We start from the raw sequence: 60,948 nt of genomic DNA, 5'->3' as shown, positions 1-60,948 counted from the left end.
GATGCTACCAGCTGTAACACTTTGAGAAGGATTCTGACAGCTGGAGAGAGAGAGAGAGAGAGAGAGAGAGAGAGAGAGAGAGAGAGAGAGAGAGAGAGAGAGAGAGAGAGAGAGAGAGAGGGGAGAAAGAGAGAGGGGCAGGTGTGTAAAGGTGGGGGAGAGAAAGGGTGGAGAGGGCGAGAGAGAGGGAAGAAAGAGGTAGAGGGGCAGATGTGTAAAGGTGAGAGAGAGAGAGAGAGAGAGAGAGAGAGAGAGAGAGAGAGAGAGAGAGAGAGAGAGAGAGAGAGAGAGAGAGAGAGAGAGAGCGAGAGAGAGAGAGCGAGAGAGAGAGTGTGTGTGTGTGTGTGTTGAGAGTAGGGCGGGGGTCTTCTTGACCAAGGGCACAGACCAGACAACAAGGAGAGCCCATGCGCTCCCATGGACTTTTTCACTGCCTGAAAAACAAAAGGCAACAGCCTACCTGTGGTTAAGGAGAGAACACATTCAAGACACTCTGGATCATCCTTACTTGATTCTTATTGGATCCACTTGGATTCAGCAGCCACAATGGCCAGTTTAATTTAAACAATCTTAGTCGTTCTGAATCGGTTGTAAAATGGCAAAAAGCAAACAAAAACCGTTGTCTGCCTTTAAAATGACAATCAATAATTGAATAATCAAATGAAGAAGCAACAAAGCAGATGGCATGCACTTTAGAAGAGTGAGTGTAATTATTCAATATTACAGCAAGTGTAATTATGCGTTGTGAATGATGTAACAGCACTATAATAGTTTGATGTCTCAATTACAGTGATCTGCTCAAAATGAAGGTCATGTTTACAATAGTAGTAGAGTCCATGTGGAAAAATAGTAAGACAACAGGCAGTAATAAAGATACTAAAATAGCAGCATTATGACCCATTCAACTTAAACCTAGACTCAAAATAATGAGGTAAATATTTGTACATTGACTTTATTTGTGCTTTTGGATATTTCAATAGGGAGCATCATCAATCAGAGCACGGGGACCACCATACCGAATAAAAATAAAAAATAAAACACTCCGCGCCACGGCAACCTAGATATGGTTGTAAACATGTTTTTATAATGAATACAACACAGACGACGGGACTGGGAAAATAAACAGACGGGAGGGAGAGAAAGGGAGAGAAAGAGAGAGAAAGAGAGGGGGAGAGAAAGTATGCCGAACTACTCAGCAACAGCCACTCAAGCAGTGACGTGTTAATGGTGCTTCCTGCAGCGCGTTAACCCGGGTCCTAGAGACAGTGTTGAGCTTTCTATTCGCTACTTGCGCTGTTGCTAGGCTGTGCGTGTAGAGGCGTGCGTGTCGCACCGTGCAGAGCAGCAGTTGTGCGGTGCTGCTGAGTTTGGCGGCACACATGCACATGTGTGTCAAAATTATTAAGAATAATAGCCGGCACAGTTAAATAATAATAATAATAATAATAATAATAATAATAATAATAATAATAATAATAATAATAATAATAATAATAATAATAATAATAATAAAAATAAAATGCTAGTGAAAACAAGATGCATTTTTTTTTATCATACCCCTCATATTACAATCATTAAAAATATGAAGCCTAGCCAATGGATAATAACCTACACATGAATTAAAACAAACAATGCAACGTAGTGTAAATAATGAACAAGCAACTAATCATGTTGTATTCGATCATTAAAACCCTTGAGTCTATTCAACATAATAACAAGGTAAAGAAAAGTGGATCTTCTGTAGTGGAGTGTTGATGACGGTGACGGAACACGCCCAGCTGTGTTGATGTCTCGCGGAGCGCACAGAGCGCGCTGTATGAAATATCAGAGAATGCCCAAATGCCACTGACACGCGTTTGAATGAACACAAAATACTTATAGAAATAAAATACATTTGTCCTATATCAATATACGGCCTGTATAATCATCTTCATACATATACGATTGCTCTTTTGAATGAATGGATGGTTTGAATAAAGATGACTTCAGTTGAATAGCATTCACCTTTATGCACATGCCAGGTGCAAAAGATGCCAATGGGGACAGTCAATTAATAAAAAATCAAATAAAAACAATTAACATACCTACATGCTAGTTACATCGTATCAATAATGAACTTATTTGGCCACAATCATTTCTAAAGAAAATGTATTGTGTAACTGAACACACATTTCTTCGACATAATAAGCTACCCTTGCATATAAGTATATTTTTAGATTTGTGTTAGAGCCAACACTGTTTAATAAAACATGCTCTGATTCTGCTGGTGTTATCCCCGACTAGAAATTGGTTGCCAAGCATTGCATCATTCCTTTCATGTGACTCCCATACGCCCCAAATTCGTCCTGGACGTCTTCTGACTGCATCACATTTGCGTGGCCACACAAACTATACAGACAGGGACAACTAGCATAGCAACACAAGGCCCGCCTTGTCATTAAATCGCGTTTACGCATTGGATGTCACCAAGCAAAAGGTCTCAAGTCGGCGTTTACGAGAAGACCGTCCACGTGTCAGTCCGTAGTCACAGCCAATAGCCTCGGTTAGGTTGTGGAGAGCAGCCCGCCCACAGAGTTCGGTTGGCCTCACACACCTTATATAAAGACCGCCGGGGAGTTTCCCGAAAATCACATTCAGCCACCAAGATTGAACAATGGTGAACATGAACTATCACCAATCTTCACTAAAATATCTACATTCTCCGAATCCAAGACAGTCGAGAAGGCGAAATAATAAAAGAAAAAGGGTGAGTGAATACGATTTGATACAGTGCGGCGGTTGCCAATGTTTTTATTTCCCCCCAAACTCAAATAAGTTTATAGCCTTTGGTGTGCTGCTGGCTTTGCGTTTGGAAAATAATGTGCATGTTTTGGCAACTTTCCCATATCCATTTATAGAATACAGTTGTCTGAATCAATCATAATTTACATTGCACGTTTTTATACCTTTGTTCTGTGAGAGCGTGTGTCTGTGCCGACTTCTTTACAAGTTTGGAGAACGTGTGACAGCTCAGCTGTTCGACATGTCAAACCTTTTATACTTCTGTATGCAGCCACTACAATCACTGTTTGTCACTGTCAGTGTTTTGAAATGATCTTGTCAACTTGGACTGTTAATAATGTGTCAATCGTTAATTCTACCGAAAATCTATTTTAAGTAGACAGGCTATTCAACAGTGTTTCGCTTCTTCCCTTTTGTTTCGCCCTCATCCTGCTGCTGGACTTCAGCTCCATGACGTAACTGTCTTGGCTTAGAGTGGACATGGAACTCAAACCACATCCGAGAGAAAGAAAATACTTTATTAGTTCTAAAGTTGTAATTGTTTATCAAATGATAGTAGCCTGGCATTTAATACGTAGCCTACGGCCATTCATTAAGCATGTAGCTGTTGTATGCGTTCCCCGCGGTTAGATTCTTCAATGAAAGCTCCCGTCTAATAGTAATGCCGGCACCGAAGAGGCGTTCATATTGTGTAAATAAGACTAATGAATAACACTGTAACCTGGCAGGAATATGCCTTTCTTTGCATTTCATATTAATATATATATAAAAAAAATATATATATATATATATATATACAAATGGGTCTACAATCAAATACAAATTTAAAAAGATGAGTGACATTGTTTTCACGACTCGTAGAACGGCGTTTTGAACAGTGAGATAATATCACGAATTCAGTTTATCTACATTTGTGAAAGCTATTAGGAATTATTAAACTCTGTTTAAATATAGATGGATCAATGTCTGGATTTATTGGTTCATTTGAACGACTTCTTTATCGATCCGGAGGTGTTTTGAGGACCGTAAAAAGCAGGGGGCGCAGTGGAGAACATTCAGTCTTTGTTTACACGAGACAAATTAATGACCCGAATTTCATTGTCCACCTCTACTTTAATTGATCATCTCAGAATTATTAGAGGAGAACACGCTTTATTTTATAAACCATACCCTAAACTCAGTCAATTGGTTTAATAGGCTATTCTTTCTTTTCAGTTGAGGCCTGGCCTTGTTTTTGTGCAATCATCATTTAGATTTTGAAATCTCAGCAAATTTCAAGTCATATCACACAAGGAAATATTTGTTTAATGCATGCCAGTAATCAATTTGATGTATTTCTTTCCCCTTTTAGAATTGTTGGGACAAGTTATCTCCGACAACAAATTGGCAGACTTGATTAAAAGAGACTCTCTAAAGGTGAATTGCTCTTCCCCTCATTCAAAATATTTTACAGGCTCAATGTACACTAAGGCGATCTCAACATTTTATTTAATCCATCTGTCCTATTATTTTACATTATATTTGAAACAATACAATTTACACCTCTTTTGTGCATCTTGCATGCAGTACATCCATTTCCACACATAGTGTCACTGTTATGCCGTTCCACACACACAAGTGTATGACAATAGAATATTCTCCACTTTGACTAGTTGCTTCATTGCAGGTGAAATGATTGACGTGGAGGTTCATAGTATTTTCACTTGTACAATGGCATACTATTCATAAATCGCCACACAAGCCAACAGCAGGCAATATCTGGGGCACCGGGCAAACAAGGGCAGAGTTATCACGTGACCTGTCAATCAACTAACACTCTCCCTCTCCCAACCCCTCTTTCATCTGTTGCCTCCGGCCCCACCCCCTTCCACCCCAGGTCCAGTGTGAACCGTGTGGCCGAGTATCTGTGCGTTGCTGACTGAGTGGGGAGATGACTGCCGAGTGGCTACACCTGCCCCCGCCGTACCCTCCTGGCGTGGGGCCGCTGTGTGGTGCAGAGTTGGAGGCGTGGTATGAGGACCTGCAGGATATTCTGGGCTCCGACGCGGGTGGGGCAAAGTTGGCACGCGCCCCCCCGTGCACCGAGGTCAGTGGTGGTGGGGCAAGTTGAGGGATGGGTGTCAACGTTGATTTATACGTATGTGGACAGTTTGGTCTTAGCTCCATTTTCAGCTTTCGTTTTTTGGTCTTATGCTCCATTTTCAGCTTTAGTTTTTTTGTTCTTAGCTACATTTTCAGCTTTCACTTTTGTTCTTAGCTACATTTTCAGCTTTCATTTTTGGTCTTAGCTACATTTTCAGCTGTAGTTTTTTTGTTCTTCGCTACATTTTCAGCTTTCGTTTTTAGTCTTAGCTACATTTTCAGCTTTCGTTTTTGGTTTTCGTAATTTGTTTCTGAAAGAGATTTGTGTTAGATGTGCTTCGACGCTATTGTAATACTTTTCTGTTTTTTGCTGTTGCTAGAAGGAGCCGGAGTTTCTGGATGTTCTGGAGAGCTGTTCTCTGACGTGGCTGACAGATGGAGGCCAGACATGGGGTGAAGGGGTCCAGAGGGTTACGGAGGCAGTTCCTGCCGCCCAGCCTCTCCATCACACCTCCTCGTCATCGCCCTCCTCTTCTTCCTCCTCCTGCCTGAGTCCGGCCTTGGCTGAGGACAGCCGGGCGGATGGGGAGAGGGGGAGAGAGGGAGGAGGCGGTGGTGACCTGCTGCCTCCAGAGTTCTTTGAGTTGCTCAGTGAGGGAGGTGTAGGAATGGTGGAGCCCAGCGGAGCACTGGTCGGCGGTGGTTACCACCACCTTCATCATAACCACCACCATCATCATCAGGTTGACGTCCAGCCTGCATCTCCCTCTGTCAGCGAGGAGGAGCTGCCGTGCGTCCCTGGTTCCCCATCCTGCTCCTCCTCGGGCTCCCAATCGCCGTCTCAGAACTGCTCACCACCCTCCTCACCCGTCTCCTCTCCGTCCGTCTACCCTTCCTCCCGCCTGGGCAAACGCAGGAGGAGTACCAGCGAGAGGGGCGGTAGCGCCCTGTCCTCCTCCGGCTCACGCTCGCCCCCCTCTTCTGCGAAGAAGAGCCGGAAGGAGAGGGAGCAGGAGAACGAGAGGAAGGTGCAGGAGTTGACGGAGCAGAATGAGCGTCTGAAAGCGGAGATCGAGAGGTTGGGGGAGGAGGTTCAGAGGACACGTCGAGCCCTGATAGAGAGGCTGGTCAACACCAGGAAATGAGGGGAGAGGAAGGGAAGTGGAACAAGCAGTGGTGGGGATGGGTACAAAGACTGTGGCCATGAAATGCCTCTATAGATAGGAAAAGATGGAAACCAAAGAAATGTTCCTTTTAATTTGTTTTAACAGAAGAAACTAGATCATCTGAAAAGACAAAACGGAAGAGTGAGCGAGAAGGAAAGTGATTCAAGTCAAGGAAAGCCACAGAGGAGCTGCAGCGGCATTGCGGCAAATGTAGAAAGAGAGTGAGAACGCACGTAAGGGAGATGGAAGAAGGCAAAAGCTCAAGAGGGCAAACCATGCAATGCTTCTGAATGCTTTTTGATATCCTCTTTAAGAACGCCTATCATGAACTGCCATGAAAAGCATTGCAAAAAAGAAAGAAAAAGTAGGTTTTTTTGAGCATTTAGTGATTTGTATGTAGGCTAGAGTGGGTCCTGGTGTTAACGTAGGGTGCATTTCATCGTCACTGCTTCCCCCGCCATCTTGCCACAAATTGTAAGTCGTCCTTAAAGGGCTGCCATGTGTCTAAGCAAGAGGTTACTTGCCCCAATTCAGGCGCTCAGGTAAAGTTTGAAAGTGGCCAGTGCAGTGTTAGAGAATGATCTTCGGGAGAAGAATTACTTTGATTTTTTTTTTAAATTAAAATCTTTTATAATAACCCGTGGCTTGTGTGTGTGTGCGCATATTTAGATTTGGCAAGTAGGACCTGGCTATACTTTCTATACTGACCTTTTTCTATCAAATGGAAATTAGTGGTAGAATTACTATGTACTGATCTACCCTGATTTACTATTTTTTATATTCTTGTATTATATCCTATTGTACTGGAATAGACAATACTGTAATAGCCTCTATCCATGTTACTTTCTCTTTGTAGTCCCATCTATTGTAAACCATAGAATAACTTGCATGGCCTTTTCCATTACCCACATTAAACATTGTATTTACCATGGCATTTAATTTGACTTTACTGTAATGTCAAATTTGCAATAAAAGAAAACGTCAGTAATTTTCAGTGTCCTGTGCCGTTTCTTTTGATCGTTCATGCGTATATAAATTACTGAAATGCGTGCGGTGGAGTTTACGCAGAGAAAATTGTGAAGCTACAATAGTCATATAAATAAAAGACAATCCTTTGAATGAGATTTATTTTCCTGATCTGAAAAAAGGATAACTAGCGAATGGCATAAGACATTTTGCAAGGGGATATGCTGTATATATAAAAAACAAACATAGCTCTTATATATACGTAACACACCTTCCAAACCTACTAGCGCACGCTTCAGGGAGAATAGATCAGTTTCTATAGGTGGCGGGATTTGGGAAGAATCCTCTCAATTCTGTAGCTGTATTCTTTTGTCTGTCCTCTTCAGCATTTCCTCAGTGCCAATACCACATTGTGTCAGATCCTAGTTTTGCCTCAAGCTAATACCCTCCTCTCTGTGTACATCTTGTTCCCGTTCTGCAGAACGAGACCTCAACCCCATCATTCTCAACGCATACCGGTACATAGTCTTCGTTGGTTGCTCTGACTAACCTAAATTATTTTTTTAATTTTTTTTCTCTCTCACTTCTTCTTGCCCTTCTGGGGTGCTGGCTCGGGGGTCTTCCCCTCTGCCAGGGCCAGCTGTTTCTTTAGGTCCAGCAGCGCGGCCACCGCGGCTGTGATCGTCGCCTTCTCCGCTTTCTGGGCCTTCAGCTCTCGCACCTTGTCCCCCTGTGGAGGATTGTGAAAAGAGATGGGTTGACACGATTATACGATCGCACTTTGACCTCGGTGATAAGATATGGCACAGTCGGATGCGAGAGGAGGCTGACGTTTCTTTTTTTTGGTTTCGCCTGGTAAATGATTGACCACGGCTCACCAGATGATCTGTGACATGATGGTGACACAACCGAATACTTAAAGACTGTGCGTGCACAACTAACTCCTTCAATAATTTCTTCAGGTGCACGGCCCAGACAGGCTCTTCAATTACAGAAATAACCAGCACACGCAACTGTCCTGAGGTGCGTTTATTTACGGGCAGAGACGACGTGCGGTCAGAGACAGTTCCGTCCACACCGGTTATTTCTGTAACTGAGTCGTCCGCTTCAATACCCAGTTGAGCCGTCAAGTCCTTACGTGGCGTGGAATTTTGATTTCCAAATTTTTGAAAAAATTAAATTAAAATTAAAACTATATCCTTCAGATAAAACGGGAGCATTACAAGTTTACCACAGGAAGGGTCAACATGGGTCCAGTTGGTGGGTCTCACCTGCTCGGCCACGGCTTGCGTGAGCTTCTTGGCTTTCTCCGGGTCTGCACCGCTCACCACCTCCGTAATGGCAGCTGGCGGAGCGGCAGGCGTGGCACCGGCATCCCGAGCTGCCGTCTGAGACTATAGACCAGACGAGAAGATGTTCGACATCGAGGCGTGATGAGAGGATGTTTGGTATTATTTCTCATTTTATTTTGTTCAAATTTCACACCATATCATTCATCGTCGTTCACATCGTTCGCGATGTATCCATGTCACGGCTGAGATGAAAAATCGATGGAATGGCGGCAATCGCGCCGGAAAAAAGGGGGATGAGTGAAATTCCAACACGCAGGGATCGTGTTAGAGGAGGTAATAGCGGCTAATGTTAGTGCATGCGTGTTAATGAATGACAAATATGGAAGCGCTAAGGTGGACTATTCACACACACATACGATGCCTTGGATACCTTCTTTTTAGGCGGTTCATCCTCAGGCTAGAAACAGGAGGGGGTTGAGGAGATTATTTAGAAAGAGGCGTTGAACTGTACAGATACATGGTTTTACTTCATTTCACTTCCTTTTAATTTCCTATCGATTTAGTTTTCCTCTTACCTGTATTTTACCAGACACACACTTCAATTAACAGGACAGATTCTTGACAGCCACACTTTAGTTCATGTGTACACCGTTTTGCTTCATGCAATACTTCATATTTATTCATGCGTTCCAATTTCTTCATTTTCATACCGGACGTGACAGACACACAATTAGGCTCCATGAACATCAAATACCTGCTGTCCACCGAAACGCTTCTTCAAAGCCTCGATCTGGTCAGCCTCTAGTTTCTGGAACAAGGGACTCACCTGGACAGAGAGAGAGAGAGAGGGGAAGAATTAGAATCTATTAAAAAGGTAGAACATTTATTTAAATTTTTTTTATCACAAGGTCAAAATATACAGTTAATTATGTTGAAGGTCAATATAGCCTACTGTACCAGTACATACATACATAGAAGTTCTGGTAATGGACCCTTTTCACAGACGTGTCATAAAGTGGTATTTTTGTTGTTGTGATTGTTTTGATTTTGCAATGGGTCTGCTTGATTTACTTACGCCAGTGAGCCATCGTTGACAATACTATTGATTACTGTCAATGCTGGCTCACTGGCGCACCCACATCAAGCCATTATTAATGTTTACCCCGCCATGACTCGTCTGTGAAAAGGGTCTGTTCTGCATTAGAACATCTTCTGAACCCTCTCTCTGGAGAGTAACATGACACTGGTGAGAATGCGATGGCGTGCCGTGGGAGAGGGCTTGTGAGCACACAGCGCAATGTAATCTTGTTGATGTAATGTAAACTTTCACAAGAGCATATCAGGAGCAAAACAGAAAGAAGCATTTCATACAAAAGTATTCTGTATTTCTGTATGACAACTAATAAAGAAACTTGAACTTGAAACTTGATATCTGTTCATCATGTCTGTAGAAGCAACAGCACACAATGCTCCAACAAGGAGTCTGACCTCTCGAGCCCTGCCCTCTTTTCTTGATCCTCCAATCACGCCAATTGTGATTGGAGGATCAAGAAAAGAGGGCGGGGCTTGAGATAGGTAAATTAGTCCCTGAAGTGACAAGTGGCCTATGGCTGAGCCCCAGAAACACCTAATAGGCTGGCTGGCTCGCTGGTGTGTGTGTGTGGTGTGTGTGTGTGTGTGTGTGTGTGTGTGTGTTTTGGTGTGTGTACTCCATGTGTGTGAGTATTGATATATTGACATTGTAATCCTTGCATCCTCCTTGCATCTCCCAGGGCAAATTTACTGCCAGTGCCACTACTAGCACATGTGTGTGTGTGTGTGTGTTTGTGAGGGTGTGTTGAAGCCATACTCACAGCTCCGATGCGGTGGCCGGCTGTCAGGGCGCAGGTGAAGTTGCCGGTGCCCTGCAGCATGGCGGTGACGCAGGACGGAGGAGCGTTGAGCTGGTCTCTGATAGTCTGGCTGACTGTGGGCAGGTAGGGCAGCAGCATGACTGACAGCAGACACGCAATGTTCACCGCGACGCCCGTCACTGTGCCGGCGCGCTGCCTGGGGGAGCAACCTTCAGTCAATACATTTCAATTGCTTCTTTTTGCTTAATTCTTTTTTCTTTGGTACAGAAATTATAATTTGATGATGATTATTATTCTCGCGGGGGAACGTAGGACATTTAACATGTGTATTTATATTAAGGCTGCCCGATCGTAGTTCATTAACTGGTAATTAGTCAGCTAAGATGGTTTCATTAAGTTAATTTCATTACGCTCTGGTCTTAAAAAAGAACCCGCTGTTTAAGTTTAAGTTTATTTGCAAAAGGGACAGTGCATATTAATCAACATTAAAAGGTTATCACACATAACACATCAAATAGGCCTACATAAAATATAATTCATCATCACAATATACACATTTTAACAAAAATACACATAAAACAGAATAAAGCTGAATTGCATACATAAAGAGGCCTTTTGGCTTGGTTGCATTCATTTGCAGAATAACAATATAAGTGCAAAATAAATATATAGATTTGTTTTGATTGTATTTGATTTGTTGATACAAATTACTATGGGATTCATTGACAAAATGTATGATTATTACTTAGTATTCGGTCAACTAAGAAGTGCCATGGCCAAGGACAGGCCCAATTTATATACTATACCGAGTTTGTTTGTTGTTGTTTTTTCCCTTTGAACAACATTTGCATCCAAATATTATTACTATAAATTGGACTATCTACTCAAAAAAGCCTTTAGGTCAATAGGGAGGTGTAGTCTGACGTCACTTTAGTTTCCCGCGTGGCCCCGTATAGGGATTTATCATTGGGAAAATGTATTATCGCTATTGTAATAATTCTGCCTCATGAACATTGGCAAGCTTTCCATTTTTGCACAAAATGAGTTCTCTTCTATCACTAACATTATTGTTTAAGCATTTTATTAACACTTTGAGTGCCAGCTATTAGACGAAGCCGCCTGTTGTGACGCCACCAGTAGATATAGGGATCCGTCACCTTGTTTGTAGAGCTATAACTATATTCTATATTATAGCTATGGATACAATACCATGGTCATTTGACAGTAAGAACCTTCCGTTCAAGATGAAGCGACGCTTTTACAAACTCCATCCATCAACCTTTGTGGAAATAAAGAGTAACCGTGACGACGAGGATAACTCACTGGTCTGCCTCTCCTCCCTTGATTCTCTTCCACGGTTCATTAACCTGGATATACTGGTTGCCATGGCGGGAGATGTTCAGGATGTGTTTCAGAGCTTCGCGGATTCTGGAGGGATGTTACGGAATAGACACGTTGAGAACACGCAACTTGACACATCAACCACAACCCACATCATCAACTTCACCATTCATTCACTTCAGGTCATTATAAACCTTTAATATATCAAATAGAATTCACTCTATGACAGTTACATATTTACTATGATGACACCATAGATTAGAATGTCAGACCAGAGACAGAGCAGCACCTCAAGGCCATGGACCTACAGACTACAGCCTTGCTTCTCGGGTTCCCAGAATCCTTCACTTCACAAATATTGATTGAACTATCTCAAATCACTGGAATAACAAATCTGAAACCTGTCTTCCGAGTATATTTTCCCCTTTCAAATATAAGTAGAATCATGCTTTTTTGTGTTTTCCCTGTAAAGCCTGTTATGTCAATAATAATTAACATCACATTAAATAAAAGGACTCTTGAGTCCAGTGGCCATATTTATCATACTTCTATGAATAGGAGTATGTATCTAAGTTCAGTGCTCAGGTCACATGACCATATACACCCTCACTATGACTCATGAGCTGATCTCAGATCAGCACTCCTACTTTAATATGCTTGATAAATACAGGCCCAGGACTCCCGCCACATCACTGTGTAACACTGTGTGATTAAAGTGTACGACTTTGGTCTTACTTGACTTTGTCCATGTGCTGAAGATACTGGCGCAGTTCCCAGCCCACCTGAGCCAGGAGCCTCTTCTCCTCAACCTGCAGGTCCATGACAGGAACACAGCCCTCAAAGAACTTAGCGACAAACATGCCTGCTCTGGAGAGAGAGAGGTGGAGCAGAGGAGGAAGAGAGAGAGGGGGAAGGATGGGAAGATTGATGGATGGGGATTGATAGAGATGGAAAGGGATGGAGAGAGAGAGAGACAGAAGGGTGGGGTGAAGGGAGAGAAGCGGGGTTGAGAGAGAAAAAGAGAGGGGGAGGAGACGTGAGAGAGAAGGGGGGTGGGGGGAAAGAGAGAGAAAAGAGTTAGTTACAGCACAGAGAGGGAGATGGGGGATGGGGTGGTAGAGAGAGTGAGGGAGCGATGGAGCAGGAGGGAAGGGTTTGTTTCTTGACTTGCTAATTGTTATTATATAAATTATGGACCTGCCTGCCAGATGCAATGTGGTTCTGTGCCAGTGTAAACCAACACATCATTATACCGCAAGGAGCCTCTTCACAAGCCTCGGTTTCTCTGCCGTCATTTCTCTACCGAGTTACTGATACAAGCGTTATGTGTAGAGAAGCCTTTTAGTGATGTAAATGTCATTAAGCTTCATGTGCAGATCACAAGTAGCCTGTTCATGATGTAAATGTCATTATCATGTCTTATGAAGCTTAATATTATACAGTCTATATATTATACATCTCTCTCTGATTAGGCTTAAATGTATATGACTTGTGTGAATTCATATTGATATACAGTAAATGTGTGGACAGAGTTCAGCTGACACAACACGATTCGTTATTCAGGCTGAGATTGACTATGCTGGAGAAGTTTTTAGTCATGGTTAAATAGACTGAGGACATGTTATTGACTGGATGTTCCCTGAGCAATAAGAAACATATTGCCATTGGACAATATAGTCTTAGCTGGGTTCACCTGCTGGGGTTGCATCGTTCATTGTTTTCAACAGACCAATCCTTTAGGAGGTTAGTTCAAACACATTCAGTAGCAAGTTTATTAGGTACATTTGTACACCTGTGCATGATTGCAAATATGCAGCGACGCAATGCATAAAAGCATGCAGGCATGATCAAGTTTAGTTCAGAACAAACATCAGAATGGGACAGAAAGGTGATCTAAATGGGTTTGACCTTGGAATGTTTGTTGGCGAGTATCTCCGAACCCGCTGATCTCCTGGGATTTTCAAACCCAAACAGCCGACAGAAACACAAAACCGACAGGAAGGAAACGGTAACTCAAACAACCACACGTTACAACAGCGGTGTGAAGAAGAGCATCTCTGAACGCACAAAACACGTGGAACCTTGACGTGGACAGATGGGCTCCAGCACCAGAACCTTGACGTGGACAGATGGGCTCCAGCACCAGAACCTTGACGTGGACAGATGGGCTCCAGCACCAGAACCTTGACGTGGACAGATGGGCTCCAGCACCAGAACACACAGGGTCCACTCCCATCATCAATGTCCACTGAGTGCATATCCCCGTTTTATTTTCTACGGACCTTTCATTCTAAATTGTTTGGTAATATGTTGGACAGCAGTCTAAAACATCCTCCTCTTGAAAGCACTGAACTGAAAGTGAATCGATCCCGACCCCGGCCGGGACACGGCTAACCTGATGGTGTAGACATGCAGGGGGCGAGGACAGAGTTCCTGTTCTACAACAGAGTGTTTTCCACCTACAACACCTCAGGCACGACGCATTTGACAACATTTCTTTGATCCAATTAAGCATCAAAGTTGCTGTTCCAGTCCAATGTTAGAGATCAAGGTAGTCTTAGAGGAGCCTGCTGAGAACATCTTTGATGCAGGATTTCCCCCGATCTGCTGAAATCGTGAGGCAGGCTAATTGGGGCTAAATTAGGCCATCCCAGACACATTTAGAAAAACTGGAGTGAAAAGCTTGAGTTGGTGCCTTCAGAGTGAACCACTGTGTTATGTGCCTTGACTAGGAGTGCCTGTCAAATACAGTATATGCTGTGAATTGACTGACCTGGTCAGAGAAAAAAAAGGTATACAAACAGGAACCTCAATAATAAATAAATAAGACCATTGGGTCTTATTCAACAATACTCTTATTATTTTTCTTATATTCTTGCTTACCTGTCTGTTAACTCATTCAGTGCCAACCACGAGATTAGTCGGCCATGCGCTGCGTGCCAAGACCCGAGAAAACTCTGGTTTTAATCGTTATTTCTTTTATTAGCGATATCCATTCATTTTCATCCATCCAACCTGATGTTATCATTGGGAATGGGTCTGAGCTCGCAAAAGGGCAAATACCGCCGCCTATCGTCTCCCGGATGGTATTGCACATCATTGGATTGGATTGACTGGGAATGTGCATCGAAAAAATAACTCCGGTCTGGGTCTTGCTTCTCGGGCATGCAGTATCGTGTTACCAGATTGACTGAGGACCCTCAGAGCAGCGTCGATTATGTGTTTCGGACTATAACGTTGGATCAATAAACGCGATCGATATTTGGAATGGGCGATCAGGAATTGGATTAATCTTTTTGCAGAACATCTGATGTGAGGTGTGAGGAGCACTCATTCAAGGGTACTACGACTATGCTTGCACCTCATGGTACCAAAGCACCTCAAAGGCACTAAAAAACAAATTACAAACATCTCAAAACAAGCTAGTCAGACTACTACTTGACCTGACTCCTAGAACCCACCTCACCCCTGCCCACTTTGACAACCTAGGATGGCTTAGAGTAGACGACAGAGTACAGCAACTTGCAATGGGCCTGGTCTACAAGATACACTACGCGACCAAGGTACCCATGTACATGTCAAAATACTTCCCAAAGGTCAGTGAATACCACGATCACAACACCAGAGGGAGCTCCACAAATCATGTAAAACCCAGATTCGGCTCAAACAAGGGACTAAACACGTTTCGCAATTATGCCACATCAATGTGGAACGCCCTGCCTAAAGCTGTAAAGGAATGTGAATCACTACCCACCTTCAAAAACACTCTCAAAAAACACCTACGTGAGACTGCAATTCGAAACTGGCCCCTACAAATGTCCTAACCTAGTTGTACAGTAAATGACCAAGTAAGGCTTTGTCAACATTCCAATGTACAGTGTAAAATGTGTGTATGTCCCCTACCCAACCCCCCCCCCCCCCCACCTCCAATGTACAGCCCTCACCCAACCCACCCAACCCCACCCCACCAACCTCCTCCAATGTACAGTTTCTACGCCAAATGTATATACACTCCTTTTCTGGACACTTTTGTATCACAAACAGTACTGTATTTGCAAATCTGATATGTCATAAATGTATAGATGTAGCAGTACTGTCTATCTGTATGTCATGTATGTCATATATGTTATGATGAATTGAAAATGGGGGACCCTGGTGGAAACAAGACGAAAGTCTTTCTCTGGTCTGCATCCCCTTAACAATTGTATGTATTGAGATGTACTGTACTGTACCCATTCTGCAATCTGTTAATAAACTTTTCAATCAATCAATCAAAGGTAAGGAATTTATGTTACAAGTCTTGGGGTAATCAGATGTTCCTATCACCACCATCGCAGCGTGTGTGTGTGTGTGTGTGTGACGTTAGCAGTGGTGCGTTATTGAAATCATCTGGGGTGACACGCACCACGTGCACGCGCGCTCCCGGCGCGTGCGCGCGCTCCCGCGAATGCGCATTTAATGTCCCCTCGCTTGGGCACAGACTAAAGACAGTGCCTAATTGCCTCTACGAATGGAATGTAACACGTCTTCACAACAAGTTAGGTGTGAATGTGTCTGAGAACGTATTTAACACACCTGACGACCGGCGCTATTGATATGCAAATAGCGAGTGAGCTTGCACACCGTGCTACCCCATCCCATGAACAACGCATGCCTGGACGTTAGCACTGACCAGGTCATGGATAATCGATTTTTCAGCCCGCTTCTCTAGCGTGCATAAGGACACAAATACTATCGATAATCTAGCGTTTATTTGAAAGCGATTAATAAATCAGCCGAAAAATGACAACGTGTTTTGTGTATTCCACTAAAGAGCTATTATCGCAGATTTCTCTGGAATTACTAGAACTCTCCAAAACTATACTCGTATTCAAAACGGTATAAAACGGAAATGTACCGATGAAAAAACAATCTGTTTTGTACATGTTGACTGCAAGCAAGTCATTGATAAGCGACGGGTGTATTAGACCCATAGCCATAATTTAAGATATAGTTTAAGCGTTCGCAAATTTCCCCATCCTCCCATTGACTAAAGCGTTGGCACGGAATGGCCTATTTGGGCATAGGGGTGTGGCTCTGAATGTGTTAAGAGAACAATAAGAAAAGCCACCACCACATTCATCAAGCCGTTCTTAACGTCCAAATCTGTGCTTACCCAGGTGTCTTGAATGATGAATCCCACTCATTCTTAAAACTGAAATGTGCGTTCGCGCTCAATTCATTTGCATACAGACACGCCCACCATCTCCTTATAAGGTGAATGAGGCGTGTGTAAAACAGCCGTGGTTCTGCATCTGATCTCTGTCTGATCCATTCAACAGGAAACGATTTGCGACTGATCTCAAAATGACACACACACACGTCTCGCGACTCAGTGCATGTGTGTTCCTGTGGGTCGCTCATCGCATGTGTGTGTGTGTTAATCTGATGACAAATAAAGACTTATACTTGTACTTATACGTACTGTATAGTGCAAAATAAATCGTTCCAGCAAAGTAGGCTTTGTCAATACTGAACGACTACGCGCTTGTCAAGAACCAATCGTGCAGTATACTGATATGTATATGCCGCTGATCCTATGCTCTCTCCTTTCAGAGAGAGATGACAGGTGACAGATCCGGTATTTCCGAACCTATAGGTTCAGAAATACCAGATCTGTCACCGGTCATCTCTCTCTGAAAGGTCCCTGTGGCTAAAACCCAGAGTGCGCTCAGAACTTGTAGGTGTGGAGCAGAGAAGAGAGGAGAGAGGGGAGGCCTGGGCAGCCAGCATCTAACTGTTCTAACAGCAATATATAATCCATTTCAGAAGCAGAACGCACGCAATAAGTTATAATAATAATAATAATTATTGAAAAGTTCTGGGTTTATAAAGTCGTATTTGGGGGTATTTGGGGGCAATTGACCAATGGTTTGTTTTCAACCCACGAACTCCTTCCTCTCTCACCTTTTTATATATATATATTTTTTAGGGCTGTCAGTTTATCGCGTTAATTAGATTAATTAATTACACAGCAAATTATCGCGTTATGAAAATTAACTCTAAATTAATTACAAAAAAACATTTTTTTTTCTTTTTTTTTAATAATATTTTTTTTGTATCTCATTAATTCCATAAGAATGTAGAATACACATTTACAGACTTTTTTATTTTTTAATATGGTCCATTTGCATGTTCTTGGTATCTGATTCTAGGGACATCTATGAATCTCAGGGAATGTATTCCCAGTGTCTGAAATACTGTGGGCTAGATCCACAAAGAATGGATTGCACGGTGCAAGTTGCACCCTGGTCTGCATCCCCTTAACAATTGTGTGCCGTACTGTATTGTACCCATTCTGCAATCTGTTAATAACATTTTCATTCAATCAATCAATCTGCGCGGTGATTGATTGAATGAAAATTTTATTTTGAGTAAATTGTAATGAACCAAATGAGAATATCAATACATTTTTTTGTATCTTTGACTGTGAATAACACCATGCTCAAATTGACCAGACCTGAAAAATCTAAGCAAATTAATAGATGGAAGATTAAACAGAAGGTTTTGTAGATACAGTACTGAATTCTGCCATCCGGACACATGTCATTTGAAATATGATTATATAATATAGAATATCAGGCATAAAATGGTTATGCGATTAAAATGCGATTAATTAGATTAATTACAAATCCTGTAATTAATTAGATAAATTTTTTTAATCGCCTGACAGCACTAATTTTTTTATTTTATCTACTAAAACTGTTGTATTATATTGTTTGTTTTGTAAAGTGTCTTTGAGCATTAGGAAAAGTGCTATATAAATCTGATGTATTATTATTACTATGAATGGTAGGCTTTTTTTTTTTTTTTTTTTTTTTTTTTAATGTTTCTCATCTGTGTAAGAGTTTCTTATCTGGGTAAGAGTGCTCTCGACCACTCTTAGAATTTGGTCTTGCCTGAGAGAAAAGCAACAATAAGAAGACATTGCTGAATCCCAGGTAATAACAAAATAAGAGGAAATGCTAGTTAAGAACGAAATTATATCGCTTCATGAATGAGGCCCATTGTGTCTCAAATGCCTGAATTCCCACTAAACCCAGATAAAAACAACCCCATCCCTATACCTGGGTACGTAGCGGCACGGTGGTGTGTGTCTGCCTGCATGCCGAATAAAGACGTCTCCAAAGTCCAGTTATTATTATACCTGTTGATGAAATTGCCCAGGTTATTGAGCAGCTCCGAGTTGTTCTTCAGCGCCATGTCGGCCCAGGAGAAGGCGGAGTCCTGGCCCTCTGGACGCATGTACAGCAGGTAGAAGCGCCACACGTCGGACGGGATGCCCGTGTCTTTGGCCATGTCCCCGAACACCCCCACGCCGCGGCTCTTGGAGAACTTGGTGTCCTCGTAGTTCAGGTATTCTGAGAGAGAGGACGACAGCAGAGAACACCAGTTATCATCGTCACTGAGCCCAGGGCAAAGAATGTTTCCCCCACGTAAAGTAAAATGTGGTAGTAGGTCTTATTTTAACTGAACAGCCAATAAATCCTTTGCATCTGGTTATTCTGTGTAAACCTTTCTACATCTCTTTCATTGGTAGTAGAAATGAATATGTACTACTGTAACGGAGTCTTTAAAAGAAAAACAAGGGGGCCCCAGTGGCGCACCACATACTGTGATGCAGACCTACGCGGTCGACCCGAGTTCACCTCCAGCTCCCGGACGGATTTATCGCATGTCCTCCCCCACATCTTCTCCCGTTCTCCCTCTCCTCTGTCGGTCCTGTGACCATAATAAGCTGTAAAAATGCTAAAAAATCAAATAAAAAACAAGCGTTTTCATTAATGTACTGTGAAACCTGCCTGTCTGTCTGTATATCCATTCATCACTCAACCCATCTATAAATCCCTCCCTCCCTCCCTCCCTCCCCCTCCCTCCCTCCCTCCCCCTCCCTCCCTCCCTCCCTCACCGGTGGCAACCAGGTGGTTGACCAGGGTGTAGTTGTCTTGGGCACCCAGCAGGGAGCAGGGGAACACCACGCTGTGGAATGGGACGTTGTCCTTCGCCATGAAGTTGTACAGCTCCACCTGGTGGCAAAGACAGGGAACCGCAGCATGAGGGTGACATCATATTAGATCATGATGAGATCATCCAGTTCAAAGAGGACTTATCGTGGATCTCCCCAACCCCCAGCACCCCCCCCTCTTTCTCTGTAGTGTGAATATGGGCCAACACTTTCTTTTGCTATTTCACACACACACACGCACACGCACAGTGAGATCACAGGAGCTGAAGCCCGGGATTTAACTGAGAGATGAGTCAGTGTGAGTGAAGTAAATAGTTTGGTTGAGAGAGCAGCACTAGAGTGAATAATAATAATAATAATACATCGGATTTATATAGCGCTTTTCCAAATGCTCAAAGACACTTTAACAAAACAAACAATACAATAGTTTTAGTAGAGAGAAATAAAAAAGCTGAGAGAGGAAGGAGTTCATGGGTTGAAAGCAAGGGTAAAAAGGTGGGTTTTGAGGGCTTGTTTGAATGATGCAAGAGTGTCTGCATGACGGATATGGATGGGAAGGGCGTTCCAGAGGGTGGGGGCAGCTGCAGCGAAGGCCCTTTCGCCCCAGGTCCGGAGCTTAGTTCTGATGGGTTGGAGGAGGTTAGCATCTGCGGACCTGAGGTGGCGGGTAGGCGTGTGGTGGAGAAGGAGTCAAGAGTCAAGTCAAGTCAAGTCAAGAGTTTTATTTGTCACGGCATACAAGCATACAGTGAAATGCGGGGGGTCATGCCCACAGCGATTGTGCAGTAATACAAGTAATAAGAATAGGAATGAGAATAAGACATTTGTGCAATAATACAAGTAATAAGAATAAGACATAACAGGTATAATGTACGTAAAGTTTACAAAAAGCATGGTAAGACATGCTAAGGTCCTGCGATAGTGCAATACAATGTTAGCTACGGATGAGGCACTGGGTCTTATGTACACTACTATACAATGCTATACTATACAATCTACAGTTATACTATGTGTCCTTATGCTAACTTGCTATATCCATTAGGCGGTCGGGTGGCATAGCGGAGATTGCGCTCGTCACCAATGCAAGAGGCTGCGGTCTCGACTCCCGGAGTCAGCATTGCCTGCGGCTTGGACCGATCGTCATGCTAACTCGTTTGGTTGAGTTAGCGGGAGGGAAGTCGTGGGTGTGAATCTGGCGTTGTGGACAGCGACGCCTACAGGTCAGGTCTGGGCGCCTGCTTAGCGAAAGGCAGGAAGTGGTGAAGGCAGCGTGACCTCCCACGCGTTACACTTCACCAATGAGAGTCCTCGCTGCCAGGTGAAAAGAGAGCCGCTGGCTGTCTCCGCATGTGTCGGAGGAAGCATGTGGTAGACTTCAGAGTTCCCTTGTACCGACCAGTAGGGGGAACATGCGCACAACAACCAGGTAGGGGAGGGGGGGAATTGGCATAACGACTAAATTGGGATGGGGAGAAAAGCATAGAAAATCAGGCGGAGAAAAAGAGGATTAAAAAAATAGAAAATAAAATAACTTGCTATATCCATCTATTTACTATACAAGAACCACTCCCGTTCTTTTTTTTTGTCCTTTTCATTGTGTAAAGCAGGGGTCTCAAACTCAATTTACCTGGGGGCCGCTGGAGGTAGAGTCTGGGTGAGGCTGGGCCGCATCAAATATTCCACAAAAAAAGGGTTTCAAGTAGGGATGCTCGATATTGGCTTTTTTACCGATACCGATATTCCGATATTGTCCAACTCTTAATTTCCGATACCGATATCAACCGATACCGATATATGCAGGGTTTCCCCCCCCCAAAAAACTGAATAATTTCAGGTAACTAATAATTTCACTGGATATATATATAACAAATATTGTTATTGTTTTTTTTTGTTTTTTTACCGATACCGATATTTTCCGATATCACATTTTACTGCCGATATCGGCCGATAATATCGGTCGGCCGATAATATCGGACATCCCTAGTTTCAAGTATTCCAAAAATGTATTAATACATCAACAAACTACCCCTTTGCCTCATCATAAAACCTCACAAACACCAGCAACTGAGCATTCTCAGTGGTGTCAGTGGACTCATCCACAGCTATGGAAATATAGGAGCATTTTTTTAATTCTATCACAAAGCTGTTTAATGAAATCATCAGCCAGTATTTCAGTTATTCTGGTTGCTGTGCTATCTGAGGAGGATTTGCTTTTGTTTGCCTTCAAACATGGTCTCCATCACTTCAGTCATACATTATTTTATTATGTATGCATCAGAGAATGGCTTCTTGTGTTTAGCCAACACCCATGCCACTGAGTGAGGACTTGGTTGCTTTTTATCGTTGTGACATAACTTTAACAATAATTCTGCTTGCAGCTTGATATGATGATTTCATTCCATTTATTTTTGTGATTCTTAGTGCTGAAAGGTTGCATCAAAATAACTGTGTTTTGTTTCGTATAGGCGTTTCAAATTGCGTTTCAAATTGCCACTCTTCATAAGAGCTACCGTTTCTTGGCACATTGTGCTGGTTGGAGGGAGGATGAACGCATATTTTTCAGTCCATTGACCATTCACCTTTGAATTGCAGCAATTTTCACTGTTGACTTTTATTTTACTGGCCATCTTTGAACATGCCATATTTTTCTACTAGCTGCCTGCTGGCAAAACTATGCTACTAGCTACAGTACCTGCAGATTAGACTACTGTAGATGCGTTGTCAACTCTCGCTCTGACTCCGACCCGTTGAAAGAGACAACATGCATTCCGTGAAGACCCGCCCTACTCTGCCTCTGATTCGCAGACTGTGGGTGGGGGGGGGGGGGGGGGGGGGGGAATGGTGACGGGACGCTGAATATGATTGGACCAAAGCAGTAGACAGACACAGACAGTTGGAGCAGTGCAGCCGGACAGGAGCTTGCAGAGGAGATAGGGGAGAATTTCGAGGATACCTGCTATACGCACTGATGACAGGATATATTTCCTTCCACTTGGTATCACTCCGGAATCACGTTTCAACCACTAACGTTGCTGCCATGAGCCTGCGCTATGGTAGTCTACAAGTGATAAAATAAATAAAACGCCCAACTCGCGCAACGGGTCGGCAAAAGGTTGCGCGCGGGCCGCACTAACACTAAACTTTGATGTCAAGTAGGGGGGCCGCAAAATATCATCCTGCGGGCCGCAAATGGCCCGCGGGCCGCGAGTTTGAGACCCCTGGTGTAAAGTGACCGTTGAGTGTGAGCGTGTGCAGCATGTGTGTGTGTGTGTGTGTGTGTGTTCATGCTAAAGTGAGTTAGTGTGTGAGCGTATACAGTGTGTGTGTTGTGTGTGTGCTCATGTGTGCTTGTGTGTGGAGAGTTCAGTGTTCAAGACTCTGATGGCCTGGGGAAAGAAGCTGAGCCGAAGTCTCTCTGTCATAGTTGCTGGTGTTCGCAGGCGTTTGCCTGACCGCAGCAGCTTGAACAGGCTGTTGTTGGGGTGGTGAGGGTCTTTCATTATTCTGCAGGCTCTGGATTTGCACCTCTTGTTATATAAGACCTGCAGGGGTGGTAGTGCAATACCCGTAGTACGCTCAGCTGAGCGCACCACTCTCTGTAGGGCCTTCTTGTCCTGTGCCTTGCTGTTTCCATACCAGGCAGTGATGTTTCCAGTCAAGATGCTCTCTACAGCTCCAGAGTAGAAGGACTGGAGTATCTTCCCCGATACTCTGAACTTCCTTAACTGTCTCAGGTGGTAGAGGCGCTGCTTCACCTTCTTTACGACTGAGTCTATGTGTGTTGTCCATGTCCGGTCTTCTGAGATGTGGACCCCCAGGTACTTGAAGCTGCTCACCCTGTCCACGGTAGCCCCGTTTATCCTCAGTGGTGCGTGTGTCCCGTGTTGTGTTCTCCTAAAATCCACAATCAGCTCCTTGGTTTTACCAATGTTCAGGAGCAGGCTGTTGTCCTGACACCAGCGTTCCAGTACATCAACCTCCTCCCGGTAGGCCTTCTCGTCGTTGTCAGAGATCAGCCCCACCACCACCGTGTCGTCCGCAAACTTCACTATGGAGTTGGAGCTGAACTTGGCCACACAATCATGTGTGTATAGTGAATACAGCAGGGGGCTCAGAACACAGCCCTGGGGGGACCCGATACTCAGGGTAATGGTGTTGGAGGTCTGACCCCCCACCCTGACCGCCTGGGGCCTTTCACTCAGAAAGTCCAGTATCCAGGCGCTCAGAGCGGAGCTCAGACCCAGCTCGATCAGCTTGTCCACCAGAGTCTGGTGGGGACTATGGTGTTGAACGCTGAGCTATAGTCAATGAACAACAGTCTCACATAGCCCCCCTTCTGGCCATATAGGTGAGAGAGGGTGCTGTGTAGTACTTGAGAGACCGCATCGTCAGTGGACCTGTTTGGCCTGTATGCAAATTGCAAAGGGTCCATATCACTGGGTAGGGAGGCACAAATGTAATCCTTAACCAGCTTCCCAAAACATTTCATGATCACAGAGGTGAGTGCCACCGGTCTGTAATCATTAAGACCTGTTGGGGAGGATTTCTTTGGTATCGGTATTATAGTGGACACCTTGAAGCAGGCAGGGACCACGGACTCAGCTAGGGATAGATTAAATATGGTGGTGAACACTGGGGATAGCTGGTTAGCACAGGACTTAAGTATACGTCCTGTTATCCCATCTGGGCCAGCTGCCTTTCTGGTGTTCACCCGCATAAATGCTCTTCTCAGATTTGGAGGTCAGAGAGGTAGGAGGGGGCCAGGTTCTTGAGGGCTTTGAAGGTGATGAGTAGTAGTAGTAGTAGTAGTAGTAGTAGTAGTAGTAGTAGTAGGTGATGAGTGAAGGTTATTATTCTTATTTATAAGGTTATTATTCTTATTTACAAGATTATAGTTTGGTTGAGAGAGTCAATGAATGTCAATATTCAATATTCAGTCTTTTGTGACTATATTTCCCCCACCCTTCAAATCTGGGTAACATTTTCTTTTTTAAAGATCTTATTTTAAAACTGAAAATATTGTGCTAATTCAAAGAGTCTTATATCCAGTGTACAAAGAACACATTGAGGGAAATGTAGTTTCTATTTCTATTTTGAATTGAATTAACACTTTGATCGCCATGGGTTAAATTCATAATTTACCATCCCTCGCCAGCTCTATTTGTCTATGGAGAAGTTCCCCTTCTTTGCAGGGCTATAACTTTTTAAATTCTATTGCTACATTGCCATTATTATGGCCCATTCAATGTCCTATATGTATTGTTCAGGGTGTAGCAACGTTAAACTTTTTCATTCACATATTCATACTAAAATATGGTCTAAAGTATAAGTATGTTTTTATCATTTTCTGCAGCTTTCTTCAGAACGTGATTTATAGCCCTAAATGCATTATATTGATGATGAAATACAGTTTGGTAGCGATCGGCCCGAGATGAAAAATTTCAACTGGACGTACTTCTAGAATGATCTACGTATGATCTGATGATGACCGGATGGGCGGGGGATCGTTTATAATTCCGTGGGCAACGTTAGATGATTCATCCAGAGTGGGTCATATGTTCATCATAGCAGTTTATATTGAACACGTTAGAATATAACGCTGAATCTTACCGTATGTTCCTCGCGCCGTTGGACGATCAGCGTGGAGTAGACCGTTTTCGATTATGGGATGTAGAAATGCCCGATCCATTTCCAGGTTGTATAATAGTATATACGTCCAAATAACGTTGTTTATCGAGTTAGGGCGAGCAATCTATTATCCAGTGTTTCAAGATGGAGTCGCGGGAGCTATAGAGAGTGGCCGGACCACATTTGCATGAGTACTACTGGTTCAAAGGTTAATATCCGGTTGGCGATCTGCCGATCGGCCACCAGATGGCGCTCTTCAACCGCTAGAGAGTTGAGAGGAGATCACACTTGTGTCTCAGGGCCCCGGAAAGGAAATATTTCGATGACAGATTTTTGAAATATTGACATCAAAGACGAGTTAAGGCGTCCTCGGCGGAATGAGCATGGCGGGGAATGACGAGTTCCGGCGGTTAAAGTGTTAACTGAAATCAAACGGACCCCAAACTTGCATTAATTACCTTCCATCTGGTCTACAGTTCCTTTTGTATTATTATCTTCAATGGCTAAAAAACGGAATCTAATGTCTGACCTAACAACAGGCTTTACCTGCTGCGGGTTCTTCCACCACTTCTCCCATTGGTCAGTGTAGTTGGCAGTGATGGACAGATAACCAATAGGGGCGTCGAACCACACATAGAACACCTGTTAAGGGAGGGAGAGGATGATCAATGACACGTGCATTCCTTAGATGACCTGGTAAAACAACTCGTTCCAGAGACCGTGTATGAGAGCAACAAAGCTTGTGACAAGCTCCTCCCCAATGCATCACTAGTTAAATCAGTGTTACAGCCCTGTTGCCAGAATGGCAGATAAGTGGTAATTTATGGCTCAATTCCAGCGGTAGGACTTCAGAAATCTATGCACCTCTAGCAGAGAGGAGGGCTTATAGATTAAATATCCAGTCTGATATTATGTTTTTGTGAAGCACTATAATAAGAGACCCAAAGATGTATGTAAATGGCAGAGAGAAACGGATACATTTTGTGTCATAGTGTCAATCGAAGAAAAGCATACTAGACAAACTTTCAAATAGGCAAAACCTTCTGGGATCATTGTGGGTTGTAAAAAGACTTATATGCCAATACTATTTTGACTTCTCTAGACCTTCCCTGTGAATACTATTTTGATGCGGTGTGAGCCTCTCCATACCTTCCCTGTGAATACTATTTTGATGCAGGTGTGAGCCTCTCCATACCTTCCCTGTGAAGTCGGGGTGGGGTACTGGTGTTCCCCACTTCAGGTCTCTGGTGATGCAGCGGGGCTTCAGCCCGTCCCTCAGCCAGGAGCGGGTGATCTGCTTGGCGTTGCTTGTCCAGTCTCCTGTACTGGTCGTCTTCTCTAACCAGTCCTCCAACTGACTCTCCAACTGAGAGAGGAGGAGGAGGAGGGGTGGAAGGAGGGGGTGTAGCAATAGCAATTAAGTGAAGAGCAGAGCCAGAGAGAGAGAGAGAACAGAACAGCAATGAAGAGAGAGAGAGAGAGAGAGAGAGAGAGAGAGAGAGAGAGAGAAAAAGAGAACAGAACATGAATGAAATGAAGGGGGGGAGAGAGAGCGAGAGAGAGAGCGAGAGCGAGAGAGAACAGAATAGCAATGAAGGGGGAGGGGGAGAGCAAGATAACAGAATAGCAACGAAGGGGGAGGGGGAGAGAGAGAAGAACAGAATAGCAATGAAGGGGGAGAGAGAGCGAGAGAGACAGAGACAGAGGACAGAGTAGCATTGAACGCACAGACACCAAATCAATTCAGCACACACAGCATCATCTCTGGGAGAATCTGGGAGAATCGTGGAGAAGCGGGCCCAGGAGCATCTTAGTGCTATGATCATCTTTGTTCCCAGGTAAGCCAGCGGATCAAAGATGGTCTTACTCTTAAGATGCTTTGGGAACCCCGGGTCGAAGCAAGGAACACATTTTCATCTACGTTTTGACTCCTAATTAAGACTGAAGTCTTTTCACACTGTATTGAACCCAGTGCAGGCTGCCCTCTAGAGCCTCAGTGGCCCTAAGCTAACAGGCTCCTTAGCCCTGGGCACACCGGTGTTTCACAATGACACATTCTAGCTAATTCACTCGGAAGCAGAGTTAGCATTAACAATAGAATGACAAAACTTTGACCTGTTAACTGATGCAATGTGAATAGGGGTTTATATTAGCCCTGTGGTCAGGTATCAGCCCCAGGATAAAGATTCAGGATAATGCTGCCTGGACCCAAACTGTTTGGTATAAGAAGTGCTTGGGGCGCCTACCTTGGGCAGGTCCAGGAACAGCTGTTTGGTATGAGAAGTGCTTGGGGCGCCTACCTTGGGCAGGTCCAGGAACAGCTGTTTGGTATGAGAAGTGATTGCGTGCCTAACTTGGGCAGGTCCAGGAACAGGTGTTTGGTATGAGAAGTGATTGCGTGCCTAACTTGGGCAGGTCCAGGAACAGCTGTTTGGTGTGAGAAGTGATTGCGTGCCTAACTTGGGCAGGTCCAGGAACAGGTGTTTGGTATGAGAAGTGATTGCGTGCCTAACTTGGGCAGGTCCAGGAACAGCTGTTTGGTGTGAGAAGTGATTGCGTGCCTAACTTGGGCAGGTCCAGGAACAGGTGTTTGGTGTGAAAGGTGCTTGGGAGCCTAACTTGGGCAGGTCCAGGAACAGGTGTTTGGTGTGAAAGGTGCTTGGGAGCCTACCTTGGGCAGGTCCAGGAACAGGTGTTTGGTGTGAAAGGTGCTTGGGAGCCTACCTTGGGCAGGTCCAGGAACAGGTGTTTGGTGTGAAAGGTGCTTGGGAGCCTACCTTGGGCAGGTCGAGGAACAGGTGTTTGGAGGAGCGGATGACGGGAGTCTGCCTGCAGACTTTACACTGGGGGTCCTGGAGGAATGTCAGGTATTAAGCTTATAGCTCTCAAGTAAAAAGAAAACTTCAAGTAATCACAATCCACATCCATCTCCTCCTCATCCACTATGTAATCATCATCCACACTCCTACACAGAGCTCTATACCGGTATGTTTCCACAAAGATCCACAAAGAATGGATTGCACGGTGCTAATGGCACCCTTACTTACAATTCATGATGAATTGAAAATGGGGGACCCTGATGTAAACAAGACGAAAGTCTTTCTCTGATCTGCATCCCCTTAACAATTGTGTGTATTGAGCTGTACTGTACTGTACCCATTCTGCAATCTGTTAATACAATTTTCATTCAATCAATCACCGCGCAGGTGATTGATTGAATGAACATTTTATTAACAGATTATTAACTCTATTAACTCTCTGCGTAGGAGAATGATCATCATTGCCATCAACACCATCATAACCACCTTCACCTTCATCATCATCATCATAATCATCACCCTCCTCCTCATTATCCTCTACCTAATATAATCACCACCACCACCTTCGTCATCATCATCATTATCCCCATCACCACCGTCATCATCATCCTCTTATCTAATCATCATTACCACCAACATCACCATTCTCTTTTTTTGATCCACTTTTTCTCCCCATTTTCTATTTTTCTCCCATCCCAATTTCATAGTATCTAATTCTTCCCTCCCCTGTCTCGAACGTTGTTAGACCATGCCTCCCACTGGTCAGTTGTAGTGAGGACAGAAGCCTTGCATCACGTGTCCCCTCCGGTACACGAGGAGGCAGCCTGTCGCATCTTTTCACCACAGCAGCTCGAACTCTCAGTGGCGAGGAGTAACGCGTGGGAGGCTCACGCTGCCCTCGCTACATCCTGCTTCCGCCGCACCGGCGTCACCAAACCGACCTGTAGGAACGTCCAATCCCCACCCACCGGCTTTCCCACCCTCTAACACTTGCCAATTGTATTAGTATGAACGACCGGCCAGCCGGTAGCAACGCAGAGAGCTGGGCTCGAACCCAGCGTCTCCTGCGTTAGAGGCGAGCGCCTTGCCCACTGCGCCAATCAGCCGCTCCAACATCACCACTCATCATTATCCTCTAATCATTATTACCACCATGACCACCATCATCATCACCTTCATCATCATCAGCACCTTCATCATCATCACCACGACTGTATAAGTATTCATTATCATCATCAACACCTTCATCATCACTACCACCACCTCCTTCATAATCAACACCATCATCATCATCATGACTATCACCACCTTCATGATCATCACCTCTACCTAATCATCATCATCACCATTATTATCACCATCACAACCGTCATCATCATCATGACTATCACCACCTTCATGATCATCACCTCTACCTAATCATCATCATCACCATTATTATCACCATCACAACCGTCATTGTAACTGAGGGGTACAATTCCCTGACTGTATTGATAAGTATGGTATCATTAAACCACTACCGCTTTATGTACTTTAATTACTGGCCATACAGTACATGATATATAAATATGATGAACACTTCCCACAATGAATCGGTTCCACACAAAGTGGTAATTAAGTATTTATTGCAGCAAAAGGTACATAATATACTTCTCTATTTTACTTTGGATGCGCTTATAAGGCAAAGGAATGTGCGTAGGCAAATCAATAATGAATGTCCATTCTCTGGTTACGCAGGAGGTAATTATACAACCTGAATCTTAGGGAATTATATCTATGGTACACTAGTAATATATAGCGGGAGATACTGGAAGGGTCCCCCCGGTTGTAAGCCAGCAGGGGTAGAGGATCTGTCGGTAGTAGAGAGTCTGGTCAACGATGACTAAGGAGACTCCAAGTACAGGAGACGGTGCAATAGTCTCTTGATCCACAGACGAATACAGCTGTTCTCCGTAGACTGTAGCTCCACAGTGAAGAAAGCTAGCCGGCCTCAGGCTCTCTGAGGCGCAGACTCGACGTGGCTCCTCACAGGGTAAATCCCACACGTGTAGGCGTCGGCGATTCTCCGCTCCATAAATCACAGGACCAAAACAAATATAATCCAGCCGCAAAGGGCTATGTAGTCGTCGGGTAGATTAATCCAGTGTACATGTCCACACGGTTCTCGTCTAGGTCTCCTCGGGTGAAAGCGCCATGAAAGCAGCCCAGCCTGGATAAGCACTCTAGCTGGTACGAGGAAGCGTTGGTGATGCTGGTCACTGTAGAACTTTAGCCGCACGATACACTATACACAAATAGACTATTACTGACTTAATAGAAATATGTCGCACTCGACGGTATAGCGCCAAACTCTGACAATTCAGTTATTAATTCGCACGCGGTCTCAATGCTCTATTTGGGGCCAAACAGGCCATACTTCACCGCACGGAGTATCGTGGGTGAGGCTTCAACTTATTGGGTAACTCTACTTCTGTATTCACCTGCGCCATATTTATATGCACGGCGAACAATCTAGTGCCAACCTCATTTCTGTCTCGTATCCCTGGGCAAGGCCGGGCATGTACAGACATGTCTTGACGGTGGCCTTGAACCTGACTCTGGAGGCATGGCCCTGGCGCCTGTGGACCGCTGTCCAATAGGAGAATGAAATATTATGGTCTGTACTAGGCTAAAGGGATATTCCGTGTATATGTACAAGGAATATACAAGGGATATCAAACGACATACAAATACTATGCAATATATATCAATCAATAAATATATATATTCGGTTTAATCTGATCCTTTGTAACAGTCATCATCATCATCATCATCATCACCATCACTACCTTCATCGTCATCATCATCTGCCTAATTATCATTATCACTACTATTATCATCACCACTGTATCGGTAGGTACTATGTGGCCCTAGAGACTGACCCTGAGATCCACAGCATTGATGAGCTTTCCACACTTATCACACTGGTCCCCGCGGGCCTCTGGGTAGCTGCAGTGTGGGCAGATCCCCTCTACGAAGCGGTCGGCCAGGAAGCGCTGACAGCTCTCACAGCGCAGCTGCTCCACAATGTCCTCCATCAGGAAGCCGCGCTCGTGGAGACGCCAGAAGATGTTCTGGGCTATCCTGAGAGGAGAGAGGACAGAGAGAAGGGATGGTTAAACAACGTATGAACATATGAACAGTTTATAGTATTTTAAGTTATGAGTAGATTAACCTTTTCCATTGAACAGAAAGTTACATCCGTGTCTGTCATCTGTGAAGTCCGTTACATCAAATTCAAACTACACACAGAGATGCCAGAACAGGTTTCTGTGGTTAATCTGTAAACATTTGCTAATTACATAGCTCCCAGGAGTTATAAGCACTTATGGAATGCCTCTTGTCCAATTACAATGTGTGGTGGAAAATAAATATAGCTTAATTCTGTTTTTGCCATCTTTCTATTTTCAGGTTAGTCGGTTCCAGGACTTTAGATTATTTGTAAATTAAATTACCTAGTCTAAATTCTAATTGGAAGTAGTAAGATCAGTGTTGATTTTCTGCTGGGCTAAGAGGTTCTTTAACACTTTCACCCTGGGACTATAGGTAGACTATAGGTATAAACTATACGTTTCCTGTACAAATAGTTAAAGGGGAAAAGATGATAAACGCTAAATGAAGGAAGCGAGTTCTAACATTTGAGAGGTGCTCTCTGGTTCCGATCGCTTCATTTGGAACTAAAGAAAGGAAATCCAAGGAACCTTTCATAAATACATTTTAAAAAGGTCCATGGGCTTTTGCATTTTTCAAAGAAAATGGGACCGTTTGAGGCTTTTCATATTGCACTCTATAAAACGCTCAGGCTCTTCTGACTTGTTGTTCTTGTTTAAACTTTTAAGGCCAGGAAAACATTCACCATTTCCTCCCTAGACATTAATATAAACATAAATAAAATGATAGGGTCAAGTGGCCCGGATCTTTTGTGCAGCAAGTTATTTATTAAGGAAAGCGATGTCTATATATATAATTGATCTCTTACTTACCGATCATGACGATTGTGCCTCTGAGACTACTGTTACCTTTGTCTTACCCTGTTTATTAGCATAAAAAGGTAGCAACAGGAGGTTATCATTGCCGGCACACAGTTTAAAACCACACTACAGACCCGTTGTGGATATCATCGTTCTCAATGGCAATCAACGTGATCGTAAAGCGAGAGACAAAAGGCTCCCAAATCGCCAAACCTTCCTAAAGACTTTGAGAGGAGAGCGTGATGGTCTCTGGAATAATAGAACCAAGAAACAGCCCACTCTCTTTTAAATCTTTCATTTTCTTTTTAACTTTTTTTTTTTTTTTTTTATTATCTTTCTTCCCCTCCTTTTTTTCCCGATTTTTCTCCCATCCCACCCTTCCTGGTTGTTGCGTACTTTCCCCTACTGTTGGTCCGGGAGACCGGAGACTGTCACATGCTTTCCTCCGACGCATGTGCAGCCTGGGGCAGGCCAACCTGGCCGCGCAGGTTCTCACCGGGGAGAGTGTAGCGTGTGGGAGGCCACACTATCTCTCCTTAGTTCCAACCCTTGCTGAGCAGGCGCCCCGACCGAACTGTAGGGGTCGCTGTCCACAACGCCCAGGACCCACCCTTCAGCTTTCCCACCCCCTGATACAGCCAATTGTATCAGTGTGAGAGGCCAGCCAAGCTGATAGCAACGCCGGGAGCTGGATTCGACCAGGCGAATCCAGTGTCTCCCGGTGTTGGTGACGAACGTAATCTCCGTGCGCCACCTGCCCCCCCTTCTTTTTAACTCTTAACGTGCAATGGCCCGGCCCCGGGCCCTCTTGAGGACGATTTGCCCACCGGCACAACACAGCACTTTTTTAATACAATATATATATCGAAATAAAGCCCTATCTGTTGCCTGTCGATTGCAAAATCCGTTCAGCGGTTCTCAAGTTACAAGCCGATATGTGAGGCGTGCGCCAAAGTACACGGCAGACTTTTTATTTTTTCAAATACCACTCCCGACTCCTGAGCCTCTACCTCTGTGAATCATTTGGCGATCTCGAAAATGATTGGACAGGGTTGTAACCAATGAGTCTGGCTTTCCAATGGTACCCCACATGGGAATGAGCGAATCAGGGATCTAGGTGAAAAGTCACGAGCGCAATTTCTTTTTTCTGCAGCCTTTTTTCTTTTCTCACCTTTTACCAAAATCACTCCTAATCACACATTTCTTATAAAATTTGGACATGTACCACACAAGACTATGGCTATGGACCCAGCATGTTTTCTCAGCCATACCAATTTTTTTGGAAATACTACTTCTGGACTACTAACTACTACAGAAAAACATGAGTAACAAGTATTTCTACAACTCAAGTTCAGACCTATGTTACTCTATTTCATTAGCACTAAAACTGAATTATCTTTATTGTATCAGAAACCTCAGAATGTCATCTTTCAAAAGAGACCAGGTTCATGCATGTGCTATAAGTATAAAGTATAGTATTTTGGTTTGCAAATAAAGTATGCAGTCCTCAAGTTCAAGTTAAACAATGCCCACTTTTGGGGGCGGCTGTTAAGAGTTTTTTTTTTTTTTTTTTTGATCCACTTTTTCTCCCATTTTTCCATATTTTCTCCCATCCCAATTTCGTATCATCCAATTTCAACCCTCCCCTGTCACGAACGCTGTTTCTTGCCTCCCACAAGCCGGCTGCAATGTGGACTAAGTCATACATAGCACAAGTCCCCTCCGGTACTTGAGGTAACAGCAGTCGCATCTTTTCACCTGCGCAGCTCGATCTCTCAGTGTCGAGGAGTAACGCGTGGGAGGCTCACGCTGCCCCCGACACTTCCTGATTCTACTGCGCAGGCGCACCAACCGACTTGTAGGAGTCGCTTGTTCACAACGTTCGATCCCCACCCTTCAGTTTTCCCTCCCCGTAATACGGCCAATGTGTATTACTGCGGACGACCAGCCAAACTGAAAAACAATGTGGAGAGCTGGATTCGAACACGCGAATCCTAGCGTCTCCACACTGGTGGCGAGTGCCTTGCCCACTACACCACCTAGCCGCCTGCTGTTAAGAGTTAAGTAAGCAAGTAAACAGATCAGCCACCATTATCTTTCCCTCCTACTCACTCAGTCTGTTTCTCGGTGGTGGTTCTGCCGAAGTAGTCAAAGTCGATCTGGAACCACCTGTAGATGTCGGCGTGGACGGCGTGGTACTTGTCACAGATCTCCTGTGGCGTCAGGCCCTCCTCTCTGGCCTTGTTCTCCGTGGCTGTGCCGTACTCGTCTGTCCCGCACACAAACAGCACATTCCAGTCCCGCAGCCGTCCGTACCTGGGAGGAAAAAGAGGGAGGAATAACGGGAGATGAGACGGGTGGGGGAGAGAAGAGTGACGGTAGAGGTAGAGAGGAAGTGAGAGAGTAATGTAGGCAGAGCAAGGTGAAGAAGAGAGAGGAAGAGAACTAGGACGAAACCCAGAACAGAGCTCCTGGAAGAGCAACGTACTGTAGTGGAGGCAGTATGATCCCAGCCAGCCCAGCGGGGATACGGCACGTGCTGTTGTGCTCAAGATGTCACAGACTCACGTTGCACATGTCTTATACCACCAATGCTGACCGGGTGGGAAGATATAGGCTCCTTCTCATTCTTTCTAAGAGAATATGAGGAACTTTAAGGGTGACACAAAGACCAAGACGAGGGACAAAGCGCGTTGGGAATCAGAATGTACTCTGGTGTGGATAAAGAGAGGGCCACCCCTACCGCCACCACCAGTGTCTAGAATCAGAATGTACTCTGGTGTGGATAAAGAGAGGGCCACCACTACCAGTGTCTAGAATCAGAATGTACTCTGGTGTGGATAAAGAGAGGGCCACCACTACCAGTGTCTAGAATCAGAATGTACTCTGGTGTGGATAAAGAGAGGACCACCACTACCACCACCACCACCAGTGTCTTAATATAATGCATTGCAAAACAGAGAGATGGGCCTTTAAAGTCCAGGGCTACAGCCTGTCTGCCCTCACTCGGTCTCTGTGAATTCGACTCCTACCTTGCAAAGACATCAGCGCTGAGGACACAGCCGATGATGTTGCCCAGGTGAGGGACGTTGTTGACGTAAGGCAAGGCACTGGTCAGCAGGACGTTACGCCTGCCCTCCTTAGGCAGACTGAGGGAGAGAAACGCAGATATAGACATTACTTCCACCTGTCTCCATCTGATCAACCCTCTGTCCTTCTGTACTTTTCCCCCACATGCTGCTATGCATACTTGAAACTGTACAATATGTTTGACATGGATCCCACAGGCTCATAGGCTATGGAATCGTATACAAAATTACATGGTTTTAACATGGCGTAATTTATTTTGATTGTGACAATACTCAAAAAGTGTAACCAGGACTCCCCTTTGAGGAACTTCAGAGGATGGAAACATTTTTGTTTGTATACTAGTTACAAGTCCAAACTTTGTAAGAGCAGAAGATGACAGACTTACATGGGGTGCTGTCTCTGTGTGGCCACTGGGCTGCTGTTTAGGTCTTTACCCCAGGTGAGAACAGCCGACTCCATCTCCTCCTCTGAAAACACACGCTCCCCTTCCTCACCCTAGACAGCCAGCAGGGGGGGTAGAACTCACATTAGAAACCCCCAAAAACCCTGGCTTAAACCAGACCCTGCATACCATATCCCTGTGATCGTAGACAGTTCACATCAATAAGTGAAAGTGAACATGAAGGAGTTTCTCCGGCGAGGCTCTATTATTTTCTATCGACAGACAAAACCTGGAGCTGCTCCGCCGTCAACTGGGTTGGACTTGACTTGACTGTGAATTGATAAGAATGTTATCCGTTGTTGTTGTGATGCTTACAATGTCCCCCAGAGTACCGTCACTGTGTCTGAAGTGGATCCGTCTGTGGGCCTGTTCTTTGAGAGACTCTTTCAATGAGACCAAAGTGTCCCAAGATCATAGGAATAATAGTGAATTCTGTTTCAGAGGGCATTCGCCTTTTAACACATCCAGCGCCAAAAACGCTGTCCAGCGCTATTGGCCGCCATGCGTTATCTGCCAGGATCGCTGTACAGCGTTTTTTAGATCAATATTTCATTTTTTCGCCATGGCATTCATAATTCATATACCCACCCCCGGTCCTGCAGCTGGACCTTAGATGTGACTGCAACGATGGCTCAATACCGCCGCCTGGTGGATGGTCGGGCGAGTTACACTCACAAACAGGATGTGCCATCAGTGCATCGATGAAAATCATCCGGCAGTCACATCTCGTTACGGGACTCCCGACAGACACTATGTACATAATGGATCGCTTTCTAAACGTATTAATCGATATGATTTCGGTGTTTATTGCGCCATACAAACCGGAAATGGACCTAGGCGATCGGCGTTGTATAATTGGGATCTTTCACCACCAGTCTCATTGGCCCACGGTAAGAGGAATATAACGTTATTTTCAACCCGATTGTGCATTTCCTTGTTTGCAAACCATCTGATCAATATATCCACCCAACCTACATAAAGCAGTTACTGATGATCGGGGAATTATAAACGACCCCCCCCCCCCCCCCCTTTCCTCCGCGCATGATGAGGCATAATGTATACCGATCATATACATTTGAGTTTTTTGGTGTAGCGTGTATGGGGGGGAAACGGCAATCGATAATCTATATAATGCGTTTGGGCCTATAACTAGCATTTTTGGAATTACAGCAGAAAAGATTAAAAACATACTTATATTCTAGAAGGTATTAACACAACAATGTATGAATGAAAAAGTATAACGTTCCCACATCCTGAACGATAGATAATCGATGTTGAATGGGCCATAGTAATGTCAATATAGCAATAAAATTTAAAAAGTTATAGCCCTGCAAAGAAGGTAAACATCTCCATAGGCTTACAGCGCTGGCAGAGAGGGGCATGAGATGGGCATAACCCCCGGCGGGCAATGTGTTAACTAGGGCCAACAAGTCAAAAAGTGAACTGATGAAGATCACAGAGGCCAGGTTATAGGACAATATAAACTCGCTGACATGGAAAACTGGTCACTGATCAGAACTGCTGTCCTAAGATACTTTGATACATAAAGTCCTGGCTCTAAAACCACCATACACATAATTTTGACTTGACCTATTGACCCCAACCCTAACATTTTACCCCTTGCACATGTCCTGATGCCTTTTTCTATGGGAGGCCATGGCAGCTAGTGATATGTTTGATTAACAGCTGTTCAATTCCAACACCTTCACAAACAAATGCCACTAATAAATAACAGGAAATCCCTAAATATAACAAATTCAAAAGCCTAACAAGCCTTGTTAAGCCTTTTCTAAGGTCAAGTTAGTCTCACATTGAGATTAAAGGAGGAACAAACGTGATTTGTATAGACCCTTACTGTTTGTAAACAATGATGGCGTTTATCTATGGTAGTCAACAGGGACAGTCTGGCGCACACAACATCCGACCACAGTCCGACCAGGTATGCAAGGTCATTAGGAGACATTAGGAGACAATACTACATGACGTGCCTATTTCACCTTTTGAGAGGATTTCAATTCAACTCAGATTTGGGAAGCAGAGTTACGACGTTGACAAAATAATTGCCTATATAAGAAATATGCAGGTCATCACCATTATAGACAAGACGCAGACACATAAGTCAGTATTGAAAAAGAGGTATGAAAACAGCATAGCATGGGGCTGGAATCAAATCCAGGCAGTCACACTACATGGAGAGTTCCCCAGGCAAGATCCCAGTGTGCTGAACCAACGGAGCACATCTGAATACTCTTATGTTCAATAGGAATCATTTATGTCTAAGAAGTACCCCTGGTAGAATCCAGCCACTACCTCAGAAGTGCTGTTGCTGCAGCGCTGGGCGTCTTTGCGCTGGCCGCTGTGTGGGACCGGCTGCCTCTGCATGAAGCCCTTCATGCCTTCCAGGCCTTTACCCTCGAGCACTTTCTGAGCTGCAGCGTGACAGGCCTGCAGACCACCCACACGAACAAACCAAGCCTGCACAGACTGGTGGTCACCTGCAATATAACATGGAGAGAGGAGAGGAGCGGGGGAAGGGGAGAGGAGAGGAGTGGGGGGAGGGGAGGAGAGGATAGGAGAGGATAGGAGAGGAGAGGAGAGGAGAGGAGAGGAGAGGAGATTAGGTTGTTATAACACAAAACCAAGACTCCCAGAGATATTAGTAGAGTACTAACCTGATGCTAGGGTGGAGTCAGCCAACACAGGATACAGAGCAGCCCAAACAACAATATCAGCAATGGAAACAGCCTCCTGGAAACACAACACAGTTCAATTCCTTACTTTTTCCAAAGTGTGACTTTATGAGGGTTAAGTAAGTGAAGATTTTTTTTAATTTTTTTTTTATTGATCTTTTTCCCCCGATTTTCTCCCATCCCAATGTTAGTCGTTATGCCAATTCCCAATCCCCTTCCTGGTCGCTGCGCACTTACCCCCCACAGTCGGTCTGGGAGAGTGGAGGCTATCACGTGCTTCCTCCGACACACGTCTAGCCAATCAACCGCTTCTTTTCACCTGGCAGCGCGGACTCTCACTGAGAGCGTGTAACGTGTGGAAGGATCACACTACCGCCCTTAGATCCTATCCGCGATTAGCAGGCGCCCCGACTGAACTGTAGGAGTCGCTGTTTACAACGACCCGGACCCACCCCGCCAGCTTCTCCCACCCTCTAATACTGCCAATTGTTAGTGTGAACGGCCAGCCAAGCTGGTGACAACCCCGGAGCTGTGAGCTGGATTCGAACAGGCGAATCCAGCGTCTCCGGGGTTGGTGACGAACGCAATCTCCGCTACGCCACCTGACCGCCCCAAGTAAGTGAAGATTAATGGGTGGTGCCGCACATTATAAATTGATCAGCACATTCATTTAGAACAGTGATTTACAGGCTGCTAAGTGGCGCAGTGGGCAAGGCACTCGCCACTAACGCAGGAGATGCTGGGTTCGAGCCCAGCTCTCGGCATTGCTTCCGGCTTGGCTGGTCGTTCATACTAATACAATTGGCAGTATTAGGGGGTGGGAAAGCCGGTGGGTGGGGATCGGACGTTGTGGACAGCGACTCCTACAGGTCGGTTGGTGCGCCTGCACAGCAGAATCAGGAAGTATCGGGGGCAGCGTGAGCCTCCCACGCGTTACAACTCGCCACTGAGAGATCGCGCTGTGCAGGTGAAAAGATGCGACGGCTGCCTCCTCGTGTACCGGAGGGGACACGTGATGCAAGGCTTCGTCCACATTGCAGCCGACCAGTGGGAGGCATGGTCTAACAACGTTCGAGACAGGGGAGGGTAGAATTGGATAATACGAAATTGGGATGGGAGAAAAATAGAAAATGGGGAGAAAAAGTAGATAAAAAAAAAGAACAGTGATTTACAACTGTGGGCACTGGGCACTACTTCAAAGCTAAATGTTTAAATCTGCCGTTTAATGAAGTAAGTGTCCACCCCCCAGCCAAACAGAAATGCATATTCAACACATTGTATGGTATGTAAAAACACCCCCCCCATGAGCAGCTTGCTGCAGGAGCCCCAAGCAGTGCTGAAGATATGCGGTTTGTGACGTCTTTGCCATCTAAGTTCCCACCAGCCGAGGCATTGAATCATCAAGAGATTCACATTTAATAGAATATGACCACCAGTGTGACAAACACCACCTAGAAGATCCACCTTCTCTCAAGTTACTACATGGTCCGGCTCCATCCTACCTGACCAACCTACTCCACCCTACACCCTACCTGACCAACCTACTCCACCCTACACCCTACCTGACCAACCTACTACACCCTACCTGACCAATCTACGCCACCCCTACCTGACCAATCTACTACACCCTACCTGACCAACCTACTCCATCTCTACACCCTACCTGACCAATCTACTCCACCCTACACCCTACCTGCCCAACTTTACTCCACCCCTACACCCTACCTGACCAGCCTATTCCATCTCTACACCCTACCTGACCAATCTACTCCACCCTACCTGACCAACCTACTCCATCTCTACACCCTACCTGACCAATCTTACTCCACCCTACCTGACCAACCTAACTACACCCTACCTGACCAACCTTACTCCACCCTACCTGACCAACCTAACTCCACCCCACCTGACCAACCTACTCCACCCTACCTGACCAACCTAACTCCACCCTACCTGACCAACCTAACTCCACCCTACCTGACCAACCTACTCCACCCTACCTGACCAACCTAACTCCACCCTACCTGACCAACCTACTCCACCCCTACACCCCACCTGACCAACCTTACTCCACCCTACCTGACCAACCTAACTCCACCCTACCTGACCAACCTTACTCCACCCCTACACCCCACTCCACCCTACCTGAGCAACCTTACTCCACCTTACCTGACCAACCTTACTACACCCCTAGCTTGTGGCCTCCAATACTCCAACTCTGATCTGCTCGTCATCTCCAGCACCAGGCGGCTCACACTAGGAGACAGATGCCGCACCCAAGCCGTGGAACACTCTCCCCTGCCATCTGTTGCTCAGATATGATCAACATTTTCAAAATCAAAACTCATGTGTTCATCCTATCCTTCCCCCAGCATGACGCGGGTCCTTCTGAGTAGCACTATCCCTCCAGTCTGCCTTCCCCTTTTACACTCCTTAACCTTTAGTCTACTCTGCCTTTTTTTCTACTTTCATGTACAATCTGAGAAAGGTGCTTTTTACATTGAAACCATTATTGTTATCATTATTAGTATTATTATCATCATAATTATTATTAAAGACGTAATAGACTTGATGGCTGGTGCCCAAAATATACCACAGACAAAAGTGATTTCAGCCAAATCCATACAAAGACAAGGCAAAACCAATTTTTCCATAATATGTCATGTGTGCGTGCGTGTGTATGTATGTGTATGTGTGGGCGTACTGCAGTTAAATATGGCGTGGTCTTGGTCCTTTGGTCCAGGTAGTTAAGGGGGCCCTGAAGTGTCTTGGAGGCCTCTGCTCCCTTTCCTTGCAGCACTGCCAGGTGGAGGGCTTGCTGTAGCACAGGCTGCACACACACAACACAACCAGAATTCACTCACAGAGACATTACCTCAATAAGCAAACAAACAAATCAACCAAAGAACACTCAATATATTAGAATCTAGATCTAGATTGACCCGTTTCAAATTCAGATATACAGTATTTACTTCTGTGTCTGAGAATTGTGCGTTTGAGGGCCTCATTCATTAAGCTACATACAGTCAGTAGTGAAAGTATTGATAATGTCTGACTTTTTTATTGTTTTTTTTTTTAACTCAATTTAATTCCTATTATTTCAACATGGACACCAATGCAGATTCATAATCAAAAGATGAAACTTTTCTTCCGTCTTATTCACACCTTTTGATGTGAAGTCCATATTACTCTGTGGATGAGTAGAGACTGATTAAGTCTATTCTACCTCACTGTCCACATGCTTGTGTTATTGGCTTTAGCCGTTGTCCTCTTTTAAAAGATACTCAGGTATGAGGAAGGATTCATTCAGCACAAGGCTAGATAGAAGATAATGGGTAGAAAGGGGGTGGGTATCATCTCAAAATGACATTTTCTTGCTATAAACTACATCCATCTTCCATCCATTTATCTTCATTGTCAACAGAATATCTCACCTGAAGTTCTGTGGCCTCCCATTCAAGCCACTGGTTGCAGAGGTCGCTGACTTTGTGTCCACTCACTTCAAACATGTACCTAAGGGGTTTCAAGCATGAAAAGACATTAGCTATGGGGATGGGAACAAAATGCGATCTTAGCAAACAGAATCAGGTACAACTTGTTCAGTTTGACTCAGATAGGAAGATATGCAGATAGTAGGGGTGTAACAGTACACAAACACCACGGTTCGGTACGTACCTCGGTTTTGAAGTCACGGTTCACGGTTAATTTCGGTACAGTGGGGGACATTTTGCACAACGTGGCTTTCCATGTTCCACTCAGGGGTGACGTAGTGTGCAGTTACTGTTAAGTATGGATGTCAACGAATATTCTATATTGAAATTAATAATAGCTCTGGCTTGTCGTTTGCATTCGCCATACTATGAGGCTATGCTAAATTACAGGTAATCTCTCAGTGTTGTGCGTGGGCTGAATAGTGATGCACGATATATCGGCCGCCGATATAATATCGGTCGATATAATATCGGTCGATATGGCAGTTTTTTTACACATCGGTATCGGTCCGATATCAAGATAGGGCCGATATGGGCAGATATTAATTTATAATTTTTTTTAACATGTTTTGGCCTTAAATAGTTTCAAAATATCAGTCATTTCTGAAAATAAGTTACAAAAGTAGAAAAAAAATGCGTTTTGGAAAATGGATCTTTATTTGATTATCATAAAAAGTGTTTTCTATACAGAGATATCGACATCGGTAAATATCGGTATCGGCCAGAACAGCAATATTAATATCGGTTATCGGTATCGGCCACAATTTTCACATCGGTGCATCACTAGGGCTGAACAAACAACATCCGGCCATTTGTGCAAATTATATTTTGGGAAGGAGGGGCACTTTGAATTAAGTTTTGAACATGCAAAAAAAAGTAAAGCATGCGTGTTCCGTTAGTGGTTAAAGTAACGTTGTATTAATTTGGGACACAGCGCGTACTGAACCAAAGGTCCCGTACTGAAGCGGTTCGGTACAGATACGTGTACCGTTACACCCCTAGCAGATAGTAGTAGGACTGACTGGCAGATAGGAAATATAGGAGATAGTGTAGTGTGTATACAGTATATAGTTAGTATAGTAGTAGGACTGACTGGCAGATACGAAGTATAGGAGATAGTGTAGTGTATATAGTATATAGTATAGTAGTAGACAGGGATTAAAGCAAAAAAAAATCTCCTGACTGAACTTTTTTTCAGGCCAAGTCATATTCTTATTTTAACCTCCACTATATATTTTTATTTAATATCGTTAGCGTTTTAAGGGAACTAGATCATTTTGAACATCTTTTCTATTGCCAGTCTCCTCATATCTCACTGACAGACATCAATTTATCTCCCTCTCCGGCCACACCTCTTCCCCCTCCCCAGTCACACAGGGGGTCCCCCAAGGCTCAGTCCTAGGCCCCCTGCTTTTCATCTGCTACATTCTCCCCCTCTGTCACATCATACGTAAACACCACCTCAACTTCCACTGCTATGCTGATGACACCCAAATTTACATCACCACACAATCCCCCCCACAGCCCTCCCCTCAGTCACATTGAATCCTGCATCACTGAACTAAAAACCTGGATGACCCATAACCTCCTCAAATTAAATAGCGACAAAACGGAACTTTTCATCATCGGCACCAACACCACCCTCACCAGATCCGGACCCATCACACTCACCATCAATGACTCCTCCATCACCCCCTCCCCCCTAGTCCGCAACCTCTGTGTCATCCTCGACCCCACCCTCTCATTTGACCCCCATGTCCGCTCCATTGTCAAAACTTCATATTTTCACCTCTGCAACATCGCCAAAATCCGTCACTGCCTCTCCCCCCCTGCTGCTGAATCCCTCATACACGCCTTCATCTCCTCCCGCCTGGACTACTGTAACTCCCTCCTCACTGGCATCACCTCCCGCTCCCTTCATAAACTACAGATGGTACAAAACTCAGCCGCCCGCCTCCTCACTAACACCCGGTCCCGCGAACACATCACTCCTGTCCTCCACTCCCTCCACTGGCTCCCGATCAAGGAACGCATCAACTTCAAAACACTACTCCTCACCTTCAAAGCCCTCCATAGCCTGGCCCCCCCCTACCTGACTGACCTCCTTCTCCCCTACCGCCCCACCCGTTCCCTCCGGTCCTCTTCCACTCTTTCCCTCACTGTCCCGTCATCCAAACTCAAGTTTTGGTGACCGAGCATTCTCTCGAGCTGCACCCCGACTCTGGAACTCCCTCCCTGAGACCATCAGAGACTCTCCCTCACTCTCCACCTTCAAATCCAGACTCAAAACCTACCTGTTCTCCCTAGCATTCAACCTTCCTTACCCATAACCACCCTCCTCCAACCCACCACCATTTTCCCCTGCCCTACGTTCTCTCCTCTCCTGCCCCCCCACCCCCCTCTTCCCGACTGTCTCCCCTACTCACTCCTGCATTTGTTATCCGTTACTCGTGGTTTTATGTTCCTGTGTATTCTTATTGTTCTCCGTTTCCCTGTGGTTCTATGTTTCTTTGTTTTCTTTGTTTCTTTTTTGCCTATTGTCAGCGACTTTGGGTCTTTGAAAAGCACTATACAAAAAAAAGAATTATTATTATTATTAGTTTGCTTTTACGTAATATCAATGCTGTTTTCAATTCATTAAATGAAACTGATTGCAAGGGTTGACTGACTTTGTCATACAAATAAACAAATCTACATACTGTAACTTTTCAGTATTGTGTATAGTACAAATTATGTATTGTATATAGTTCAAATTCAGTATTGTGTATAGTTCAAATTCAGTATTATTGTATAGTTCAAATTATGTATTGTCTATAGTTCAAATGATGTATTGTGTATAATTCAAATTATGTTTGTGTATAGTTCAAATTTCAGGCTACAGACTAACTTTTTACATTGGTTGCACCGCTGCGCCTAACTTTTTCATTTAGGTGCACCAGCACATAATTTAGGTGCACCCAACATTTTTCGCCGCGCCTTTTGCTACTGCAATAATACATTTTACGCGTTACCTTTACCATTACCTTTTTTGTCAGTTCCCATACACATTAGTAATTTCTTAAAATGTTATGTAAATGATTGTAAAAAATAACATTGTATTACAGTTAGCTCACAAAGTCCAATCCTTCACTTTTTTATGTCTATTTTAACACATTCAACTCAGCTCCAGTTAGAGCTGTCCGCAAGCCTGTTTTTGGGATTCGAACATTCGCCAGGGTTTTTCGAACGGACGTTTGAACCATCGTTTTTAATCATGCAAACAATTTGCTCCTAAATAGGGAGGTGTAGTCTGACGTCACTTTGTGTACAGTCTCCTCCCCATCATATGTTCTGTTAGGATCTATGGGTAACAGTACTGTATATTTGCTAGGGCTGACCCCTATTAGTCGAATAGTTGACTAATCGATCGAAAGGAGCTGTAGTCGACTGCCAACCTCTTAGTCGAATGCAAAAAATAATAAAAAATATTATTATTTTTTTTTTATCATAACTTTCCAAAAGAAAGGAGGCCTAGAAGCGTGGCTAACGCTAATGACACGCATACCAGAGGCTAACTGCCTAAGAAAACAGGCACAGAGGCACTGAAAGAGGATTTCACCCATCTAATGAACATACTAGACTAGACAAATATCAAGATGTATCCATCAGTGGACCAATTGCATGCTTTTGCAGAGGACAAGAAGCCTTCCGTCGACTCCTTCAGATATTAAGCACCCCAACAGCCCAAATGGAATGATAAAAAAATGAATTATAAATGTTTTATCTTTAAAAAAAAAGAAAAATCATAGTCGACTCAAATTGACGGAAATCCGTCTCAAGACGGAACGCTTTAATGCCTGAGTAGGACTGACTGGCAGAGAGTAAGTATAGGAGATAGTGTAGTGTATACAGTATATAGTATAGTAGTAGGACTGACTGGCAGATGGCATTAGGGCTGAAGAGGTGCAGTCCACTGGGCAGGAGCAGGGCTGGTAGGGCTGGACGGCTGAGGAAAGGCACCACTCTCTCTGGAGAAACAATCAGAAAGTGGATCAACTTATCAGCCTGGCCTATAGGTAATATAATATCTACTAAATTACTAATATATATTAATAGGATATTAATAATAATAACATATTATGTATAAAATCTGCATCACACCGTGGATTACACAGTGTGTCACAGAGCAGTGTGATACAAGTTTCAAGTTTCTTTATTAGTTGTCATACAGAAGTACAGAATACTTTTATATAAAATGCTTCTTTCTGTTTTGCTCCAGAGATTGTGCTAGATAAAAATAGAAAGTATAAAATAAGTATAGTAAGTATAAAATAGAAGTCAATTACGTAGACTGCAGAGTAGAAAAGTAACTGAGTTACAATACAATACTATACAGTACAATGCAGAAATGGGATGAGGTACAATTTAGGTACAATTTACAGTAAGGTGTAATGAGGTATGGGTTGTAGTGCAAATTGTTTGCCAATAAATATAAAGTGTGTTTAGGTGTTCTAAAGTGGGTAAAGTGGGTGCTGCAGTGAGTTGTTTGTTTAAAGTGAGTGTGTGCGTGTGGATGTTTGTTACAATTGTCATTTAGCATTCTGATGGCCTGAGGATAGAAGCTTCTTCTTAGTCTCTCTGTGCTTGCCATGAGACTCCGGTATCGCTTGCCTGACCGCAGCAGTTCAAAGAGGCAGTTGTTTGGGTGGCTGGAGTCTTTGATTATTCTCTTAGCCTTACCCATGCACCGCTTGTTGTAAATGTCTTGGAGAGTGGGAAGCCCCCCTCCAATTGTGCGTTCGGCTGAACGTGCCACTCTCTGTAGTCTGCTACGGTCTTGTGCGGTGCTGTTCCCAAACCAGGAGGTGATATTGCCAGTCAGGATGCTCTCTATTGTGCATGAGTAGAAGTTCTTAAGGATCTTCTGACTGACTTGGAACTTCCTTAGGCGCCTGAGGAAGTAGAGGCGTTGCCGTGCCTTCTTCACAACACTGTCAATGTGTGTGGTCCATGTCAAGTCCTCGGATATGTGGACTCCGAGGTACTTAAAACGGTTCACTCTCTCAACCGGTGCCCCGTCGATGCTGAGGGGGCTGTAGTCCCTGACCCCCGACCTCCTGAAGTCCACAATCATCTCTTTTGTTTTGCTGACGTTCAGGGAGAGGCAGTTCTCCTGACACCACTGCGACAGATTCTTTACCTCTTCCAGGTAGGCCCTCTCGTCGTTGGCAGAGATCAGGCCCACCACTACTGTGTCGTCAGCAAATTTGATGATTTGAATATTTTATGAAATTTGTAGGGCTGTCTTAAATACTTCGAAGCTTCGTTTGATGGGCATGAGATTCGAATATGAAAATAAAATTCGATAAAAAAAATATATATATATTATTATTATTTTTTTGCAAAATCAACTCTGCCTCTCTTTGTTAACTACAACAAGCAATGCTGTTTGTTATTTAAGATGAGGTCGGACTCGGCACTGACAGATTTGTGTTCATTGTGCTGCTTTTATAAAGCCTCAAATGATGGCTTACAATACACACACACACACACACACAAATCGAAGTAAAAAAAAAAATTAGATTTTTTATTTTATTTTTTTTAACTTCGATTTTTTTTTTATGTTCGAAGCTTGTGCCATCGAACGAAGCTTCAAAGTATTTAAGACAGCCCTATTTGTTTGTCTATGATTTAAAAAGGTTTAAACTTTACAGCACAAACAAAGTCTGTACAAGTCCCACAACATAAAAAAAAAATTTAAGAAAAAGATATTTTACTAATAATTCTTTTTTTTATCTCGAAGCTTCGAATTGTTTGTAACCTTCATTTTAACTCGAAGGACATTGAGGTTTCCCTCATTTACAATGACGACAAGTTTACACACACATGAGCAACACAATGAAAATATAAAAAAAAGAATAGAAGAAACTAAAAACAATTGCAATTTGACAAACAGAGATTTAACACCAGATGTTTAAAAGCAGAAGCAGATGGGAGGACCTCTAACTTTAGGGTTTGTTGAAGAGCGTTCCATGTGTTGGGGGCATCAATAAAAAATGCTGTCTTGCCCAGATCCGAACGCGCTTGTGGAACCCTAAGAGTAAGCCAGCTGTTGGATCTGGTCTGATAAGCACCAAGACTCCAATCCAGCAAGGATGATATATAAGGAGGGTGTTTACCACTAATGGCTTTGAAGATGAACAAGTACCAGTGGTAACTGCGCCTCTGAGAAAGAGAGGGCCAGCCCACCTGTTCAGAAAGAATCAGTGGTGAGTATCATAACTGTCACCAATGATAAATCTAATAGCGGAATGATATACAGAGTCCAATTGCTTCAACGTAGATGCAGCTGCATGCCTATAGATAACATTACCATAGTCCAATACTGACAAGAATACCGCATCTACAACTCTCTTCCTACTGAGCAAAGGGAAGCTAGACCGGTTTCGGAATAGAAAGCCAACCTTCTGCCGAAGCTTGGAGGCGAGGCTGTCAATATGAGTTTTGAATGAGAGCTTCTCATCGAGCCATAGCCCAAGATATTTGTAATCAGTAACTCTCTCTATAGAAGAGCCATCAATAGTAGATGAGTAGATGATAAGTAAAGTCCACATTTCTAGCTCTTGAGAATATCATACATTTAGTTTTCATCGAGTTAAGGACAAGCCTGAGCTGAGAAAGGGTGTCCTGCAATGAATTAAAAGCGAGCTGCAAGTTGACGGTAGCAGCCAGCGGGCTATCCGCAATACAGTAAAGAATAGTGTCATCTGCATACAAATGGCTTGGCAACCGGTTAGTGAAGAGACTAGCTCATCAATGTAGACAGTAAAAAGTACAGGCCCCAACACCGAACCCTGTGGGACACCTTTTGTAACAGTTAAGATTTACAAATTGCCATGTGATGATTTTATACATTGATGTCGGAGATAGGTAGTCACGAAACCATGCAGAATTAAAATCGAATCTCGGCCCCGAAGCTTCGAATTCCAAAATAAAATTCGAAGGTCAGCCCTAGAAATTTGATACAGTACGTGTTAGACTGTTCGGTGGTTAGTAGGACTGGGCGCTTAAACGAGTTTACATTTCAATTATGATTTTGGCTTCCCACGATCATGAAAACAAAATAATCTAGATGAAATTACTGTTCCGCAAAGGTTCCCGGTTTGATTCCGGCTCCTCCCTGCAGCATGTTGAAGCATCCTTAACTCAATCAGCGCCGTCCACCCGTATATATATACGTGTTTGTCCGCCAATCGAATAACGCCAACCACGTATATATACGTTATTGGATCGTTATTTCTTTTATTCGCTATTTCCATTCATAAATCATCCAGGAAGGCTGTGTGACCACATGGAAGGACTCGGAGATTGCAAAAATACAATATGCATAGTATTGCATATTTAGCTATAATATTTAAATAGTTATAGCCCTGCAAACAAGGTGAGCGACTCCCATCATTTACAGCGGTGGTGGTAGCTACTACACTACAGGATGAGGCTAATCCCCGGCGTCCAATGAGTTAAGAAAGACGCTGAACCCCTAACCACAATCCCTTATGTAAAACAAGGACAAATTCCTCATTATGTGGACTCTTCATTAACTCATTCAGCGCCATCGCTTAATGCACGAGAGGGCGCTAGAACGCCACCGCTTTAATCAATGGGGGGACTGCGAGATTTGCGAGTGCTTAAAATATATCTTAAATTATAGCTATGGGTCTAATACACCCGTCGATTATCAGTGAGTTGCTTCCAGTCGACATGTACAAAACTGATTGTTTTTTCATCCGTACATTTCCGTTTTATACCGTTTTGAATATGAATATAGTTTGTGATTCTTAGTAATCCCAGGAAAAGAGGCGATAATAGCCTTTTAGTGGAATACACTAAACACGTTGTCATTTTTCACCTGATTATCTAATCATCCTGAAATCAACGCTAGATCATCGTTATCCTTCCTCATGAAAGAATGAAAAGGGCCTCGTAGCGCGAGGCTCCCGCAGTTCCCTCCTGCATCCAACGGCACACAGCCACACACAGACAGCCGCGATCGCAGATAAACCCCGCCCGCACGGCTCGGAACGTCCCAGAAAAGAAACCACACCATTTATAATTGAGTGCAATACCAGCTGGAAGGTAGGCGACGGTATTTTCCCTTTTGCGAGCTCAGACCCATTCCCAATGATAACATCAGGCTGGATGGATGAAAATGAATGGATATCGCTAATAAAAGAAATAACGATTAAAACCTGACTATACTCGTGATTGGCGCTGAACGGTCGGCGAGTTAACCCGAATATCATCGGGTCTGGCGTTGAATGAGTTAACACATCCAGTGCCGTTCACCAGAGGGCACTGTGGGCCGTGAGTGCCAGCGCTTTGTTCAATAGGGATAAATGGCGGTGTTTGCAGTGCTAAAACTATATTAAATATTATAGCTATGGATCTAATAACACAGTCGATTGTCAGTGAGTTTCTTCCGGTCAACATGCAAAAAACAGATAATTTTTTCATCCATACATTTCCGTTTTATACCGTGGTGAATACAAGCATAGTTCCAGAGCGATTCTGTGTAATCCCAGGAAACGCAGCCAAACAGCGCTTTACTGCATTTCACTATAAATCGTGCCATTCCTTGCCTGGATCAATAATCAATCTGAGATCAATGCTAGATTATCGGTATTATGTTTCATCATGGATGCATGAAAGGGGGGGAGGGAAAGCCGCCCCTCCGTGCTTTGATCGCAACCAACGGGACACCCCACAGACACACACCGCAGACACACGCTCCGATCGCGGGAAAAAAATGTGCGGATCAACGCAAGATTGATGATATATAGCATTCAGGACAGCCTGCACAAGGTGCCTCGATGGATTATGAATGGCAATAGCGAATAAAAGAAATAACGACCCAGAAACGAGAATCTTCGTTTTTCGGCACTCAACCGTTGGGCCACAGAAACGAGAATTCTCATGAACGGCAACCAAAGGGTTAATAATAATAATATAGTTATTAATTATTATTATAACAATAATAATAATAATAATAATAATAATAATAAATGTTTATTTTATTATCTATTCTATCATTATATTGTATTTGTGCAGAATCGAAGGCAGGCATGGCCACCTTCATTTCACTATATGTCTTGTGTATGTATGTGATGATTAAACCTCTTGAATCTCATTACAGCCGGTCAGGTCTGATCCCCTCTCATAGACATGATAACCAAATATTTACCAGTTAAGCTGGAACAAGGGTTTATATGGAATATAGGGTCACTGCAAAGATCTAGTCCTTGAGTTGATCTTCATCTAGAACTAATCAGAACTCAAAGACGACCACATAAGCCAAGGGCTTTTGATAATCCATATCTTATTGATGTGGCTCCTAGCGTTGTGTATATTATGTGTGTAGAGACATGCGTGTATGTGTGTGCGTGTGTGTGTAGTCCCTCCCATCCAGTGTTGATGTAAAGCGTATATTTATCCATGTTTACGTATGTGTGATTGTGGTCAGCCACTCCCATCCCATGCGTTATGGCCACATGCCAGATGGACCCAGCCCTGTTTGTCTGTTCATCTCTCTGAGATCCAGCTGAGGAGGATGAGGAGGAGGAGGAGAACACTGGAACTGCTTCATCCACATGTTACTGACAATCAGCTCAACCCCAGAGCTGTTATAGAGCAGAGAGGGATTAGGGCTACCTACCATTCTGCTGCTGGAGACAAATTACTTGACTCACCTGGATTATATGACCTTGCATGCACTGAAAAATACACTGATGGGAAAGAGAGTGGAGACCAGACTCTAGAGTGGGGTTTCTATGGTTCTTCACCAGAGCAGCCCTGCCTGAATCCTAGTAAGCCTCCTGTGGGTGTTCTTTGTGGTTGTATTTCCTTGCTGTGGTTTGTCCAGCACTTTGGTCAATGTGGGTTGTTTTTAAACATGCTTTGCCTCTAGGAATGGAATGTAACACATTTCATTCACCGGTTTTGTGTTGAATGGTCCAACTGTAGTATATGAACATACCTGACGACCTGAGTTATTGTTATGCAAAGTAGCCAAGTGGGTACTTAGCGCAGAGTCGAGTGGAACGCATTCTTGTGTGCACGGCTGCACGCGCGTGCACATATGTGCATGTGCGTGCGCGTGCTCCTGCTCAAAGAAGTTTGGTACGCCATGCAACCCCGTCCCATGAGCAATTCCGTCCCAACTCACTATGAATTGAAAATGGGGGACCCTGATGTAAACAAGACGAATGTCTTTCTCTGGTCTGCATCCCCTTAACATTGTGTGTATTGAGCCGTACTGTATTGTACCCATTCTGCAATCTGTTAAATAAAGTTCTCATTCATTCATTTATGTTCTCCCCGTGCTCGCAAGGGTTCCCCCCCCCGATAAGAGAAACCCAATGGAAAAACATGCAAAACAACAGATCGCTAACGCTCTCGCGTCCGCGACGAAGACGGACAGGAGCACTTGGATGGTCCCCGGGTGTGGCTCATGCCACAGCCCTCGTCTGCTCCCGGCTGCCCTTGGGGGGAAGGACGACCGCATGGGTTAAGCGCAGAGGAGTATCGCATCGGCGATCCTATGAACAATGCATGCGTGTGTGTTCCGGTGTGTGTGTGCTAACTAACCGCTGTGTGCCGCTAACATTGAGTGTCAATTAAAGACCTCTGCGACAGGTCCTGCATTATTATGCCTGGTTGTAGCAGACAAGTAGCAATGAGCCTGTGTCCCGGGTTGAGATAATACAAGTAGTAAAAGAGTTCTACATTCCTATTGAGTCTGTTTGTTTAGACTACATTTGTATTTGTACACAGTGGAGTGAACAAACCTGTAAATCAAGTCAAATGTTCCTTTATTAATCCCCTTGGGGAAATTCAGGTGTCATAGCAGCATCGGGGAGGGGAAATAATAGTAATTAGATAATAATAAATAATAGAATAGAATATAAGAAAATTATTTATAAGAAAGTTTATTTTCCATCTACAAGTCAAACTCTTCGAGAACATGAACTCAAAATGTAGGCCTAGATGGTCATATGAATTCCAGATTCCTCCGGAATGTTTGGTATGTTGAGAGAGGGGAGGTGCAGAGAACATTTTGTCAGTGACTCAGTGCATGTGTGTGTGTGTTCCTGTGGGTCGCCCATCGCATGTGTGTACGTGTTAATCTGATGACAAATAAATAAAGACTTATACTAGAGTACTGACTAAGTAGCCTATTATTCTGTGAAGGAAAAAGAGGCCTGGGGAATTCAAATAGCCGGCTATCCATGGCCAAGGAAAGTGTCTCTCATTGACAAAGAATGGGAGACCGATTTTGTGGACCCATTGATTGATTTATTGAAAACTTTATTAACAGATTGCAGAATGGGTACAATACAGTACGGCTCAATACACACAATTGTTAAGGGGATGCAGACCAGATAAAGACTTTCATCTTGTTTACATCAGGGTCCCCCATTTTCAATTAATCATTGATTTTTATACCCAAATGAGACCTGACATAATGTGCATTCCAGTTCCTACAGTGTATGTGGTGCAGTGGCATGATGCTGACAGAAAAGGAAAACCCTATACCTGCATACTCAGAGGCTAGTCAACAAAGAGGGTGCATAATGCTGTTCTGGAAGAAATAGTATTGGAACGAGACAAACAATGCAGTGATGGTTAGGCTTTTCTGGTTAGTTCTAAGGTGTAGCTATAGCTATAGGCACGGGTAAGTGATGATGATGATGATGATGGTGGTGTTATTTAATACAATATAATGACAACCAGCTGTCAGACAGCTTTGACTATTAGTTAGCTAACTGTTAGCTAGAATGAGCTACCAATAGGTCATACAGTAATGTTCAAAATATCAAAACAACACAATGACAAGAAAAAACCCGCGGATTACTATCCAGCACTCGTTTAGGTGACAATCACACATCGGTATTTAGCCAGCAATCTATCTACCGGTAATCTAGCCATGCTGTCTTACCTTCGTGGCTGACATGCTGAACGTCACATTGTACTCCAGTCAGTTCTAGGGCAGCTAACACCTTCACGCAATGTGGGTTGCCTTCACTTATGAAGAGTTTCATCTGGCCGTTTGAATTCAACTATGTTTGCACTGAGTATATGAGTGATGACTGACCTAAAAGCTGACAATTATGCACTTTAAACTAAGGAAGTTGACAGCTTCTTAAGTGCTGTTCCCGTGCGCTGATGCAAGCACTACTCAACTTCGTCAATTACAAATGGCCGAAGCTGTAGTTTTGGAGCCCACTCGGTCTCGTTGAGTGCAACCGCCGCTATTGGTGTATTGGACTACAGCCCCCACTCGCATGTGCCACATCGTCACTACCACAACAAACCAATGATGCGCTTGTTTAGTGTTACAGTGTGGCCTCACCGGGCGGGATCTTTCTGTATGATATTGCGGCAAAGGTAAAACTGTTATATCCGGGCGTCACATTGTAACCAATTGAGCGCACCCCAGCGTTTGTCCTTTCATTCGTCTGGTTGGTTCCACGTTAAATCATATGGGGCCGTTTTAACCAATCTAAAACCTCCTAAATCCATACAGCGAAAGCTATTTCTTTAATCAGCATTATGCCTGGATGTACCTACACCGCAACTTGACATATGTGTAGCTAAATCGTATATTTGTAAAAGTACAGGGTGGACATGTTTGACATTTTAGTTTTACATCTCAAAATATGACAAAGTCGAGAAACTGGCCAAGGCGCAACTATTGCTCTTTCTCTGCAGTCCACTTCACAACCTGCAATTGCACGCAAAGTTGTCATCGCGTATCTAATTGATGAACTCCTATACATCTAAAGGTGAGATTTCTAATGAACTCGTTCTCTTCTCTGAGAGTCAGCTGGTTTATTATAAGCAAAGTTATTATAATTATGAAAATAGCATGATATGCATATTTTGATGTTGCATAATTTCAGAATCTGTCTTGCATTTTACCAATGATTAAATTAAACATTCCATTATTGCAATTGCGTACGCTGGTTGAATTAGGTTCTACTCCATCCTATATGATTCTTGTTATTGATATTGATGCATCTTTGACTGACGTTGTATGATTTGAGTCCTACATTTCATGACTTTTACGAAATGCATCAACATTCAGTAAACAATGCAAGTTGTTTTAATCTGGAAGATTCCTTCTGGACTGATTAATGTATTATTATAATTATAATTATAATCAAGAAGCACAAATAACCCAACAATGAACAAAACTAGCATGCACTAGGATCCAACTGCCGCTCTATACTTTTTTTTGCAGACTCAGGGTGTTTGGGGTCAGGCAGAGAGAGGGTAATTGTTATTTTATTATGCTGTCATATAGAGTGTATATTACTTTACTGAATCTCAGCTTGGTTTAGTTGCATACACAGTTAAGTTAAATGAACTTAAATAAACACTAACAGACTGGTCCACAATGAAAGTGATGAGGGAGCATCCCTCCCTTCAAATGCTCTTATAGTTAAACACACTAGGAAAATGATCGCTGACAAATACCCCATGGTATTTGTTTATATACAAATCCCTTATTGGTTAGCTACCACCTTTTTCAATGTAAAAGCCATGCACAATCTAACGTTAATGAATATGTATAACGTTATGAATAAATACATAAATATGCATACAGATCTATACCAGGGTAATGTTATGATACATCCATTTTTTGTTTTGTGCATTTCATTTAGACATGATATTTTATGTGAAGTAATAGCCTAATATGGTCTGTCCCAAATAGTGTTGTCTATGAATGAATGAATGAATGAATGAATGAATGAATGAATGAATGAATGAGAACTTTATTTAACAGATTGCAGAATGGGTACAAATTAATACAGTACGGTTCAATACAATTGTTAAGGGGATGCAGACCAGAGAAAGACGTTTGTCTTGTTTACATCAGGGTCCCCCATTTTCAATTCATAGTGACATTTATGACATACACAACATACATGACATCATGACATTTATGGCATAGGGACATACATGACATACAGGTATATAGTACTGTTACATTTGTGACATATGATATGCAAATATACAGTACTGTTACCCATAGATCCTGATAGAGTATATACATATGATGGGGAAGAGACTGTACATTAGGAGGGGGTGGGTGGGTGGGAGAGAAATATACATACGGTGGGGAGAGAAGATATACATACGGTGGGGAGGAGACTGTACATTAGGAGGGGGTGGGTGGGAGAGAAATATACATACGGTAGGGACTCTGGGGAGAGAATATATACATACGGTGGGGAGGAGACTGTACATTAGGAGGGGGTGGGTGGGTGAGAGAGAAATATACATACGGTGGGGAGAGAATATATACATACGGAGGGGAGGAGACTGTCTATTAGGAGGGGGTGGGGGGGTTTGGACATTTACGGTGGCCAGTTTCGAATTGCAGCCTCCCGTAGGTGCTCTTTTAGAGCGGTTTTGAATGTGGGTAGGGATTCACATTCCTTTACAGCTTTGGGTAGGGCGTTCCACATTGATGTGGCATAATTGCGAAACGTGTTTATTCCCTTGTTTGAGCCGAATCTGGGTTTAACATGATTTGTTGAGCTTCCTCTGGTGTTGTGGTCGTGGTATTCACTGACCTTTGGTAAGTATTTTGACATGTACATGGGTACCTTAGTCGTATAGTGTATCTTGTAGACCAGGCCCATTGCAAGTTGCTGTACTCTGTCGTCTACTCTAAGCCATCCTAGGTAGTCAAAGTGGGCAGGGGTGATGTGGGTTCTAGGAGTAAGGTCAAGTAGTTTGACCAGTTTGTTTTGTGATGTTTGTAATCTTGTTTTTAGCGCCTTTGACGTGCTTTGGTACCATGATGCAAGCATAGTCGTAGTACCCTTGAATGAGTGCTCCTGCCAGAGTCTTCAGGGTATTCTTGTTTACCAGAGAGGAGATCCGGTACAAGAATCTAGTTCGTTGGTTGACTTTTTTTATTACCTTGGATGCCATTTTGTCACAGGAAAGATTTGCCTCTAGGATGGACCCTAGTATGTAATTTCATCTTTCCTTGTGACAATATTGTCACCCACTGTAACTGAGAAGCTGTCGGTCTTGCTGAGTTTGTTATTTGATCCGAAGAGAATGGACTCTGTTTTACCCAGGTGTAATGATAGTTTGTTATCAGCGAGTCAGGTGCAGATTCTGCCGAGTTCTGAGCTGAGGGTTTTTTCAACCTGCAACTTGTTCTTGTCAGAGACCAGCAGGGCTGAGTCGTCCGCGAACAAGAATAAGTTGCAGTCACAAGCTGACGACATGTCATTTGCATAAATTAGGAACAGTAGCGGTCCTAGTATGCTTCCTTGTGGAACACCACAGCTCACTGTGAGGGGGGGAGGATAGAGTACCGTTTACCTCCACCATCTGTTCTCTCCCCTCAAGGTAGGATTGCATCCAGCTCACTGATAAACTATCAAAACCAATAGCTTTTAGCTTGTCAATCAGAATGGAGTGATTGACAGTGTCGAAGGCCTTTTGTAGGTCCAGCATGAACATGCCGCAGTATTTGCCCGCGTCCACCTCTTGTTTGATCTGGTCGTTCAAATAGAGAAGGCATGTGTCAGTGGAGTGGGATGTTCTGAAGCCAGATTGGAATTCGTAGATTAGATTTTTTTCCGCTAGGTACTTTTCGACCTGTTCGTAGACTATTTTTTCCATGACTTTCGAGATGGAGGTAAGAATAGAAACAGGGCGGTAGTTGCCTGGGTCTAATTTGCTGCCCTTTTTGTGCAGAGGGGTCACTCTCACTATTTTGAAGTCCTTGGGGACGTGTCCCTGTTTTATGGAGAGGTTTATTATGTGTGTGATGACTGGGGTGATGTGAGGAATTTGGAGGGGATGTTGTCCAGTGGCCTTGTTAGGTTGGAGGGCGCTCAGTTTTTTGAGTACCTCGTCTGTTGTTACCATTTCCAGTTTGAAGTTGTCTTTGCGGACCCCTAGGTTTTTGTAGTATGCTACTATGTGTTCTACCCCATAATGCCCTGAGTGGGAGGGTAGTTTGTTTACCAGTGTTGTGGCTATGTTTGTGAAGAAAATGTTTAAGTAATTGGCTACATCCAGCTTGTCTGTGATGAGCGTGTTGTCCGTCTTTATGTTTATGTTTGAGAATCTGGTTTTAAGTTTTTTTACTGCAGCCTAGTTGATTATTGAGTAATTTCCAAAGTTCATGTGGTTTGTTTTTGTTTTCCTCAGTTTTGTCATTGATGAATTTTTTTTGCCGTTTTGATCATGGTGTTTACGTTATTTCTTAGTCTGTTTCTTTGAATTTTTAGTTCAACCACGTGGGCTTGGAATTCACTGTTTGAGCTTTTGGAAAGCTTTGTCTGACTTTTATGAAGTTCAGAGCATTTTTTGTCTCTGGTTTTCATAGCGGTCGGTATTTCAGTGTGCATCCATGGCTCAGCGCGATTTTTAACCCTGGTGGTTCTTAGGGGTGCCATGTTGTTAAGTATTGTTGTGAATTTTGTTTTGAATCCAAAACTAAACGCACGTTATACAGATATCCTAATTCAGTGGTCGGCAATAGGCAGCTCGTAGGCTGAAATAGGTCCGCCAGCAATAATATCTGCCCGTCAGATTATTTTGAGAATATGATTTGTGATGAAGATTCGCTTTATTGTATCGCAATCGGGAGACTTAGGTAAAGTTAGAAAGATATTCACATATTCGAATTTCCTATCGTAGTAAGGTAGACAATGAGCTACAACCTTATTTTCACCTAAACAAGCCGTCCTCGGAGCTGTACATTTAATAATATTGATCTCTATGTGCAGTCGGCTGTGAGGCAAGTGCGCAGCCAGCGACTGTCTAAAAAGTGCAACACCGAAAAGAGACGCTACAAAAAGATTCAATAACTTCACTGTCATACAATATGGTCTGATATTAACATTCAGTATTGTTAGGGATTTCCTATCCCTCGTGAATTCTTAATTGATATGGGTTGTGGACCAGTCGGCCGAAAGACGAAGCGGAACACGGAGTATTTCAAACGGAGCTTTTATTCATCAGAGAAGAAGAACAGTCACCCCGCGCGGGCACATCCTGTCGCAGCACCAGTAGAAGAAGGAAGGCAGAATACATCACAGTACATGTCATTTATACAGAGGAGGAGGAGGGGTGTATGTGTGTATATGTATCTGTGTGTGTAATATGGGTGTGTGTGTGGTGTGTGTGTGCTAGGCTGTGTGTGTGCTTGGTCAGAAGAAGGGGGGCTAATTGGTTCCAGATGAACTCAGGGAGAGGCCCCTCGTCTCGAGAACAACATCTCCATAACTCATGGGCGTGACAGCTGGGTGTGCGCGTGTGGACGTGAGTGTGTGTGCGCGTGCATGTGTGTGCGTGAGATGTACAGGGGGCCCTGTGTGTGGACGGAGCCTCCAGCCAGAGGTCATCAGGTCACGCACGTGCAGGGAGGGAGACACAGAGAGCAGGGTGCAGCCTACAGCCTAAGCACAGATATAAGATATCAGACATTTTATATCAATGAACTAAAAACTATCAGTATTCAATATTGTCTGATTCAATATTAACATTCAGTATTCAAGTAAAACAGCTAGCTAGCTGTTGTGGACACTCACCTTTCCACAGCAAACTGGTAGGCAAGGCACCTTGGTTGAGAAATGCAGGTTTCAGTCTATGTCATAGGTGTCAAACTCACGGCCCGCGGGCCAAATCATCATTTTTAACATTAATATTGGGTTAAAAAATAGCAGTGTTAAAATAATTGTGGGTTAATGCGTTAATAAAGCTTTAACTTTGACAGCCTTAGTTATTACACATTCTTACACATACATGTATGTTGAACATCTGAGGTATTTATGAAGTAACAAAGGAAAAAAGCCAAAAGCACTTACTCCTCAGACATTCTTTGACAATTTTACAGCCCAAAATACAAAAAAGATCCAGGCGGAATAGGTAACAAAGGGTTGAAGAAATATTGTCTGAACTGTCAGATGCAAACTGGCTGTGTGACATAACCGAGCATCTCGCTCAATTGAATAAGAAGCTGTAGGGACGCAAACAAGTCCTACCCAAAACTTGACCAATATAGTTGTGAACTGAGACAACCCTTATTTTGTTATTTTTGAGTACAGTTACAGTTGTGTGTTCATGCAGACACATAATAGCAATTTCATTACGAATTGAAAATGGGGGACCCTGATGTAAACAAGTCGAAACTTAGTCTTTCTCTGGTCTGCATCCCCTTAACAATTGTGTGTATTGAGCTGTACTGTACTGTCTGTACCCATTCTGCAATCTGTTAATTAAAGTTAATTAAACTATCTTCCATTAGTTGGATGTATGGCCTCTGCAAGGTTGTGTGCAGCCATTTGTTTTTGTAACATCTGCTACATCTGTCCCACGTGTTCTTTGCAGCTCACAGTTGTTAGTTCTGCTCCTCTTGACTGTGACAAAAAGGTTTTGAACAAACTTAATGTCATAGCTTGTATTTGATGATATTCTTCTTTGTTATTTACTTGAATGGTTTGATCATTGATTGATGGAGTAATATGGGGTTCTGATAAACTAAAATTATTTGTTAAAATAACATAAGCTAACATATATTTTTACATTTATGCAAATGCATATGCAATATGTATAACTTGAATAAGTAATAAATACAGAAACAACATGTTTAACAATATGTAAATGAGTAGCTACATTTATTTTACATTACATTAACATTTATACGGTCTTTGGCCCTTTGAGGGCAACCATAATGCTGATGTGGCCCTCTGTGAAAATGAGTTTGACTATGTGTTGTAGGATAGACAGTCTATCCTGTCTCAAGATGCACAATGACATTTCTTCTTCTTATTTCTTCTTATTTGAATTTCCGGCAGTGTAGACGCATCGTGGCGTATTACTGCCCTCCGCAATTCTTTTTATGGGCTCTTCTTCTTCTTCTTCTTCTTCTTCTTCTTCTTCTTCTTCTTCTTCTTCTTCTTCTTCTTCTTCTTCTTCTTCTTCTTCTTCTTCTTCTTCTTCTTCTTCTTCTACTGGACCCCGTCATCAACTACATTGTCCATTGGAGTGCAGCTAATGCTGCTACTTCCTGTCTGAGCCCCCCTCCGCGGGACCCTCCTTGCCCCCTGCGATCTTATTCTGGTCTGCTTTGTCCCTCTCAGCCCCCTCAGCCAATTCGCTATACACCTCCTCCCAGTCCAGACCTTCCATTCCCAGATGTTGAACCGCTATCCTAACAATCATCTTCACCATCGCTGTTTTACCCTTAGCCTCTGCCATACCAGTAACTACCCCTG

The 60,948-nt window shown here is 43.7% G+C and overlaps 2 protein-coding genes across 3 annotated transcripts; one reads left to right on the top strand and one right to left on the bottom strand.

Moving 5' to 3' along the window:
• Positions 1-2,627: 2,627 nt before the first annotated feature.
• On the top strand, positions 2,628-7,007 carry ddit3 (DNA-damage-inducible transcript 3). Of its 2 annotated transcripts, none has more exons than XM_084316928.1 (4): positions 2,628-2,746; positions 4,133-4,197; positions 4,658-4,867; positions 5,247-7,007. In XM_084316928.1, exons 3-4 carry the CDS (start codon positions 4,712-4,714, stop codon positions 6,006-6,008), a joined length of 918 nt encoding a protein of 305 aa, XP_084173054.1. In that variant the 5' UTR covers positions 2,628-2,746; positions 4,133-4,197; positions 4,658-4,711; the 3' UTR covers positions 6,009-7,007. The 2 variants fall into 2 exon arrangements, with proteins under 2 accessions (XP_084173054.1, XP_084173053.1); XM_084316927.1 differs by having other exon boundaries at positions 5,244-7,007.
• A 131-nt stretch (positions 7,008-7,138) lies between these two features.
• Positions 7,139-53,867, bottom strand: mars1 (methionyl-tRNA synthetase 1). Its single transcript, XM_084316422.1, has 21 exons — positions 53,631-53,867; positions 45,573-45,663; positions 41,600-41,678; positions 40,870-40,995; positions 38,148-38,223; positions 37,786-37,970; positions 35,419-35,528; positions 34,976-35,092; positions 34,056-34,259; positions 30,855-31,056; positions 27,892-27,966; positions 26,310-26,480; positions 25,661-25,756; positions 19,430-19,547; positions 18,668-18,881; positions 12,217-12,348; positions 11,464-11,568; positions 10,141-10,336; positions 9,042-9,113; positions 8,267-8,389; positions 7,139-7,725 (listed from the first exon to the last, which is right to left on the bottom strand). The coding sequence occupies exons 1-21, from the start codon at positions 53,731-53,733 to the stop codon at positions 7,576-7,578; spliced, it is 2,745 nt and encodes a 914-aa protein (XP_084172548.1). The 5' UTR covers positions 53,734-53,867; the 3' UTR covers positions 7,139-7,575.
• Between the last annotated feature and the right edge of the window lie 7,081 nt (positions 53,868-60,948).

This window comes from Notolepis coatsorum, assembly GCF_963971535.1.
Source record: "Notolepis coatsorum genome assembly, chromosome: 6".
Classification (NCBI taxonomy): Eukaryota; Metazoa; Chordata; class Actinopteri; order Aulopiformes; family Paralepididae; genus Notolepis; species Notolepis coatsorum.
Note: the sequence above shows the minus strand (reverse complement) of the source record. Positions and strands in the feature narration are given on the sequence as shown.

Bases quoted from the DNA above. Each gene is read 5' to 3' on its own strand.
- ddit3 (XM_084316927.1), top strand. From the start codon at position 4,712: ATGACTGCCGAGTGGCTACACCTGCCCCCGCCGTACCCTCCTGGCGTG. The intron at 4,868-5,243 runs GTCAGTGGTGGT...TGCTGTTGCTAG, and splicing joins GCGCCCCCCCGTGCACCGAG to AAGGAGCCGGAGTTTCTGGA.
- mars1 (XM_084316422.1), bottom strand. From the start codon at position 53,733: ATGAAACTCTTCATAAGTGAAGGCAACCCACATTGCGTGAAGGTGTTA. The intron at 31,057-34,055 runs GTGAGTAGGAGG...CTCTCCTCTCAG, and splicing joins ACCACCGAGAAACAGACTGA to GATAGCCCAGAACATCTTCT. The intron at 10,337-11,463 runs GTGAGTTATCCT...TTGCTCCCCCAG, and splicing joins AAGGGAGGAGAGGCAGACCA to GCAGCGCGCCGGCACAGTGA.